At 44.5% G+C, this 72,089-nt stretch overlaps 1 long non-coding RNA gene across 1 annotated transcript; it reads right to left on the bottom strand.

Annotated features, from left to right (window-relative positions):
• Positions 1–26,053: 26,053 nt before the first annotated feature.
• Positions 26,054–51,281, bottom strand: LOC121286361. The gene is made up of 4 exons (XR_005944921.1): positions 51,083–51,281; positions 48,681–48,776; positions 30,865–30,961; positions 26,054–27,149 (listed from the first exon to the last, which is right to left on the bottom strand). It is a non-coding gene; the product is annotated as an uncharacterized LOC121286361 (long non-coding RNA).
• Between the last annotated feature and the right edge of the window lie 20,808 nt (positions 51,282–72,089).

The raw sequence follows: 72,089 nt of genomic DNA, 5'->3' as shown, positions 1-72,089 counted from the left end.
CTCGCCTCCTGATTCCTCAAAGCCTGTCCACCATCTATAAGGCACAAGTCAGGTGTGTGATGGAATACCTGTCGCTTGCCTGGATGACTTCAGCTCCATCAACAATCTAGAAGCTTGACACCATCCAGGACAAAGCAGCCTGCTTGATTGGCACCACATCTACAAACGTTCATTCCCTCCATCACCGATGCATAGTAGCAGCAGTGTGTACGATCTACAAGACGCACTGCAGGAACTCACCAAGCCTCCTTTGACAGCATCTTCCAAACACATGACCATTACCATCTAGAAAGACAAGGGCAGCAGATGTATAGGAACACCACCACCTGAAAGTTCCCCTCCAAGCCACTCACCATTCTGATTTGGAAATATATCGCCATTCCTTTACTGTTGCTGGGTCAAAATCCTGGAACCCCCTTCCTAATAGAACTGTGGGTGTACCTACACCACATGGACTGCAGCAATTCAAGAAGGCAGTTCACCACCACCTTCTCAAGAGCAATTAGGGATGGGCAATAAATGCTGGCCGAACCAATGATGCCCACATCCCATAAATGAATGATAATAAAAAAAAAGTCACTCATGTGTCTGAGTCAGAATGTTGTGGATTTGAAACACTAATCAACACTTGTCTTAATCTCACCAAGTCCTGTTTACCCATCATTCCTGTGTTTGCCGACCTACAGTCCAACAACACCTGATTCTGATTCTTGTTTTCAAATCCCTCTTTGGACTGACACCTCTCTATCTCTGTAACCTGCTAGAACCCTAAAAGCACCTGAAATCTCTGCATTCCTCCAACTCGGGCCTCTAACGAATGCCCAATTTTATTTGTTCTACCTTTGGTGGCCATACCTTCAGTTTCCTAGGCCCCAAGCTCTGGAATTCCCTTCATAAACCTCTCCACCCCTGTACCTCTTTCTCTGTATTTAAGTCCCACCTTAAAAATCTACCTTTTTAATCAAGCTTTTGGACACCTCTCTTAACACCTGATATGTGGCTCAGTATTGAAATTTGTCTGATCACAAAACTGTGAAGTACCTTGGGATGATTTACTACACTGAAGGTGCTATATAAATGCAAGTTCTTGTTTTTGACTTAGGCACATGATCTAGGCTGACACTCCATTTTTGAAGGATCATTGCACTATCAGAACTGTCTTTTGGATGAAATTTTAAACCAAGACCCCTACCTGTTTCTCTAGTGAATCTTTAAGATCCCAAGACTTTTGGAAAAAGAGACGGAGTTGTCTGAGCCATTTCAACAGATCAGCTGGTCACGAATTTTGTTGCTGTTGGTGGGATGTCAGTAAAGTGCCTCAATGTAAAAATATTAACCTTTCTTGTCATCTTGTAGGGTTATAAGACCATAACAATAAGGCCATAAGACGTAGGGAGCAGAAGTAGGCCGTTCGGCCCAACGAGCCTGCTCCACTATTCAATGAGATCATAGCTGATCTGATAATCCTCAACTCCACTTTCCTGTCTTTTCCCCATAATCCTTGATTCCCTTACTGATTAAAAATCTGTCTATCTCCGTCTTGAATATACTTAATGACCCAGCTTCTACAGCACTCTACAGTAAAGAATTCCACAGATTAACTGCCCTCTGAGAGAAGAAATTCCTCCTCATCTCTATTTTAAATGGGTAACCCCTTACTCTGAGATTATACCCTCTGGCCCTAGGCTCTCCCACAAGGGGAAACAACCTCTCAGCATCTACCCTGTCAAGCCCCCTAAAAATCTAATATGTTTCAATAAGGCCGTCTCTCATTCTTCTATACTCCAATGAGTACAGGCCCATCCTGCTCAGCCTCTCTTCATAAGAAAATCCCTCCATATCTGGAATCAACCTAGTGAACCTTCTCTGGAATGCCTCCAATGACAGCATATTGTTCCTTGGACAAGGGGACTAAAACTGTTCACAGTATTCTAGGTGTGGTCTAACTAGTGCCTTGTACAGTTTTAGCAAGACTTCCCTATTTTTATACTCTATTCCCTTTGAAATAAAGGCCAACATTCCATTTGCCTTCCTTATTATCAGCTGGAATTGTATATTAGCTTTTTGGGATTCATGCACAAGGACTCTCAAATCCCTCTGTGCTGCAGTCTTCTGCAATCTTTCTCCATTTAAATAATATTCAGCTCCTCTATTCTTCCTGCCAAAGTGCATAACCTCACATTATATTCCATCTGCCACTTTTTTGCCCACTCACTTAACCTGTCTATATCCCTCTGTAGACTCCTTGTGTCATCCTCACCACTTGCCTTCCCACTATTTTTGTATCATCTGCAAATTTGGTAATAGTACATTCACTTCCCTCATCTAAGTCACTAATATATATTGTAAATAATTGAGACCCAGCACTGATCCCTGTGGCACTCCACTGGTTACAGGCTGCCATCCTGAAAATGCCCCCCTATCCCAACAGTGTCTTTTATTAGTTAATCAATACTCTATCCATGCTAATACACCACCCCTACACCAAGGACTCTTACCTTACTAAGTAGCCTTATGTGCAGTACCTTATCGAACGCCTTTTGGAAATCCAAATATATTACATCTACTGGTTCCCCTTTATTTATCCTGCTAGTTACCTCCTCAAAGAATGCAAATACATTTTTCAGGCATGATTTTCCCTTCATGAAGCCATGCTGACTCTGCTTGATTAGGTTATGTAATTCTAAATGCTTTGCTATTACTTTCTTTATAATAGACTCTAACATTTTTTCAAAGACAGATGTTAAGCTAACTGGCCTATATTTACCTGTTTTTTTGGTCTCCTTCCCTTTTTGAATAAGATTGCTACATTGGAAGATTTCCAATCCTCTGGGACTTTTCCAGAATCTAAGGTTTCTTGCAAGGTTACTACCAGTGCATCCACTATCAATGTAGCTACTTCCTTTAATATCCTAGGATGCAACCCATCAGGTCCAGGTGGCTTATCGGCCCTTAGCCCCATTAGTTTCCCTAGTACTTATCTCTAGTGATAGTTATTACATTTATTTCCTCCCCGTCTTTTGCCCCTTGATTATTTAGTATTGGAATGCTATTAGTGTCTTCTACCGTGAAGTCTAAAGCAAAGTATTTAACCAACTTCTCTTCCGTTTCCTGGTTCCCCATTATTATTTTCCCAGCCTCATTCTGTAAGGGAAAGATGTTCACTTTGGTCTCTCTCTTGCTTTTTATATATTTAAAGAAGCTCTTATTGTCCGTTTTTATATTACTAGCTAGTTTACCCTCAAAGTTTATTTTCTCCCTCTCAATTATATTGCCAACCCTCCAGGGTTGTCCTAGAGTGTCCAGGAATTTAAGATTAATCTGTAGGGCATTTCTGGGAGTGACATCCAAGAGAAGAGTCATAGGGACATTAATAAGTGTTTTTTCCATTAACTTTTGACCACTTTCATTTATTAGTTAGACCAACAGCTAATCAGTATGGGAAGGGGAAGTGTGACAAGGAAGGATGAGTTGGGTGACCAATGGCAGGTGTGTGGGAATGGAGCAGTTAAAGTAAGGAGATCGTATAACAACATTTCCAGGAATACATGCAACCAAAGGAGTTGGCAATGATACCTTAAAGATGCTGATGAACCTGTTATGTATGTCTATCACATTTGAGAAATAAAAGTTTTTTTAATCATAAACTTATAGCAGTGGACGAGGCTGGAAATTCAAAGGTGTCTTTGTCACTGCCGTTGGGATAAGCACAGGTTGATGTTTTGCAGCAACAGTTTGTCATTTCCCTGAAACTTTCTCTAGCTCTAACATCAAGAAGCTCAGCTCCAGTGACACTCACAAAACACTGTTCCTACTCACAGCAGAAAAAGCACTATACACACGTTTGTATATATATGTCCATGGTATGTGTATGTTTATAGGCATGTGTGTATTGGAAAGATAGAATCCATTGTTTTTGGTCCCCACCTAAAAAACCCCATTCCCTAACCACCTACTCCATCCCTCTCTCCAGCAATTGACTGAGGCTGAACCAGACTATTCACAACCTTGATGTCGTATCTGACCTCAAGATGAGTTTCTGACAACATATCTGCCATTGCTAAGATCACCTATTTCCATCTCTGTAACATCGCCTGACTCCACCCTATCTTCCACCCTCTGAATACATGGGGTCATCACGCCTATTCTCACTGACCTACATTGGCAATGATTTTAAAATTCTTCTTCTTGTTATCAAATTCTGTCATAGCCTTGCCTCTCTCTACCTCTGTAATCTCCTCTAGCCCTCCAAGATCTCTATGATTCTCCAATTCGAGTCTGTTGCTCATCCTGATTTTAATTGTCCACCATTGGCAGTTGTAACTTCAGCTGCCCGGGCCCTAATTCTGGAATACACCCTCAACTTCTCCACCTCTCCACCTACCTTCCTTTAAGACATTCCTTAAAATCTAGCTCTTTGATCAAGTTTTTGGTCATCTGTCCTAACATTTCCTTATGTGGCTTTGCATCAAATTTTGTTTGACAACATTCATGTGAAGCATTTTAGGATGTTTGACTACATTAAAGGCACTATATAAATACAAGTTGTTGTGTATTTATCTATTGGTGTGTGTGTATTTTTTTATCAGTCATTCATTAGACATGGGTGTCACTGCTAATGTCCGGTATTTATTGGTCATCCCTAAAGCCCTAGAGAAAGTGGTGATGAGCCAGATTCTTGCATACAACTGAATGGATTGCTGGGCATTTTCAGAGGACATTCAGCAAAGAGTCAACCACATTGTTGTGCATCTGGAGCATATATGATACAGACCAGGTGAGGGCATTAGATTTCCTTCTCTAAAGGACATGGGGAAATGCATTTTTATCACAAAGCAGTACCTTAATTGTTACCACTGTTGTTATTGGCTTTTACCTCCCAGGTTTTATTTAAATAATTGAATTTAAATTCCCCAACTGCCATTCATGGAATTTGAATTCATGTTTCAGATAATTAGTCCAGGCCCCTGAACTATTAGTCAGTAACATAACCACTGTGCTATGAGACCTGCAAGGTGTGTGCGTGTTGTGTGTGTGTGCATTTATATGCGTGTTGTGTGTGTGCACATTTATATGTGTATGTGTGTGTATCTGTGCCTGTCTGTGTGTCTGTATATAGGTGGATGAGTCTTTGTATGTGTTTGTGTGTGTATATTTGTCTGTGTCTGTTTTTGTGTCTCTTTATGTGTGCCTGTGTAGGTATGTGTTTGTATATGTGTCTTTTCATGTATTTGTTTGCATATGTGTGTCGGTGTGTCTGGCTGTGTAAATATGTTTGTATATGCGTCTGTGTGTATGTATATGGGTGTGTGAGTGCGCAGCAACAGAAATACATCAACAAACCATTTATTCTTTTCACATTAAAAATTATCCTCGGATGCCTGGAAAATATGCATTATTCTGAGCAGAATTTAGAGGTTCAGTTCATGAATCCCTCAAGATAATGTAGGTATTACATTAGACGGCAGTGAGCGCTCTGTGAGCATTCTGGAGCTGAATACTCCACACAGTGTGTTGATTCACAATAAATCATGATTAAATAGAGCAGGTATGATCATCATTGAATCAGTGGACAATGTGCTTATGCTATTTCAGCTCATTGAGTCCACCTCCATTTGTGTATCAGCGAACAACATATAAAATCCCTCCATTCTCTGGATTATCCAATGGGTAAACACATTGACCAGGGTAGGGGACTGATCCAGAGAGATCAGGTTCAATTCCTAATTGGGTTAAATCAGCAACAGGAGCACTTTGTTACTGCAATTGATCTCAGCTGACCTGAACTGTGAAGGTCAGGCATCAGCCAAGACACTGCTTCTGATCTACCTTTTATTCCTCCAAGCCCTAGTAATGAGTCACGCTGGCTCATCAATCACTAACATCACTCTGGAGTACTTCCAACTCACCTGACTCAGGTATCAGGTTATTGAGGATTGTCAGAGAGGAGCAACTCGATTCCAAACTCCCATCGCAGACGTATCACCTTGACATTAACCCAAGGAGATCCCACAGATCTCCCCCTCAATGAATATAAGTTTAAGTCAAATATAGAAGGTGCTTAGAGATAGGGTAAGAGGGCAGATATTTGGGGTTGTTAATCAAAATGCAATTGTTGAGCTTAGTAGACCTTTTCCCATTGCTGAAACCTCTTCTGGACTGGTCTGTTCTGTTTACATCCACATTACTTCTCTAATGACCTGAATCATGTCCTCTCTCAATTATTGTTTCTCGATTGACCAAGTTCAACACATCTCTTTCTGTAACTTAATTAAGTTGCAAAGTCACCCTGGTCGATTAGCTCTGAACCCCTTCAGACTGGAGGGAAATATGCAGTGGTGTCCCCCAATAGTCAGTATTGGGACCACTGTTCTTTTTGATAAATATTAACATAGTTATGTCGGGCATAATCTCAAAGTTTGGAGATGACACAAACTTAGAAAATGAGGAGGTTAGTGACAGACTTCCGGAAGACAGACAGACTGATGAAATGGGCAGACACATTGCAGATGAAATTTAATGCAAAGAAGTGCAAAGTGATACATTTATGATAGGAAGTGTGAGGAGAGGCAATATAAATTAGATGGTAAAATTATATGTTGAGCACAGGAACAGAGAGCTGAGGGCGTTCATACACAAGTCTTTGAAGATGATAGGACAAGTAGAGAAGGCTGTTAAAAAGCATATGGGATCCTTGTACAAAAGCAAGGAAGTTATGCTATAAAACATTGATTGTCATGGCCAATTCTGTGCATTGCTCTTTAGAAGGAATGTCAAAGCTGTGGAAAGATTTACCAGAATGGTACCAAAGACGGAAGCCTTCAGTTGTGTTGTGTGCCTAGAGAAACTGGGATCATTCTCCTTCAAGCAGAGGAACTTAAGGGGAGATTTAAAAGAGGTGTTTAAAGTCATGGAAGCAGTTTTGATACAGTGAATAGGGGGGATATTTTCCCAGTAGCAGGAACATCTGTAACCAGAGGACACAGATTTAAGGTAATCAACAAAATAGCCAGAGGAGGCATGAGGAAAGATTCTGCAGTAAGTTGCTACAATATGGATTGCACTACTTAAAAGGATCGTGGAACCAGATTCAATAGTAATTTTCAAATTGGATAAATACTTGAAATGGAAAAGTTTGCAGGGGCTTTAGGGAATGAACAGGGGATTGGGACTAATTGAATCGCTTTTTCAAAGAGGAAGCACAGGAATAAATGGCTGAATGGCCTCCTGTGTTGTACAATTCTATGATTCCAAGTCAATGTCTTTTTGAAGATAGGGTGTCCAAAACTGTCCCAATAACATAAATCTGATTTTGGCCATGAGCTATACAAGGCTCAGCATCTAGTCAGCCTTTAAAATCAAATGTGAGCTGCATACCGTACTTGATTAGATGCATTAGAACAGCCTTAGTTTCTTTGTTGAGAACATAAGAGAAAAACCAAGACATCAAATCTCATCCATTAGCACATTATCTGTCCTACCATGAGATCTTACATGTTTGAATAACCCCAATGTTTATTACCATAGTTAGTAAATTATTCCAATTTATTTTTGCAGAAATTACTTCAGTGATTTGTCAGTTAGTCACACATTCCCCTCCTCTTTGTTTCATATCTCCCTTCTCGCTGTTAGCTTTATTAGCACAACTCAACACATCAGAGACTCATTTCCCAAAACAAGTATACCGAGAAGCCATGCCACATAGGAAGAAGACAAGGGTTTCTTCCAGTGTGAAGAATTCCTCATCTCAGTTACACCATCAAGGGCACTTTGAACAGTATGATTCCTGGAGCAGAAAGCCATTCACAAGAACCTGCTCTTGATCTAGAACATCATTTAGTTGTAACCCTTCCTATGGCAAAAAATGACAAATTCTATAGGTATGGGTGGGGCGGTGGGGAGGTTGGGATGGCAGGGAGCAAAGAAAATTAAGAAGACTGTGTTTTAGTTCATGTCCTTCTATTTATGTATTAGTTTTTAGTGAACGATTCAATGAAGTAATAAGGAGCTGTGCAGATGGTGGTGCATGAGATTGAGGGACATAGTAAAATGGTACAGACTATTGAGTGATATGGTGCAAAGGTAGAGAGGATTGAGAGATACATTGAAAACATAGGGACTGATTGAGGGATATTGTGAGAAGGTGGAGGGGATTGAGAGATATGATGAATAGGTAGGTGGTACTGGGGAATTTGGTGAGAAGTTAGAGGATATTGAGGGATGCATTGAGAAGGTAAGGGGTATTGAGGGACATGCTGAGACATTACCTATTAAAAAGGGTTGAGTCATATAGATTCCTGTTCTTATTTTCTGAATGGACCATATTCCCATCATAACAGAGATCAACAGCCGGAAGCAATCCCTGATCATGCTTACCCCTGAGCCCATCCATTTCATTGGACTCATCATATGCTTTCCCACTTGTTGGCAGGTTAATCACTTAAATGAAATGAGAAATTATTAAGATCTGTTTCTAAAACGAGACACAAGAAAACATTACACTGGCACAATCAGAAATTTCCTTTTTTATTAGAATTATGTAGTCAGTCTACAACTGGATTTAATTACACTGGTAGATCAAGGTTACAAACATAATGAGGTTTGAATGTTTCTGTGAAAATCATTTACATTATTTACAATAACCATCTCACTGACAGTCTTCTGACAAAGCTAGCATCCTGGGGCCTCATACTAACAAACCCAGTATCTTTGTACCTCATACTAAACACCTGGCATGTCCATCCTCATTTCACACTGCCTAAAACACGTGGCATAGGTCCTTATGTCTGACACTGTGACACACCTGGTATCTGTGTCCTCACGTCTCACACTGTAACACTGATAGCCAACGGGGGCTGGTACCAGATTTCTTGTCTACTGCCTTGGTTTTAATATTTTCCACCTCATTGCATGGTGTCCAGAAAATGTTGCCAAACAATCAGTTCCCTTACTGTCTGGCATTCCCTGTACTTAAAGAAAAGCACTTTATTGTTACTGTGTACCTCCCTGCTCCCAGGGCTGGGCAGGAGAGGCAATCTGTAATTGGCCACTGGGAGTAGTTCCCTCAGTCTGGGACAATCTTATTCCTTCCTTCCTTAAGATCATAAGAAATAGGAGCAGGAGTAGGCCATTTGGCCAATCAAGCCTGCTCCACCATTCAATAAGATCATGGCTGATCTGATTGTGGCCTTAACTCCTCTTTCCAGTCTGTCCACCAATAAATCTTAACTCCCTTGTCAATAAAAAAATCTGTCTAACTCAGCCTTGAATATATTCAATGACCCAGCCTCCACTGCTTCTGGGAAAGAGAATTCCAAAGACTAACTACGTGTACAATTACTCCTTAGCTACATCTTAAATGGAAGACTCCTTATTTTTAAACCAGGCACCCTGTTCTAAATTCCCCCATGAGAGGAAACATCACCCCAGCATCTAGCCTGTCAAGCCCCCTCAGAAATTTCTATGTTTCAATAAGATCACCTCTCATTCTTCCAAACTCCAATGAGTATAGGCCCAACCTGTTCAACCTTTCCACATAAGGCAACCACTTCATCCCAGGCATCAGCCTAGTGAACCTTCTCTGAACTGCTTCCAATGCAAGTATATCCTTCCTTAAATATGGAGACCAAAACTGTACACAGCACTCCAGCTGTAGTCTCACCAATGCCACATACAGCATTTGCAAGACTTCTCTACTTTTATACTCCATTCCCCCTTGCAATAAAGGCCAACATTCCATTTGCTTTCCTAATTACGTGTTGTACCTGCATGCTTACTTTTTGTGATTCATGTACAAGGACAACTGAATCCTTCTGTACAACAGCATTCTGCAGTATCTCTCCATTTAAATAATACTCTGCTTTCCTATTCTTCTTGCCAAAGTGGACAACCACACATTTGTCCATATTATACTCCATCTGCCAACTGTTTGCCTATTCACTTAACCTACCTATATCCCTTTGCAGACTCTTTGTATCCTCCTCACAACTTCCTCTCTGCCCATCTTTGTATCATCAGCAAATATGGCTACAATACAGTCTGCCTCTTCATCTAAGTCATTAATACAGATCATAAACACATGAGGTCCCAGCATTGATCCCCACAGCAATCCACTGGTTACAGTTTGCCAACCTGAAAATGACTCGTTTATTCTGAATTTCTGTTTCCTGTTAATTAGCTAATCCTCTATCTATGCTAATATAACCCCCAACATCATGAGCGCTTATCTTGTGCAGTAATCTTTTTATGTGGCACCTTACTGAATGCCTTTTGGAAATCCAAATACACCACAACTACTGGTTCCCCTGTACCTACCCTGTTTGTAACAGCCTCAAAGAACTCTAATAAATTTGTCAAACACAATTTCTCTTTCACAAAGCCATGTTGAATCTGCATGATTGTATTATGATTTTCTAAATGTCCTGCTGCTACCTACTTAATAATGGGTTCTAGAATTTTCCCAAGGACACATATTAGACTAGCTGGCGTATAGTTTCCTCCTTTCTGATTGCCACCTTTCTTGAATAGCCGTGTTGCATTAGTGGTTTTCCAGTCTGCTGAGACCTTTTCATAAACTTGGGAATTTTGAAAGATTATAAACAATGCATCCACGATCTCTGCAACCACTTCCTTTAATACCCTAGGATGCAGGCCATCAGATCCAGGGAACATGTCAGCCTTTAATCTCATTAGTTTTCTTAGTACTTTTCCTCTAGTGATCATGATTGTTATAAATTCCTCCCTCCCTTGGTTTTTGACTATTCTTGGGATGCTTTCTATTCCTTCCACTGTGAAGACAAATGCAAAATACTTCCTCAATGCCTCTGCCATTTCCTTGTTTATTAATTCCCCAGTCTCACCCTCTAAGGTGATTTAGCAATCTGATAGGGTGTTTCGAGTTTGTAATCAGGGGGCTGGCTTCTTTACTGCCAGGTTAGTGTGTGTCAGGTTCAGCACTAATTTTAACAAAGACGCTTAATTTAGTTACCCTCTTCCTTTTTATATACTTGTACTGTAGAAGATTTTAATGTCTGTTTTCATATTTCTTCCTAGTTTTCTCTCATACTCCAATTTCTCCCTCTAATTTTTTAGTCATTCTTTCCTGGTTTCTAAGTTTTTCCTAATCTTCTGGGCTACCACCAATCTTCACAGCATTGTATGCCTTTTCTTTCAATTTGATATCATTCTTAAACTTCTTAGTTAGTCATAGATAGTGCACCCTTCTCATAGAATCTTTCTTTCTCATTGGAATATATCCTTGTTGAGAGTTATGAATTATCTCCTTAAATGCCTGCCACTGTTTCTGTGCTGCCTTACCTTTAACCTATTTTCCCATCCACTTTAGTCAACTCTCTTCATACCCTGGAAAAACTCAGCAGGTCTGGCAGCATCGGCGGAGAAGAAAGGAGTTGACGTTTCGAGTCCTCATGACCCTTCGACAGAACTTGAGTGAGTCCAAGAAAGGGGTGAAATATAAGCTTATATTTCACCCCTTTCTTGGACTCACTCAAGTTCTGTCGAAGGGTCATGAGGACTCGAAACGTCAACTCTTTTCTTCTCCGCCGATGCTGCCAGACCTGCTGAGTTTTTCCAGGTAATTCTGTTTTTGTTTTGGATTTCCAGCATCCGCAGTTTTTTTGTTTTTATCTCTTCATACCCTGGCATTTGCCTTTACTTAAGGTCAAAACACTAGTTTCAGACCCAGATTACTCACCTTCAAACTGAATGTGAAATTCTATCAGGTTATGATAACTCTTCCCTGTAAAAAGTTCCTTGCCTTCTCTTCAATCTCTCCCCGGCTGGCCTAGCCAAGATCAGAACCTCACACACAAATTAGCGGAATGGATCTTATCCCTAGGGAAGTTTACCGAGAGAAGTGGGAGTCCAATGAGGAGTCTCATGGTCCTTGACCCAGTCACCCAGCCAGAACAAAGAAAAAGAATAATGGAAGGGACAGTGGAAAAATCCAATTTGGTCACTGTGATACTCATTACAAATCAGTAGTTGTAGCAGAGGAGGGGATAGGTCTTGTGAGGTCACAAGACCTATCAGTTGGCTTGTGACCCCTCTTCTCAAGCCTTGGTGCAAATTGATTAAAGTGCACCCAGAAAGTAAAGCTTTTCTGATTGGTTGGATGTAAAAATATCCCGGAACCAGCATTTAGCAATCTGATAGTGCGTTGTGAATTTGTAAACAGGGGGCTGACTCCTCTACTGCCAGGTTACTGTGTGTCAGGTTCAACACTAATTCTAACAAAGAATAATTAAAACCAATGCTTACTGACCATGTCGTGATCAAATAGGAGAGATGGTCATTCCTAAGTTCTTCCGCCTCTTCTTTCTCTCCTCTTCCCATCTGATATAAGAAAACCTATAGAAACAGAGGGAAAATAATCTCAGGCTCTTTTATGGGCTATATCTAGATGTTCAGGACCATTAATCTTCATTATGAAGACTTGTATTCAACAGAAGGGTCATTGTTAAGATCCAGTACATGGTCCTCCAAACTCTTCTTCCTGTATACTCAATGGGTGATAATAAAATAGATCAGCCCCTCCAGTTCTGATGAAAAGTCATCGACCCAAAACATTAACTCTGCTTTTCTCTCTTCAAGGATGCTTCCCCACCTGCTGAGTAGTTTCAGCATTTTCTATTTTTACTTCAGAATTCCAGCACCTGCAGTATTTTGCCTCTTCCCTTCTAAATCCCAAACTCCTCATCTCTACAGCATAGCCAACACTTGTATTTAATGGTCAGAATTGCAAAGGATTTTTAAAGGCTTGTACTTCACTGTGGTTTTTTTTAGTTGAGGGATAATTGTCAGCCAGGACAATTTGCTTGTTCATCTTTAAAAAAAAGCTATAGTAGGAGTGACCTTCCACCAAGGTCCTGCTGTTCGTCTGCTGTATCCTGGGCAGAGGAATCACATCGTGTAATCTAAAAAGAACAGCCAAAAGAAACCTTACAAAACACAAACTTCCTGCAGGCCGGTTCACACTATTCTATGTGGTAGTGCCTTTGGAATCTGGTATAAGTTTCAGAATGTCTGACAGTCAGTTAAAAAAATCCATCAGTCTAAAGGCACTAGTTCTAGATGAGGTACAATCCCATGAGCATTAGCTATTTTCCAGTATCTCATATAAATATCCATTCTAAACATGTCAGCAAGACTGTGTATGGCAGTAGACTGAGGGAGGAGTATCACAGCCAAACTCAATCCTCATACTTCAAGCATCATTTGGTGACCAACAGCTGGAAATCTGATTGGTTTTCCCTGGCCTAGCCACTTGTAGGATTCCCTGATGACACTGCAGCTGAGATTAGCCAACTCAGCAGATTGGGTTTGAAGAAGGGATCCTTCTACTCTGGGTATGTCAGTATCACAAAGGGCAGTACATTCAGCCAGTTTATAAGAACATTAGGGAGGTGATGGTATTGTCACTGGATTAGTAACCAGAAACCCAGAGTAATGCTCCGGCGGCCCGGGTTCAAAACCCACCACTGCAAATGGTGGAATTTGAATTCAATTAAAATCTGGAAATAAAAGTCTAATAATGACCATGAAACCATTGTTGATTGTTGTTAAAAACTCATCTGATTCACTAATGCCTTTTAGGGAAGGAAATCTCCATTCTTGCCTGGTCTGGCCTACATGTGACTCCTGACCCTTAAATCCTTGATTCTTAAATGCCCTCTGAAATGGCCTAGCAAGCCACTCAGTTGCATCAAACTGCTATAAAGTCTCAAAAAGGATTGAAACCAGAATGACCACCCGGCATCAACCTAGGCACTGGGAGCGACAGTGGCAAACTCAGCCCTGTTTACCATGCAAATTCCTCCTTACTAACAGCTGAGGGCTAGTGCCAAAATTGGGCCTGACATAGTCATCCTCACAGAATCATGTCCTACAGATAATGTCCCAGATACCACCATCACCGTCCCTTGGTATGTCCTGTCCCACTGGAAGAGGTGGCTGCACAGTGATATACAGTCAGGAGGGAGTTTCCCTGGGAGTCTTCAACATCGACTCCAGACTCCATGGAGCCTCATGGCATCAGGTCAAACATGGGGAAGGAAACCTCCTGCTGATTACCGCATACCACCCTCCCTCAGCTGATGAGACAGTGCTCCTCCATGCTGAACACCACTTGGAGGAAGCACTGAAGGTGGCAAGGGCACAGAATGTACCCTGGTTTGGGACTTCAATGACCATCACCAAGAGTGGCTCTGTGGCACCACTACTGACTGAGCTGGCCAAATCCTAAAGGACATAGCTGTTAGACTGGGTCTCCAGCAGATGGTGAGGGAACCAACAAGAGGAAAAAATATACATGATATCGTCCTCACCAACCTGCCAGCCACAGATGCATCTATCCATGACAGAATCAGTAGGAGTGACCACCGCACAGTCCTTGTGGAGACGAAGTACTGCCTTCACATTGAGGGTATCCTCCATTGTATTGTGTGGCACTACCACTGTGCCAAATGGGATAGAATTCAAATAAATATAGCAACTCAAGACTGGACAACCATGAGGCATTGTGGGCATCAGCAGCAGCAGAATTGTACTCGAACACAATCTGTAATCTCAAGGCCCAGCATATCCCCCATTCCACCATTACCATCAAGCCAGGGGATCAACCCTGGTTCAATGAAGAGTGCAGGAGGGCAAGCCAGGAGCAGCACCAGACATACCTAAAAATGAGATGTCAACCTGTTGAAGCTATAACACAGGACTATTTGCATGCCAAACAGTCAGTGTAAGCAGCAAGTGAGAGACAGAGCTAAGCGATCCCAAAACCAACCAGATTTCCAGCTGCTGGTCAACAAATGATGCTTGAAGTGTGAACTTGGAGTAAGGACAGGATTAAGTTTGGCAGTGATACTCCTCCCTCAGTCTATTGCCATGCACAGTCTTGCTGACAAGATCTAAGCTCTGCATTCCTGCCACACCCAGTCATGAATGGTGGTAGACAATTAAACAACTCACTGGAGGAGGTTCTACAAATATTCCCATCCTCAATGATGGGGTAGCCCAGCACATCAGTGCCAAAGATAAGGCTGAAGCATGTGCTACAATCTTCAGCCAGAAGTGCCGAGTGGATGATCTATCTCGGCCTCCTCCGGAGGTCCCCAGCATCACAGATGCCAGACGTCAGCTAATTCAATTCACTCCACGTGATCTCAAAAAGTAGCTGAAGGCATTGGATAGTGCATTGGCTAGGGGCCCTGACAATATTCCGGCAATAGTACTGAAGACTTGTGCTCCAGAACTTGCCGTGTCTCTAGCCAAGCTATTCCAGTACAGCTACAACACTGGCATCTACCCAGCTATGTAAAAATTGCCCAGCTATGTCCTGTACACAAAAAGCAGGACAAGTCCAACCCGGCCAATTACTGCCTCATCAGTCTACTCTCCATCATCAGTAAAGTAATGGAAGGAGTCATCAGCTATCAAGTGCTATCAAGTGGCATTTGTTTAGCAATAACTTGCTCACTGATGCCCAGTTTGGATTCCGCCAGGGCCACTCAGCTCCTGACCTCATTACAGCCTTGGTTCAAACATGGACAAAAGAGCTAAACTCGCAAGGTGAGGTGATATCAAGGCTGCATTTGACCAAGTGTGGCATCAAGGAGCCCCAGCAAAACTGAGGTCAATGGGAATCAGGGGGAAAACTCTCCACTGGTTACCTAGCACAAAAGAAGTTGATTGTGGTTGTTGGAGTAATGTCATCTCAACCCCAGGACATCACTGCAGGAATTCCTCAGGGTAGCGTCCTGGGCACAACCATCTTCAGCTGCTTCATCAATAACCTTCCTTCCATCACAGAGTGGGGATGTTCGCTGAGAATTGCAAATGTTCAGCACCATTCGCGACTCCTCAGATACTGAAGCAGTCCACATCCAAATGCAGCAAGACCTGGACAATAACCAGGCTTGGGCTGACAAGTGGCAAGTAACATTCGCGCCACACAAGTGCCAGGTAATGGCCATCTCCAACAAGAGAGAAACTAATCATTGTCCCTTGATGTTCAATGGCATTACCATCGCTGAATCCCCCATTATCAACAACCTAGGGGTTACCATTGACCAGAAACTGAACTGGACTGGCTATATAAACACTGTGGCTACAAGAGCAGGTCAACCGCTAGGAATTCTGCGATGAGTAGCTCACCTCCTGACTCCCCAAAGCCTGCCCACCAAGGCATAAGCCAGGAGCGTGATGGAATACTCCCTACTTGCCTGGAAAAGTACAGCTCCCACAATGCTGAAGAAGCTTGACACCATCCAAGACAAAGCAGCCCACTTAATTGGCACCCCATCCACAAACATTGACTCCCTCCGCCACCATCGCACAGTAGCAGCAGTATATACCATCTACAAGATGCACTGCAAGAATTCCCCAAGGCTGCTTAGGCAGCACCTTCCAAACCCACAACCACTACCATCTAGAAGATCAAGGGCAGCAGGTAGATGGGAACACCACCACCTGGAAGTTCTCCTCCAAGTCACTCGCCATCTTGACTTGGAAATATATCACTGTTCCTTCACTGTCGCTGGGTCAAAATCCTGGGACTCCCTTCCTAATAGCACTGTGGGTGTACCTACTGTACTGCAGCAGTTCAAGAAGGCAGCTCATCACTACCTTCTCAAGAGAACTAGGATGGGCAATAAATGCTGGCCCAGCCAGCGAAGCCCACATACCGTGAATGAATATAAAAAAACATATGAATTAGGAACAGGAGTAGTCCATGTGGCCCACTGAGCCTGCTCCACCATTTAATGAGATTATGGCTGATCTTCTATCTCAGGTCCACTTTTTTGCACTACCCCCATATCCCTTAGTTGCCCTAATTCATTGGTATTGTTATTGGGAGCACTCCTTGAAGGCTGGTTGTTTAGCATCTCTTGAATCAGGCCTGCACAGTTTCTGCCCTGCAATAATGCAACCCCTTCTCATTTTTTGACCTGTGCCCAAGTTTGATTCATACGAACCAGTCCATGTATCTGCCCAGCCTTGACCTCAGGTGCGACACCAGAGGACTCTCAAAAAATATCTGTGAAGCACAAATGGAAATAAGTTAAACATCTTATTTAATGGCTGAACATCAGAACACTTGGCAGAGAGAGTCATTCAACCCATTGAGATTGTCCCATGCACAAAACATGTATCATTGGCCCTCCACTATCGACACTACCTCACCCAAATAATCAGCTGAGAGAGAGTTCTGCATACTCGCTGCTCCCCAAAGGTGACCAAGTAGAAAACTCAGCGATCCTCATGTTTCTGCTATTTAACACTGACTTGCTGCCTCCACCACCCCAAAGCCAACATCCCACCCAACTTTCTTGTTCTCAGCCTAATATTTATCAGCAAAGTTGCTGGAAATATTTAGCAGGTCATTTACATCTGAAACATTAACTCTGCCTCTCTCTCTCTTTCTTTCTCTCTCCACAGATGCTGCCAGGTTTGCTGGGTATTTCCAGTACTTCCTGTTTTTAATTCAGCTTTCCAGCCTCTGCAGTATTTTATTTTTGTACTGATATTTATCCAACTCATTTATTAAGCAAAGAGTCAACAATGAACAGAATGAGAGACACTCGGTGTATTTCTGTGGGATTTGACACCACCAAAACCTGCAATTAGTACTTTCCTATAGAACCCAATACTTTACATTGATCCAAGTTATAAATAGGTGGAGCTATAAATAGGAGGGTGGAGAATAGGTGTCCAATCGGGGTGGCATTGAAATAATTGAGTCTGAGGTGAGAATTTGAGCATGTGGTGGGCTACGGCAGTGTTGAAGACAGACAATGTTACTAAAGTGGAAGAACTCAGTCTTTGTGATGAAGAGGATATCATGGAATCACAAAATAGTTATGAAACAGAAGAAGGCCATTTGATCCATCAAGCCTGCATTGGCTCTCTGCAAGAGCAACTTAGTTAGTCCGACTTCCCTGGCCCTTACCCAAATCCCTGCAAATTTTTCCCCTTCTGATTCTGATCTGATTCTCTTTTCAAAACCATAATTGAATCTGCCTCCACCACATTCCCAGGCAGTGCATTCCAGACCCTAACCACTCGATTGACCCTGCCTCCACAACACCCTCAGGCAGTGCATTCCAGACCCTAACCACTCAATTGACCCTGCCTCCACCACACTCTCAAGCAGTGCATTCCAGACCCTAACCACTCAATTGACCCTGCCTCCACAACACCCTCAGGCAGTGCATTCCAGGCAGTAACCACTCGATTGACCCTGCCTCCACAACACCCTCAGGCAGTGCATTCCAGGCAGTAACCACTCGATTGACCCTGCCTCCACAACACCCTCAGACAGTGCATTCCAGACCCTAACCACTCGATTGACCTTGCCTCCACCACATTCCCAGGCAGTGCATTCCAGACCCTAACCACTCGATTGACCCTGCCTCCACAACACCCTCAGGCAGTGCATTCCAGACCCTAACCACTCGATTGACTCTGCCTCCACCACACTCTCAGGCAGTGCTTTCCAGACCCTAACCACTCGATTGACTCTGCCTCCACCACACTCTCAGGCAGTGCTTTCCAGACCCTAACCACTCAATTGACTCTGCCTCCACCACATTCCCAGGCAGTGCTTTCCAGACCCTAACCACTCGATTGACCCTGCCTCCACAACACCCTCAGGCAGTGCATTCCAGACCCTAACCACTTGATTGATGCTGCCTCCACCACACTCTCAGGCAGTGCTTTCCAGATTGTAACCACTTGCTGGGTAAAAATATTTTTCTTTATCTCACCTTTGATCCTTTTGCTAATCACATTAATTCTCTGTCCTCTGGTTCTCGACCCTTACACCAATCATTTTCACCTGCTCTCTTCCCCACAATAATACCAATGAGTTTATCACTATCCAACAACCACAACAAGCCATGGTTCTGAATAAACAGTTATAGAGCTGAAGCCAGCCGTTAACGTGTACACATGAAAACTATTTTTATTCATTTTCTCTCCTTCCCTTTTGCAACCAATCACTAATTTCCATGTATTATTTTACAAACTATTACACAAAGTTGTTTGTGATATATGTGCTTTAGTCTAGTGATTTAATAAAAAGTACATGGATGCTTGAGTGTTTAATTTCCATATGAAGTCAGAAGCTTAGCCTGAGAACATAAGAACATAAGAAATAGGAACAGGAGTAGATCATTCGGCCCCTCGAGACTGCTCCGCCATTCAACAAGATTGTGGCCGATCTTCTTGTAGTTCAATTTCCACATTCCCATGTAACCCCTATTAGCTTTGAGTCCCTTGCCTAACAAGAATCTATCTACTTCTGCCTTAAAAATATTCAATGACCCCGCCTCCACCTTCTAAGACAAAGAATTCCAAAGTCACACAAACCCCAGAGAAAAAAATTCTCCTCATCTCCGTCCTAAAAGGACTACCCCTAATTTTAAAACAGTGCCTCCTAGTTCTGGACTCACCCACAGGAGGAAACATCCTTTCCACATCCACCTTGTCAAGGCCGTTCAGGATCTTATATACTTCAATCAAATCACCCCTCACCCTTATAAACTCCAGAGGAAACAATCTGAGGCTGAATGGGGCACTAAGGTCACAAACAATTTTGTTCACCCTGAGACAATAGCCAGGGGAGGGAAATATAATCAAAATTGGGGGCTGAAGATGATGGCCTTGGTCTTGCCAATGTTGAACTGGTTGAAACAGAAGCTCATTCAAGACTTGATGTCAGACAGGCAGACTGAAAACACAGAGACAGCAGAGGGGTTGAAAGAAGCAGTGGAGACATAGAGCTGTGTCAACAACACACCTGTGAAAGCTAACCCTATATTTTTGCATTATGTTGCCAGACAACAGCATGTAGATGGGGAAGAAATGAGTACCAAGGTTAGAACTTTGAGCAACACCAATAGTACGGTGGGGGTCACATCAAAGGATTAGCCAGGATGGGAAAAAGTAAAAGATTAGTGAGGGCAAAGGTACCAAACATACAAGAGAGGGAATGGTTGAAGAAGTATTGTGGCAAACAGAGGACCTAAGGTTAGATAATAGGCAACTTGAAAACACAGTTCGGTGTAACTTGGAGGAAACTTTTCTCCAGGGTGGGGGTGGGGGGCATGGAAGGAAGTTGGGTAGGAAGGAGTAGAGGATTTGGATGGCAAGGGATAAAAGCAAATAGTTGGAGATGACCTTGTCTCTGATCAAAACGATGGGAATAGAGAGGCAATGTGAGGTAGCAAAGTTGAGGCTTTGGCTGTGACTTTTGATAGAGGAATTTATACTGAATGAATAGTTTTGGATAGGAATTAGTAGGCAAAACACCCAAGAGGGGAGAAGTAGAAGGTGAAATAAAAACAGAAAATGCTGGAAAAGCTCAGCAGGTCTGGCAGCATCTGTGGAAAGTTAAACAGAGTTAACGTTTCAGCTCTGTATGACTCTTCTTCAGAGTGAAGAAGGAGAGTGATACGGACTCAAACAGTAACTCTGTTTCTCTCTCCCCACAGATGCTGCCAGACTTGCTGAGCTTTTGAGCATTTTCTGTTTTTATTTCAGATTTCCAGCATCCGCACTATTTTGCTTTTAGAAATGAAAGGTGACCTGACTAAGTGACAGGAGTGGAGTGGAGAACAGGGTAAAGAACTGAGTGGGAACAAGAGGAAAGAGAGTCGGAAATAATGAGCTCAGGCCAGGGGCAGCATGGGAATGGGCACAGAGAGAATTCAGGCATTGCAGAGATTGGCAAAGACCAATACGGGTGATAAACAGGGCCCAAGGAGGGGAGAATATGATAGAGTCCAAAGTTAAAATCCAAGATGGGTGAAATTGATCTGTAGAAAGGGAAAAAACAGTTTTCATCACCAACACATTAATGTCCAGGTCCAGACAGCGTTGTGGAGAGGGAGCGAACAAAGGCACGGTTTGAGGGACAGAGTATGAGAGACCTATTGCAGGAGGAGTGGAAAGTCAACCATGAGGCAACAATGTAGGTTGCTCTAGAGGCTCCCCATGGTGACCAGTGGCTTCGGATGTTGGCAACGCAGACTAGAGGACCCAGAGGACCAAGAGCAGTCAATTCAAGGGAGCCAGGGGTTGGTGAGAGGTAAATCCACAGAATTGGTGGAGGCAGGGGAAGCTGGTCCAAGGAATGATTGTCGGGAAGTGAGGAGCACACAACATCAGGTGCAGCAGCTTATGAGCTTAAAGATCCAGTGGCAGAGGTGTCCTATGGGATGGCTGGGGTCAGTGGCCACTGGAAGCAAATGTTTAGCAGCAAAGCAGAGACAATTCCGCAGAACCCAGAGCGGTATGGGAATGAACAGAAACAGGTCAGACTAGCAAGGCATAGAGTGAAAAATTCCCAGCAGAGAAGAGGAAAACTGAGGATGCAGGAACAGAACTGAAGATGCAGGAACAAATCAGGTACTGGAATAGAGGGTGTCTGGCAGACAATGCAGTCACAGTAGAAAGTGGCAGCCATAGTGGAGAACATAAAAAGCTCAAAGCCAGCATGGAAGCTTGTCCCAGTAGAAAGCAGATGTCAATTCTGAACCCAACACTGCTGCAAAGTGAAGCTGAGAAACCAGACGCACTTTGCAATATAGTCCTGAATCTCGGCAGCCTGTGGGTGGGAGGTGGGCACTGTGGCCTGGATCATGCTCCCTTAAACTAGCAGTAACTAAGTGGCACAACAGAGTGCCAGAGCTGAGGCACTGCAGCCCAGTCCTGTTGGTGTAGGAGGCCAAGTGATCAACGGTGAGCAGGCAAAAACATTCACTGAGAATTCCCAGGGACAACAATTCCAGGTAGATGCAACATAATGAATTCCTGGGAAGTTGCGCAAGGTCAATCCTGTCAGCAGCTGGATGAATGTTTTGTTTTAAGAGAATTGGAGAGTCTCCAGTTCTGCCTCCTTGTCTTCCACTTGATGCCTCTTCACAGCAGTGTTGCTGAGACCACCACCTCTGGAGTGTTGGGATTTGACCTGGGTTCCAACACCCTCAGCTCTACTTGTTGATATTATTGTCTTTGCTGATTTCCTCCCATTTTCGGACCTAGGGGGAGGGTGTGTATGTGTGTGTGTGTGGGGTGGGGGGGGTGGGGTGGCATTGCTGGTGAGTAGGCTCTGTAGTCAAGCCCTGTCAAGTACTCACCCACCAGCTACACTCGGGCACAATTCACCAGGTCTCACTGGATAGCAATCGGGAGCAAGAACCCTGGCTGGTTCCTCCAGGGGCACTGAGGCCAATAATTGACCCCTCTGGTTGGCTGAGCAGAGTGAACTGAGCACCTTCCTGAAATATGCAGCTTCACTGGCTGAATTCATTGGCCAACTTTATATTCACATTGTCTCTCCTCTATCTAGTCAGTTGGGCAAATGGAGTCACGCACATTAAGGTATGAATCAAAAAGACCCAGATTTCACTTGATTAACCTATTGAAGGTGGAGAATTCCTCCCCCCAGCCACTCCTGCACATTGTACAAGCAGATTATTCAATGTGGAACTTCAAAATCCCTCATATATTGTACAGAACAATTGATATATTGGCTGCATTATCCCCTAAAGTGTCGATTGTCTCAATAATTTTGCAGCGATGGTGCTCCAGTTAATCTTTCAGAGAGATTGTGAACACATTGCAGACTGCACCTGTCACCAGCAGTCACTTTTGGAGACTTTCAGTATTAAAGACTCCCGCAGATCGGAGGGAGGTTCCCACTTTCAGAGTTTGGTTCAATACCGAAATTCTCAATAAGAAGTGTTTGGATTGTCAGACCCCTCTGTTTAACTTCAGCAAGGCATGCAAGGATTCATTTGGTAGATTCACTGAACCAGGGTGAGTTTGAGAGTCACGGGGTTCAGTTGTGTGATAAATATTTGTACAATCACAACCTGGTTCAGGTACCAAAAGACAACAGTTGATCAGTCTTGGAGGAGCTGCCAGTGAAGGTGGATTTGATCGTCACTGCATGTGTGCTTAAAGCATTGATATAAAACAAACGAGATGTTAGTGCAGTCAGAATAGCCAGTGGTGTGATAGGACATCCTTCAAACAATCTTTTCAGAAAGGAAATCTTTCTGGCCAATTCATAGCTATTCAGCAAGGTAGAGCCAACAGGCATTTCATAACAAAGCTTAGTGCAAATTTGCAATGAACGTGATACAATACATTCAGATGTTTGTCCAGTGCCAGTGTCATGAGCTACACTATCAGTCTGGATAGTGGCATAAAGTTCAAGTGTATTTATTCGGAGGCATATCTGTGCATATATGTGTGCGCGCGCATGTATGTGTAGACTTCTTTGTGCATATATGTCTGTAATCTCTGTGTATTTGTGTGTGTCCTTTTTCTCTTTGTGTGTATATATAACTCCATGTATCTCTGTTACAGAATCATTCAGTACAGAAGAAGGCTATTCGACCCATTATGCATCTGCCGGCTCTTTGAAAGGGCTTTCTAGTTAGTCCCACTCCCCTGCTGTTCCTCCATAACTCTGCAAATTTTTGCCTATCATGTATTGATACAACTCCCATTTGAATGTTACTATTGAATCTACTTCCATGATCCTTTCAGGCAGCACAATCCAGATCATAACAACTCAGTGCTTAAAAGAATTCACCACCTTGCCCCTCCTATTTGATTGCCAATTACTTTTGTCTCTCTGTGTGTGTCTCTCTCTCTCCCTGTGCCATTTGCAGCTCCATATCATGCTACTAATCAGATTTCTTGGTTATCTGGGATCCTCAGCAGAATGTATTTCTTATGTTATCTCTGTCATATATTCTCCTTTGCCCCTTTAAGCCTGTTTGGAGCTGCTGGACTTTCCTCAGTTGCAGCATTGGTCCACCATCAGTCGGGTCAATCCAGATCTGGTGCACTCTTCCTGTCCACCACTGTAACACAGCCCTGCTTTTTATGATCAATAGGCAATGTAGGGAGGAGTATTCTGCTCTCTGGATATAGTTGGCAAGTCTAGAACCACCGGATCCCACTATCTCACCAGTGTGAGTTCTACCATTGCCAAAAACAGCCAGGCAGCTATCTCCTCTGCCCCAGGTGGCAATGTGTCTGTTGGCATGTTGTTATACCGAGGTAGGTATTGTCCTCCAATGAAGTGCCTGCACTGCACTTTTGCACTGAAAGAAATCCATGAAGTCATCCACTGCTGGGCTCAAAATTAGACAGCTCGGAAATTAGAAACAATGGAAAAAGGTCCCAGTGCAAGGAAAAGTGACAAGAAAATCAATGCCATCGATGCAGCTCAGTTACCAGTGAGGAAAAGAAAGCAAGGTCACAGTACACCAAGAAACATTTCACCAACATCAAACAGTAAAAAGACAGAAAGGGCGATTGCAGTTCTACTGGCAATATCATCGGTATTAGAGAGCTGGAGAGATAACAAAGACTTTGAGACATGGAGACAAAATGGAAATGTTCAAAAGACACATCACACCATCTCCAGCCTGACCTCCTTCTTCCCCAAAATTCTAATTTCCCCATTGTTATCATCCTTTTACATCCTATGGTCTTTTAAAACCCAAGTTTGGTGTCCCCTGGTCATTGCTTCTTGATTCCCCTCATCTTCTTTCCTACCTTCTGTGGCATCCTATACTGTGCATTTTTCTCCCTGCCGCGAGGAGTTGCATTCTCTTCCTGGACAATGATGGTTGCCGTGCATCCTTTTCCTATATTGGCACTACACATAATTGCTCAAAGGTCATATACAAAAGCAAAAATGTGCTAGTGCCAAAATGGGCAAAGGAGAGATGCTTTTCGCTCCGGTCGCCCTAGTCTTTTTCCAAAGGGCCTCTGTTGACTCCTGGCCCTCGTAAGAACTTTGACAATTTTTTATTTGGGTGGAGGGGAGGAAATTCTACACATAGTTTGTTCGGTCATTCACATTGAGCCAAGACTAATGCAATGTCACAGCTGGAGTCCAGGCACCAGAGCAATAGTTTAAAAGGCTCCTTCGTGGAATATTTCTGATGACACTAAGCTCGTCTCCTGCTGTTTCCCAGGAATGCTCTTCATTCTCAACCAGAGAGGGTGGATGAGATCTTATCTTAATGTTTCTGGTGCCGTGTCCATTTCTGCACTGCCAGCAGCCCTTGCCCCTTCCACCCCTACTAAATTCCAGATGGTTGGTGTTGGGCGTGTTGTCTTCCCTTTACAAATCTCTCCATGGCCTTATTCTCCCTCGCAGCAGTTTCCCCCAGCTCTATACACCAGTGCAAACCCTCTGACCCTTCAGAATCAGAGCTCCTATACACTGACCCTCTTTTCATTTCACATTTCATGACAGAGCCTTGAGCCGTATTGGCCTCATACTCTGCAGCTTTTCCTAAGGCCTTGTTACCAAGTTCCCCACCTTCAGATGCCTTCTAAGATCCATCTCTTTGCATATACATTTGCTCAAGCCTCCCAAATTCTTTTCCATAACTGCACAATATTCCTCCTCAGCTCTGTGAAACATTCATTCAAAGTGCTGTAAAAAAGCAAGATGTTGTTGAGTTCCCATCTCTCCATGGGTCAAATATGTCAGTTTCCAGTCTGTTAGCAAGATTAATGGAGAAAATGAGTTGCCTCTGTAGCCCATTGGTGTGAGCAAATATAGCATATTCTCCTAACAATTGCATGTCCTAGGAGTCTTTTGAAGAGTTTGTAAGATCTTGGTATCGGAAGCTGTAACAAATAATTTACAACTGTGCAAAGGATCACCTACAACCACGTATTCCATTCATATCATGGGTTGGCATTTTAAAATGCAGATTGCACTATTAAATAACTGATAATAATTAATTTACCACCACAACATTTAGTTCTGGGGAATGAAATATTTTTTGTTTCAGGCTTCCACTGCTGATACTAAGCACTCGCAAATCAGCTATAACATGGTTAGATCCAGAGTAAACCTCCTTGTGCTCAGCCACAGCCCAACCTCAGAACAGCAGCCTAGTGATAGATTCCACCTCACCCACCTTTCACCTTGTGCTCACTTGAAGCAAGATCACCAATTCAGTTGTTGACTTAGGGACATTTTCAACCTACTGGTCCACAAGAAGGCTCATTTAATATGGGGTTCTCACAGGAAGCAGGAAAGGGAGGGATTCCTCCCATCAGTCCAGGAATTTCTTTTCAAAAAAATAAATACAATTTCACTTGTTGTCCCTACCTATATACTTAAATCCTCAACTGAGGCTTAAACTCTCGATCTTCTTACTCAGAGGTAAGAGGACTACCACTGAACCAAGCCTGAGACCTAGCAGAACTTGGGTGGAAGATCAGTGGAATTTCCAAAGGAATGGTTTAAAAGACCATGTTTTTTTGAGCCATTTCTCCAGGGATTCTGCCAAAGTGACAGTGTGGGATCAGAGGAAGGCTGTGGCAACTCTAGACATGGGTGATTATTGCAGGGAAATTAAATTTTCATTTGTAATTTCAAAACTATATACATTTTGTTGTAGTTAGCCTCACCACAACCTTTATGTCAAGCTGAGAGGACTTATTGCTTGAGGGCATCTTGTGATTTGGATCCACCTCAGCCAGGTGAGAGCAAGACATTGGAGCCCCAAAATGTCCATTGATGGGTTTTCAGAGGACTCAATAGAGTTCTGAATTGCAACCTCCTGGAGCTGTGTTGAAAGGTATGAGTATGGAGAGCAGATGGAATATGAAGCCAATTTGCTCTTCCAACTGACTACATCCAGTCCATTCACCTTGTTCTATGTTGTCCCATCATGTCAGTGGGCCAGATCGAATACTGACATGGAGGTTGTCAATGACTGAATGAGGCAAGTATGCATCCTATTCCAGTTATCTCCCAGACAGTGATAGATGTGTTGAAGAGCTACCATCTGCCTTGTTTGTCTGATATGTCCCTTGGTTTGTTGCTGAAGATCTTCCAGTCTGTACAGTGCATCACAGAGAGAGAAAAGACACCTTGTAGTGCATCTAGCAAATGGCAAAGTGTATTCTGTGCTTGGCTGACAGCACAGTGTCTATAGGATTGGTCCCTTGGAGGCAAAGTTCTGATGTCGGCTCCACCTGACCTGAAGACTGTGTTTTCCTGCACCTTATCATTGTCCTTAGGAAAGTAACTGCTTCAGGGTTGAATTCAACGGGCCTGAACGTACCTGTCTCAACTGTAGAGACAAGAAAACAAAAGTGGTTTTATTAAGGATCAGAAATAAACCAGAAATACAAACAGACTACTACAGATGCTATAGTAGCACTGAATAATTCATGCTGCCCAAGTTCAAGATGGGAGTGAAGGGTTTTTTCATGAATTTATGAATTGATATTAGGAAGCCTATTAAGAAAATTATTAGCCCCCACCTTGAGCTCAGTGAGTTTACCCAGTAGCTAATTGAGCATACAGACCACGAATGTCCGAAGTCCAGTCACCAGCCCCTGTGGCATAGCCAAGGCAGTGGTAGAGGTGCCATAATTGATGCAGCACCTCTGGTTTAAAGAAGAGCAAACAACTCTGAAAAGTACCCAGTGGCTCCTGCTCAAAAGTGCAATGTATGAGAATTGAGCTTTATTCAATGCCCCCCATGGTTTAATACATTGATGCATCCATTGCTAAGGCTGACGGATGAGCAATGGTTAGTTGGGCAAGGTACCAGTGACTGCCTGTAGGACACGTTTACCAGCACAGTGAACTCCTTAAGGAGAAGAGGAGGGGAGGCTAAATTGAAAAGGGCAAAAGAAATAGAAAGATAGTGTCAGGAAAATATAATAACTTTCTAATGTTATTGGAATTTATTGTAAGGTAGGAATAGTATGTGTGTGTTGCAGGGGGACTTAATTGAATTAAAGACAGCTGGTCTGAAGGCTTTGATGTATCAGAATAGAAGCTAGTTTGAAATGTTAAAGAGGGAAATGGCTGGAGTTTTAAAGGGAAAATTTGCATTTTTAGATAAGCCAGATTAATTTGAATTTCAAACAAGTTGGTAAACTGCTACATTTAGCCAGAAGCAGCCAAAGTGTTTATTTTTCCCAAAGTTTACTGGTAAAATTTTTACTATGAAAGATTTTTATTATTAGAAAAGTAGAGTTGAAAAGACATTTTGGGACAATGGAATTTACATTAAAAAGGGAGAAATTTGTATAAAGGAGATGAGGTTATGTGTAAGGGGAAGGAATTCTAAGATCTAACAAATGTGAAAAGCCTCCAGCCTCTAATGCTGAAGTTGTTGTCTACACAAACTGAAGTGAAGAAAACTCATTTTGAATTTGACTGTTCAGGGCATTGTGTTACTTTGCCTGGGTCCTTTAAAATCTATGTGTTTTACTGTTGCCTTAACAGAGGTGTAACTGGGAGTTAGATTAACTACCATAGTGATAATTTGTAAACCAATGCTCTTGTTTAAAATCCTTTTTTTTATTAATAAATGTTTAATTTAGTTTTGTAATACACCTACGAGACTCGATGATCTTATTACTACTGAATTCAAGGCACACATCTCGAAATAAATATATGCTGTAAAATAGTTGTGGCAGTTGTTTCAAGTTTCCCTCTGAGATTTGATCAGCTCAGCATTTACTATCGACTGTGCCATAACAATACTCTAAAGAACAACTGGCACTAATGTCAGCAGACAAGCACATTAAATAATATTATGCTAACATTCCAGGTAAAGTAAATGAGTTAATACTGCCTTAAAATAGTGGACAGAGGATAGCACATCGACACAATGCTTTTGAATGCCAAGATCAACATTAATTTCTGGATTGTTATGAATAATGTTTACTCACAAAGTCCAATTTAGGGGATAATTGTTTTCCAATAGAAACGCTATCTCACACTTACCAGATGCTTCTGACTGAGGAGGTGACATCTTCCTCCTCCAGCACCTTGAGATGTTTGGTAATCATGGCCTCAGTACAAGCAAGTCTTGGGGGTTTGCTTTTTAGCTTTCTTTATTGTAAGATGAACAGTTGCTTATGACAATTGACATTGTCAGTTCCTGGCTACATCTACAACAATCATGTGGGAATTGATAAACCTTCTTGACTGTATGTATGACCACAGCCAAAGTCTTCTTTGGTCAAGAGGGCAGATTCTGCAGTGAGTAGTGCTATCTTCATTTCTGTTGGGGGGATGGAGGGGCTGCAATTGTTAAACAATAAACACTTCGGCTGCTAAAAACTGGTACAATCTTTGCATTTTGGATTTCTTCAATTTTTTTTGCCTTCAGTGTTCAGGGTCATATTCATTAGCAAAGGTCAAGTACTTTGTTAACAGTTTCTGAGGAGAAATATTTGAATAATTTCAACTCATAACTGGTTGGATATCAATTGTTCATATCAGGATGTACAGGATTCATAGTTGGACAGTGAACAAATATCTGACTTTCTAACATTGCTCAACACCCAACAGCTTAGAAAATCTGTGATTTGATGTCCAGACTCTATCTAAACAATCTATGCTGACAATAACTTTTAAAGCTGCTCCTATTTTATTAATATGTTGTTTTAATAATGGGGCTGCTGCTGCTGCCAGTTTGGAATCAAGACCCTCCTGCTCCAAATGCTAAAACTACCCACTGTGTATAATCTCATGGCACTATGGATTGTAGGGGCTAGAAAAAATCTTGTTGCTAGAAAAGGCTAAGGGTAATAATAAGCATTCCAGTTAATGAACGCCCTTAGTTACTTGCATTTATACCTACAGTTCACTTAAAAAGGACCCAGTATTCACACAAAGGTCCTTAATGATCCTCCTTATTTCCAGGTGGTGGTAGAACCAAAATAGCCATGTGCTTCCTCATCAGGATAACTTAATGCACAAATAATGCATCACCGTGTCAAGTGCTCACAAGCAAATGAAAAGGCCTTGCCATGCATTCTTATGAAGTTGCTTTCCCTTTAAAGCAGAAAGTTCCATGCAGTACCCATTCCAGTGTATCCTTTGACGCATGTAGTACAAAGCGTGGCAGTGAATTGCAGAAACATTTTTCAATAGGTAATCTACAACACATGCATCTTCTCACTACCACTCCAGTAGGAAGCCATTGCATTGTTGGTGATGTCTAGTTGTTGAAGCAGGATTTTATCATACTCCAGGCAGGGTTTGGGTGTTCATGCCTACAGAAGGTGCTTTTCCAAGGTCGGCATTGTGGCATATTGGTTATTTCTCTGCTCTGTTTATGGCCCTATGGTAATTCACTGATTGTGTGTTGTCACAGTGAATTCTACCAGTGCCATACACAGAACAGGAGTCAAAGTCACCCCAAGCAATTCAGTAAAACTGAGAGTAAGCTTCAGACCTGCTTTTTCCATTGTAGTTGATAAGTTGATACAAGGTTGGCAACTGATCCAGGACATGACTACCTGGTTCCTCTGCTTTGTAAACTATTCACATATGATATGGAGCAGGGTGCTTCCTGTAGTATGTAACGTGCTGATGACACCAAGCTATGTGGCTAGGTGACAACATTATTGGTACATTACATCATTCAAAGTGATGTGGAACAATTAAGTGAAATAGATAAGGAATAGCTGAAGGCTTTAAAGGCCAGATAAGTGAAAGATTCTGTACATTTGTACAAGAAACACCAGTCAATGTGGCTGATGAAGAATGCCCATTGGCAAGAAACAGCCAATGACACCAAAAAAAGTCTTCAGGTGATGCCAAGTGACAAGATTAATGGTAATTTAGAGCAGCCTGTGATGATTGACCATTTATGAGAGGTTTCGAATCAATGTGAATCTGCCATCAACAGAGACAATCAAACATTGGGTGATGCATCATAGGAGTACAGCATTAGCTGCTGAAGCACATTTTTCTAACCCTGAACAATTCAGTGCGAGGTTTGCATGTGGGATATTATGGAAAGCTGCACCTCCTACCTTCAAAGGGATGTTGATGTAGTGTACTGGGAATCATGATTCCAGGACTCTGGCCTCTTCTTACGAGGAGAGAATCTCAGAGCTGAACTTGATTCTACTGGAAAATCGAGAGAGGGGGAGAGAGAGAGAGAGAGAGAGAGAGAGAGAGAAAGAAAGAGAGATGGCTGTAATCCATAGGTAAAAAATGCAAAATACAGAGAATGTAGACCATTTCTCTCAGACTATAAGCACAGGATTGAAGGACAAAATACAACATTATCAAACCTCAAGACCTAGGGTTGGAATAATATTCAACTCTACTCAAAAAATAAAAGTGTGCATGTACAACAATAACAATTTATATGCTTCAAAAAAAAGTACCAACATGAATAGGATGGTAGTAAAACCTGGAGTGGTATGTATAGATGACAATCAAATGTTTTGAGGGCTGGTTCTGCATTATCAGAGAAATGACAGCTGATTAGATATCTGGTTAAGAACAGGAATGTGGGGGGGATTGGTTGGGCGGGGGATAGGTCCTTGGTGGGTGGGGGTGTTGGGGAGAGACTGTGGCCTGCAGCAAGAAAATGACCAAGGTTAAATTGAGAAATTCTTAAGGGTAGATGGAAGGACATTCTGATGTTCTGCTTGATAACCTTTATGGATCAAGCAACAGTTATGCAGGGCTTACACCCAGGAGAGTGGGATTCACTAAACTGGGAATTGCATGTGACCTGTGGAGCAAGTAGGTTTGACAGGACAAGTGGTGTTTTCTTGCTCAGTATTTTCTTAAGGAGATTTATGGGAGTGATTATACAAAGAAAGGGGAGATACCTGAAATCCAGCCGATTGAGTATAAGGCATCTGGGAGTGACAACAAGCCAGAGGTAACAGAGGTGATCAAATGATACCACAACTCTTTAGTGAAAAGGCTGGATGGTTTCTAGTAATCATTTGAGCTCTCCTAGTGATTCAGTTAGTTAAGGCAATGAGTACTTGATTCATACAGACAATAAAGTGTCAGGCAATGATCTCTACTCTATGCCGTTACCTGGGCTCAACCGTGCAGCATCGTATTTGGTCTCTGTTGGTGTGATGGGATCTATCAGGATTCCTGTTCCTTATTCAATGTATTTGGGTGGCAAAAAGATAGGACAAGATTGAGCTTTGCTGTGGTGACCAGCAGGGTCAAGTAACCTAGGAACATTTATGCATGAAAAATAGAACAAGATCCTAGTGGGTGTCAGAATTCATAGAGCTGTACCCTAGGAGGAGGGGAGGCAAGAGAACTGATGGAAACGACGCATGATCAAATTACTGCCTTGAAATTACTACAGATTAGTTGCAGCCTTAAAAATTCTGCATACAACAGATAATTGGGGGGGTGAATTTGTCCTATACTGTGGCTGTGCATGTGGACCCTGTCTGTTAGGTTTGTTTCTATATCACTGAAGGATGACAATGCACCATGAGAAAGATTATCAGTTGCAATATCCTTCCTGCAGACAAATGCAGAAGCTTACTGCAAGTTTATAGCACTCCCAGTATTCACTTTATTATCAGCATCGGTGAGCTTCTCCAATAAACCAGTTAGAGTATCATCTTTTCAAGATGCTTAAAGTGATAAATACTTTAACACACTTGCTATTAAGAAGCAAGAGAAATATGCTCAGTCCAACTAGACCAGTACTTCATAGACACAACTGCCACCACCTACTTTATGATGCATTAAGTTTCTTCCCCAACATCCCCTGAAAATAAATTGCTCAATGGTATTGAACCACACAAACACACATTTACTGACACTCATTTGCATGCATTCATTCATACACAGTGTGGCTGAGATGCTCAAAAGCAAAGTTAGACGTTCCCTCACACAGAATAAGAGAGAAAGTGCAAGGGAAAAATGCTTCGCCAGTGCTCCCCAGTAGTCTAACTGTTAAATTGGCTCTCCAGTTCCAAGAATTTTGAGGTCTGTTACACTATGAACTTTCCTGAGATCTGTAGTGTGCAGCAATGTGACCTTCTTAACATAGCTTTTTTTAAAACGTGAAGACCATAGCTGGTACGCTAATTAACAAATATTTTTTTTTAAAAAACATGCCATGTCTCTTTCCACAGAAGATGTCCCATGGCATCCACTTGGCTGGAAAATCAGTTATTTAATCTCATGATTAAATCATGTCACTGATCTGAAGTGCTAGGTTATAGATTGCTTTGAAGTCAGAACCTGAGAATTGGCATTCATTTGGCTGTGGACATGTAAACATTTTGGGGAAGTTGTGCCAACAAACAGATGTTCCTACTCTTTGGTCTCTGACTATCATTGTAGAACCCTGCATGTGTGCAGGATACTTCTGTAAATCACATATGTTGTCAAATGTGGGTTGTAAAACCTAGGACCACAGACCACAGAAGGAGGCCTTTCAGCCCATCTTGTCTGTATCAGCTTTTTGAAAGAGTCGTCCACTTAGTCCCACTTCCCTGCTCTTCCCAGGAGGCCAGTACATTTTCTCCTTTTCAATGATATATCAAATTCCCTTTTGAAAGTATAATAGAATCGTTTATGTCTTTGGCATGTAGTTTAGCTTAATTTCTATGGAAGTTCTGGCATCAAACAATAAAACAACTGGGAAGTTGAGGTCACCAATGAAATTTATGAGAAATTGAATTAAAGTAGGAGATACAAAGTTTACCATGAAATCTGGTGCAGCCAAACTATCTTTGTTTCTTTGTTAGAAAATTCAAAAAGTGCAATAATCCCTTGAGTAAATTCCTAAAATATATGACGATTCCAGTATAAGGTGATTCTGGGTGCTATTTTAAGCTGTATCGATTGCTACAACAACCTTCGCTTTAGCACCAAGCCAGGTGATCTCTGCAAGGGTAAAGCTAAAAAGGTACAGTTCCCTTGGAGGAGCAAGATACTGTGGGAATGCTGTAAGAAAAAAAAGTAGTTTACAAGCCCCAATAACAGGGTGACAGAAATATGGGATAATTTGGCACTCAGATCAGAACATTTTAAAGTTTAGGTTCAACTGAACCCAAGCAGAAGATGTAAAGGCTGAATCAGAAATTGAGAGTTGTGAAGGTAGATAAAGAGCTAAAGTTGGCTTAGCTGTAGAGAGCAGAGAAAGCCTTACAAATATCCATTGGAATTGACCAAACTGAAATGGTGCCCACAGACACTGGAGGAAGACCAGCAGGACAATGAATTACTGAACCGGACAGGTAGCAGGGGGCACGGGACAGCAGTCAGAGTTCCAGCAGGAAAGGTGAATTGGCAGAAGAGGATGCCACACTTGTCTGACCACCAAGTGAGAATCCAGCTCCTCATGTGAGACACAAGCAATGTGTGAAATCTAACCTTACCCCTAGAAGTGGAATGACGGGCCACACAGCTAGCTTCTCAAGAGCATTTGAATTGTTAGCAGGTCTGGAAAAGTGCTTTTTACAAATTAGGAGTAGGCCACTCAGTCCCTCGAGCCTGCTCCACCATCCAATAAGGTCATGGCTGACCTGATTCCAACCTCAACTCCACATTCCCACCTACCCCCACTAACCTTTCATTCCCTTGTTTACCAAGAATCTATCTAGCTCTGCCTTAAAAGTATTCAAAGGTTCTGCTTCTTTGGAACTCTTCTCCCTTTTGAGGGAGAGAGTTCCAAAGACTCAGTGCCCTCAGAGAGAGAAAAAAAATCTCACCCCTTTGAGAGGTGCTGGATATAGCAACTCTGCAGTAAACACTGATGGTTTTTTCCCTCGTTAGAACCTCTGCCAAGATTGGATATAATACAATGATATATGCAACTCTGAATTATTATAGTCCAGTTCCCAGAGGTTAAGGGGTGAGCTTAAATTGTTATGCAAATCTCCAAAACACCATACTTAAATTCTTAAAAATAGCTTTTGAAACATTAGCTACAGAGACACTGTGGTTAGGGAGAGAAAATTGAGTGATATCTACAGACTTGATTGAATTAATGTTAAAAAAAAATTATTTTTTAAGAATTGTGTTGAGATGATCTACAAATATGGTTGCTAAACAATAAACGCAAAACTACACATGAGGTGGCTGAGAAAACCAAACATTCAGGGTCTCCCAGTCTAAAATTGAATTACTTTGCTGAATGGATTGCAGCTCTGGGCACCAGGAATGAGTGTGCATTACCCAAATGGTCACGAAGGCTTGAATCAAGGCACATAAAACGTGCCATTGCAATAAGGTGAGGCAGACAGTGAGCAACATGGATCTAGGCAAAAATACTGTACTGAATACTGTCAGGTAGATCAAAGACAATGATGGGGGTCTGAGGTCTTGGCAAGTAAAACAGGAGATTGAGTCTGAGGGACTAAATCAAAGACAGGAGATTGAGTCTGAGGGACTAAATCAAAGGCAGGAGATTGAGTCTGAGAGACTAAATCAAAGACAGGAGATTCAGTGTGAAAGCAAGTCAATGACGGAAGATTCAGTCTAAAGAGAGCTTCAACTCAGTGACAGAAAATGCAGTCCCGGTTTAGTTGACCCACTGCTGTCTGACAGCGACCAATACCGGGAGGGCGGACATTGTTGGCACTTTGCTGCATTGCGAATCATTGCTGAACTGTCCACTTTTTGCCGGTGATTAGCAGCAACTGATTGAAGAATCTGTGATGGTTTGTGAAGATGGGGAAGTAGTCTCAAGCGGTTTCTGAAAGTCAGTGGAAGGCATTTGATCAGAGCCAAGCCAATGCAGCACTGGCCAGGGGGTGGGGACTGACTGCATTGCACCAGAGCGGCCTGGCTAGCTTCCATTGACTTAACTCAGTGAAATGTGCCTACCCCACTTGGTGTGGTGGGGGTGGGGGGAGAGACTTGGTTGAACGAAAGTTAGTCTGCTATCCTTTTTTTTGATTTTGCTGATTGCTGTTTGATTTAATGACCTGATAAGCAGCAATGTTCAGGGTTTAATATTTGTGGTTTGACGCAATCAGGAGCAAATGAATTATCCTGCGAAAATGCTGACTTGTCCATTGCAAAGTGGAGGGGAATGATCTGGGACATTTGATTAAAAAAAAGCAGTTCAGCGGGTTTTTGAAAATTTTGCATATTTAAGTACGGGGAATATAAACGTTCTGCCCCATTAATTGTAGACTTTAATTAATTGTAGGCTTCCTTGTATTTAAATAATGTAAAAACCAAAATTTTGTTTAGCAATTATACGATAAATTCATTCGAGTGAACGCGTGGATAGAAACAGATTTTTTGATAAGATTCAATAGGGGGATTTTTTTTAAAAAAGAGATGAAATCTCGAAATCGCTATTAATGAACGAGAGAGACGAGGGTAGATAAATAACGGTGTAACACCGACAACCCATTTCACATGAGGAAGTCGACCACCCGGAACCGGTCAGAGGAGGGGAGCAGATAAACTAGATATAGAAATCCTGTCCAGACCGTTTGCAGATCAGAGATCTGACTGTCAACATTGAAATTAAAAAGAATGCATCCTGCAGGTCCAAGTGTTTAATGAAATCACTCGAATGAAACGATTTGAAAAGCCAGAAAGCTCCAACTCGCTTTCTCTCGATGTTTCTGTATTCGTTTCTTGTTTGCCTGGTTTTACTTGCAATTGGAAAGGTTAAACCTCTCACCCAAAACTGAGTAATCCGATGCCTCCGGATCAGCGGGACCGATCAGCATAACCTCAGATTTTAAATCATTTTTTTTCTGTTTAAATCCTCTCGGATTCGGGCGCCGTGTCGCTCACCCCCACCTGTTCCCACTCACTGTGACATTGTGTTCTGATCAAGTGTTTATGGAAATACTGTCAAGACATCAACAGTAAAAAGTTAATGATTTTTCCAAACAGTAAAAGGTTCTTTAAACATCTTGTCCTTTTTTTTTTTGTTTGCAATTTTCATGTGTCTTTAATCTGGCTGCGGCGGTCTAACTCCCCGCTCCATTCTATCCACAGTCCATCGAGGAAGGGATACCTTCCCGGGGCCGTTCGGTTGCTCGTATTTATTTTCATTTCAGCCTGAAATCTACATTTCGTGAAATTGACGAAATTGGAAATCCGGTCAATTTCACCCAGAATAGTCTCGGGCTCTTAATCCACATTAATGTTTGGAACCACTCCGTGTAGAGTGGGGAACGGCGAGTAAATTATTACCCATTCCACCCCCTTTCGCCAATCTTCGTGTGATCTAAGGTAATTCCCAGAATAATGAATCACACCTTTGGAATACTAAATCTCCAGGAATTCTAAAACATGCCACTGGGATAAATGAAACTCCTGGAATAATGAAACGATTGCTAACACCGTCCCAAATTTAATTCCGTTTCTAAGACCTGGTCTATATTTTGGTCTGGGATATATTCCGAACGAAGTGAGAGCCGGTTCTAATCCAGATTTCGTTGCTTAACGAGATCAGATGGTCATTTTGCCGATGAGGCTCTCCCCACCACCCAAAGCCCAACTTCTCTGTTGTCCATTCGGAGCGGTCAGTTGTTGGATTTTGATGACTCGGGCTGGTGTGTGCCCTGAATGAACCCGGGGGGCTTTTAGCACAATTTAGGCAGAACGATTAGGCAGAATGATTGAACGATTTTAGGAAAATATGAAAACATTCCCCATCAGCTCGAATGCGAATCTGAGATCCACCCGCCTCCCGACGTACAAATGCACCCTGTCATCATATCTGTCTATTCATTCACACTTTCTATCTTTCAGTTTTCATTGTTTTTTTTCCCCCCCATCTACCTACAATATGGCCGTCAAATCTGCATATCTAATACATAGGTTCACTGCTCTCCCTGCAACGGTCTTTGTGAAGTTCTATCAATCTAGGTATATTCACCCGTAGCTCTATCGGTAACCTATCTGGACAGGGCAAGATATCGTTACAATCTATGTGGCGAGATGGTTAAAATCTCTATTTCTAACTTAGTCATCTTTATTCACTAAATTCAGCATATATCCTTTTTTGATCTAGGACCGGTTTTGTAATCTCTCGCTCTCTCTACTGTACTTTCTTGAAATAGTTCCAACATCTGGACTGACATATTGACCAGAATATGCCGCAGTATTGCGACATTCTGTGCATTATCCCTGCCCCGCCCCATTTTTTTCCCCGTTCGGAAAGCTGAAGTGCAGAAATGATTGATTTCAGGCTGCAATGATGCTGTAAGTGATTTTTTTTCCCGACGCCCAAATGGTTTTCTAAGCAGCACTAATTTGTCCCATTTCCTGGTGTAATCGATCTCCTTAGACTAGGGTCAGAGCAAGGGGGAGAAAGAGACAACGGGAGAAAAACACAAAAGAGAATGGAGAAAAATACGCAGGGAGATAGGGGATTGGGGGAGGCGGGGGACGGGGGACGAGAGAATATAGGGATGTAGAAAGGGATAGTAACAGAAGACAATAAGATACACAGAGAATGGGGTCATTAAATACACGAAAGCAGAGAAAAGGAGAAACCGAGTGTAAGTGAGGGACACCAGCGATACAGAGGTGGAGGGGACGAGGGACGCGGTAGTGAGAGAGATAGAGCGACTCAGTGACTTGCTGTTGGATATTTAAATGAACCAAGGAGTTTTGAAGACGAATGGGTACGACGTGTACAGCAGTTGTCCATCTATTTACCGTTTTCCCCCCGTTTATTTTTCAACTCCATTATCAGGGGTCACTATTTGTAGGGTGCAATTTCGTTTCATATGTATACCTTTAACAATGAGCTAATATTAAATTGTGTTTGTAAGACAACTGTAAAAAGAAAACTCAATACAACATCTACAAAATCGGTTTGAATTTCTGGAAAGAAAAACTTCGACTGAATCCAAGACGAACCAGTATCAAAATGGGAGGACAAATTAATGATGATCCGGGGGGATACATTTACATGATAAACAAACTGGACATTAAACAAGTAATCCTAACATTATATAGCCCTTGATCGAGTCTCTGGGAATCGTCGCAAAAGGGTTTACGTATGAAGGGCGGCCAGCGATATTTGGGCGAAAGCTTCGATATAAATATTGGCTTGTGTGTAGGCAGCTACAGTGAGTGGCAGATCAGTGTGCGATTTTTAAATCCCTTGATCTATTTCAGGCGACAAGACAGAATTGACGAGGTTCGGGCATTAAGGGGCCATAGAATCGGGTTCAATCAATAACATGCTGAACATGTCTTTGGACTGGTGCATCCTGGGTTCACTGGTTCCACTCCCCAAATGTACCGGCGCCTTGACTGCACTAGTATATGTGTATTAACTAATCTCACTGTTGTTGTGTGTGTGAGAGTGGGTGGGGGGATGTTTTTAGGGCTGGTAAAGCGAGCCCATTTTTCTCGCTATATGCGAAGTATTTGGGGAAAATCATTGGATGATTCCAATATTGGGCTGTACAAATCCAGACCATATCTGGATTGTCAATTTCTCCCCCATTCTTCTTCATTCTTTTGCAAATATAAATAGCGGTTCTTTGACTGTACAGAGGATTGAAAACCTGTAGCTCCCTTTAAATGACAACCTCTCCTAGTTCGGAGTAATTCATTGTGCGTGAGGCGTTTTGGGACCTTGCCGGGAGAGAGGATAAAGCATCTGCCGAACAAGTGTTTCTCTATTTTCAACGAGCGGTTTCAGGTTAATGTAAAATAGATCATTCAATTTCTCCTCCCTGCCCAGTAACATTGTGTGACATTCACTGCGATGACAAACCTATGCATATTGAATATGCCGCAGGAACATAGGAAAGCCATTCAGCCCTTCCAGCCTATTCTATTATTCAATCTACCTGCCTTGATTCCCTATCCCGTAATACCATTGCCTGTCAAAAACCTGCCAATCGCAGTTTCAACAGTTTTTTGGGGGAGAGAGAATCCCAGCTTCAAGCAAAGGATGCATCGCATACAGCCAAATCCATGAGAGTCATATCATTATAACAGGCGTTTTATATCGTTGCCAGTTTATTATTGCAGGCAAGGGCTATTACTGCTGTGCTGTTTAATTATCTATAAACTGCATCACCGGATTACTGGGGTTTTATAGATTGGAATTAAAGACCAGGACAGAAGGAAGGAACCTTATGTTGTACATTTTAAGAGGATGATATTGATCACAAAGCAAAATACATTTCAGAATTTCTCAAATTCGTTTTGTTTTGCTCTCAAACGTTTTTTTTAAAAATTCGTAACAAAATGATTGGGATACTCTCCGCCCCTAACTCCTGCAATGACAGTATTTTAAAGCATTGTTGTGGGGTGGGGTGGGGGAAGAAGGTAGATAATGATGGAAAAGCGAAATAAAAAACGGAAAGTGCTGGAGATAGGCGTCCCTTCCCAGAGGACTGATAACCCGTTCTTCACAGCCCCATTGCTGGTCTCAACCAATGTTGCACTTGTCACTTAGGCAGCCACTGCAGGTACGAACTCGACTGAAAAGCTGCACAAAAAACTCAGACCCCTCCAGCTTTCTAGAGCCAGGGTTGCGGGGGGAACGCAACGAAATAAAATGGAGCCATAAATCAGACCCTGTTTCCAATGAATTTCTAATTGATATTTGAAAAGCCTTTACGTAAGCACTGTTTAAACCATATGTTTTTGTGCTAAAAGTTTCAGCGAAGACAAATTTTGCTGAAAGTGAGGTAAATCTTTTAAAAAGCGGCTACGAATGTTTAATATACACCACGCACGGTGAGTGAGTGATATGACTGCAGTCATATCCACCACAGCCCTCTCCCCCCCCCCACCCACTCCCCACACAGCCCTCTCCACCCCCCCCACTCCCCACACAGCCCTCTCCCCCCCCCACCCACTCCCCACACAGCCCTCTCCACCCCCCCCACTCCCCACACAGCCCTCTCCCCCCCCCACCCACTCCCCACACAGCCCTCTCCACCCCCCCCACTCCCCACACAGCCCTCTCCCCCCCCCCACCCACTCCCCACACAGCCCTCTCCCCCCCCCACCCACTCCCCACACAGCCCTCTCCCCCCCCCCACCCACTCCCCACACAGCCCTCTCCCCCCCCCCACCCACTCCCCACACAGCCCTCTCCCCCCCCCACTCCCCACACAGCCCTCTCCCCCCCCCCCCACTCCCCACACAGCCCTCTCCCCCCCCCCCCACACACACACAGCCCTCTCTCCCCCCCCACTCCCCACACAGCCCTCTCCCCCCCCCCACTCCCCACACAGCCCTCTCCCCCCCCCCCACTCCCCACACAGCCCTCTCCCCCCCCACACCCACTCCCCACACAGCCCTCTCCCCCCCCCCACCCACTCCCCACACAGCCCTCTCCCCCCCCCACCCACTCCCCACACAGCCCTCTCCCCCCCCCACCCACTCCCCACACAGCCCTCTCCCCCCCCCACCCACTCCCCACACAGCCCTCTCCCCCCCCCCACCCACTCCCCACACAGCCCTCTCCCCCCCCACCCACTCCCCACACAGCCCTCTCCCCCCCCCCCCCACTCCCCACACAGCCCTCTCCCCCCCCCCCCCACTCCCCACACAGCCCTCTCCCCCCCCCCACCCACTCCCCACACAGCCCTCTCTCCCCCCCCCACCCACTCCCCACACAGCCCTCTCCCCCCCCACCCACTCCCCACACAGCCCTCTCTCCCCCCCCCCACTCCCCACACAGCCCTCTCTCCCCCCCCACTCCCCATACAGCCCTCTCCCCCCCCCACTCCCCACACAGCCCTCTCTCCCCCCCCCCACCCACCCACTCCCCACACAGCCCTCTCTCCCCCCCCACTCCCCACACAGCCCTCTCCCCCCCCCCCCACCCACTCCCCACACAGCCCTCTCTCCCCCCCCACTCCCCACACAGCCCTCTCCCCCCCCCACCCACTCCCCACACAGCCCTCTCCCCCCCCCCACCCACTCCCCACACAGCCCTCTCTCCCCCCCCACTCCCCACACAGCCCTCTCCCCCCCCCACTCCCCACACAGCCCTCTCCCCCCCCCCCCACTCCCCACACAGCCCTCTCCCCCCCCCACTCCCCACACAGCCCTCTCTCCCCCCCCACTCCCCACACAGCCCTCTCTCCCCCCCCCACTCCCCACACAGCCCTCTCTCCCCCCCCCACTCCCCACACAGCCCTCTCTCCCCCCCCACTCCCCATACAGCCCTCTCCCCCCCCCACTCCCCGCACAGCCCTCTCCCCCCCCCCCACCCACTCCCCACACAGCCCTCTCCCCCCCCACTCCCCACACAGCCCTCTCTCCCCCCCCCCACTCCCCACACAGCCCTCTCTCTCCCCCCCCCCACTCCCCACACAGCCCTCTCCCCCCCCACTCCCCACACAGCCCTCTCTCCCCCCCCACTCCCCACACAGCCCTCTCTCCCCCCCCCCCACTCCCCACACAGCCCTCTCTCCCCCCCCCCACTCCCCACACAGCCCTCTCTCCCCCCCCACTCCCCACACAGCCCTCTCTCCCCCCCCACTCCCCACACAGCCCTCTCTCCCCCCCCCACCCACTCCCCACACAGCCCTCTCCCCCCCCACTCCCCACACAGCCCTCTCTCCCCCCCCCACTCCCCACACAGCCCTCTCCCCCCCCCACTCCCCACACAGCCCTCTCTCCCCCCCCCCACTCCCCACACAGCCCTCTCTCCCCCCCCACCCACTCCCCGCACAGCCCTCTCCCCCCCCCCACCCACTCCCCACACAGCCCTCTCCCCCCCCACTCCCCACACAGCCCTCTCTCCCCCCCCCACCCACTCCCCACACAGCCCTCTCTCCCCCCCACTCCCCACACAGCCCTCTCTCCCCCCCCCCACTCCCCACACAGCCCTCTCCCCCCCCCCACTCCCCACACAGCCCTCTCTCCCCCCCCCACCCACTCCCCACACAGCCCTCTCTCCCCCCCCCACTCCCCACACAGCCCTCTCTCCCCCCCCACTCCCCACACAGCCCTCTCTCCCCCCCCCACCCACTCCCCACACAGCCCTCTCTCCCCCCCCACTCCCCACACAGCCCTCTCTCCCACCCCACACACACGCACAGCCCTACCCCCCCAACACACACACACACACACACACACAGCCCTCTCCCCCCCCACACACACACAGCCCTATCCCCCCACCCCACACACACAGCCCTACCCCCCCCACACACAGCTCTATCCCCCCACCCCACACACACACAGCCCTCTCCCCCCCCCCCACACACACAGCCCTCTCCCCCCCCCCACACACACACAGCCCTATCCCCCCACCCCACACACACACACACACAGCCCTACCCCCCCCCACACACACAGCCCTATCCCCCCACCCCACACACACAGCCCTCTCTCCCACCCTTCACACACAGAGCCCTCTTCCCCCCAACACACACACACACACACAGCCCTCTCTCCCACCCCTCACACACACAGCCCTCTTCCCCCCAACACACACACACACACACAGCCCTCTATCCCACCCCTCACACACACAGCCGTCTCCCCGACCCCACACAGCCCTCTCCCCCTCCCACACACACTCACAGCCCTCTCTCCCACCCCTCACACACACAGCCCTCTTCCCCCCAACACACACACACACACACACAGCCCTCTATCCCACCCCTCACACACACAGCCGTCTCCCCGACCCCACACAGCCCTCTCCCCCTCCCACACACACTCACAGCCCTATCCCCCCACCCCACACACACACAGCCCTATCCCCCCGCGACTTCGAGATGGAATTATGGAATTGGGATGACAATACCCTGCATTCGATGCTCCACCTGCACCTAAGCCGCTCTTACATAAACAGCCTGAGCTGCTGTGTATTGCTATTTTATTCAATTTTCATGGTAGGTTGACAAAAAAAAGAGGAACCAGAGTGTTGTTTGTTTGTTTTTTGGGGGCTCCCTCCTCTAATGAAGTTGTTTTTAAATGTAGTATTGTATAAAATTAACCCCAAATACAGAGAGACTGTTGGGAATTCGCAGCAGATCAGTGAACTGTTTTTTACATCCCTCTTACAGATGCTGTGTTTTTGCACCAATGTTAGCCCAATTTCTAATTTTCCGATTGTATTTTATGAACAGGATTGAACCTACAATCGGGAGGTATCCCGCTTCCTTTGTTCAATCATCCAGAACCACTGTATTGAGGAAAATTGACATTTTTTAAAAAAAAGGTAAAGAGAGAACTTTGAAGAGTCAGTATCAGCTTATGTATCTTATTGGGAGCAGGAGATGGATTAATAGCTGCGGGAACTTAACTGCTAAGTCAGAGGAAAAGATGGGGGAGAAGCGTATATCAGTGGCTTCGAGCGGAGTGATTTATGGTCAAAATTCCCCGATTTTAGGCGCTGGTTGAGCGGATTCCGCCAGGATTGCACTGATATGTTAATCACAGTGAAATTCTAACCCCTATGTTGTTTTACAACCCCCACCCTCCCCCCAGCCCCCACTCCGATGTCCATTCAGGCTGTAGCCTGAATTTTATCAGGTCGGCATTTTGTTTTGGAAATAGAAACGAAAAATAATCTCGATGCATTCATCATGTCAGGAGCTAAACTATTTCTCTTGTAACTTTCGCTTGCTCTCTGCGCAGATGCTTCCTAACATCCTGAGTATTCCCAACACGTTCTTGTTGTAATTTCAGCATCCGCTATATTTTCCTTTTAAATTCAGCGGATGAGAGGGGTTGGGGGGGGGGGGGGGGGGGGGGGGTGGTGGTGGGTGGTGGTGTTGGTGAGTGGGAGTGAGGTGTGGAAAGGGTTAACGGGTCTGGTCAATCCGCCTTTCAAAACCTCTTCAATGCTGCAGAGTGCGTGCTCTTAATCTCATCTCGATCTGATTACCACACCAGGCTTCTCTGCACATACAGCTATTCTGGGAGAGACCTTATGCAGAAGAGGAGGAGGGGGGGCGGGGAGTCAGAGGGGTGGGGGCAAGAGAGTGAGGGAGGGAGTTGGAGAACAGAAAGATGTGCTGACAGAGAAGGACATTGCCGGCTTTAGATCGGATGACAGTCTCCTTCTCCAGTTACAGTCCATGTCCCTGAAGTGACTGAGAGCAAGCTGTAGTTCATTGCCCCCCTCCCCCTCCCTGCCTATTAAACTGAAATTATCCGCCTTTAATTTCCGTTCTATTGCGTGTTTTGTTTTAATGAATCATATTTTGCACCTTTTGCTTTAACGCGGCTGGTCCAACGCACATACAGGTTCCAACCAATATAGAAAAATCTCTATTAAAAAGTACACAAGTCACTCAGCATATGGGGTCTTCGCCACCAACCTAAGTAATCATCACATTTCGAATGAATTCTTTTCTGCCTATATTTTGTACGTTCGATAAATCCGCTCTAATTTCTGAATGCATCATATTGGCAGCCTGAATCTTATTAAAAGAAAATGTTATTTGACCAATAGCTTGCTACTCCTTTTACATTGGTTTATTGTCTATGTGCTATTGGTGTAAATATTACCTATAGAAAAGATCTGGGGAATATATTTGTAATTTGGAACATATGAGTTTTTGCTTTTAAGTTGTTCCCACTCTGACTATATAGAAGGGTTTTCAGCTCTCCCGGAAACAGGTTGCGATGAAGCAATGACGTTAAAGTATTAAAAAGACCAAAATAAAATAATGCCGAGCGGATTTCAGGGATAAATCCTTCATGAAGAAAAACAGGTGCGGAGTAGAAAAGCTGACACTGTCCGTGTCGCACAGGAGTACAAAAAAAGATACAAGCCCGACTGGAAAAGCCGGGGATAGTCAGATACACGACAGACAGTGGGAGACACTGGGGATAGAGTGAAGAGAGAAGGGGGAGAATGAGACAGAAAAGAACGGAAAGACAGTGAGGGAGGAGGGATTGACAGGTTCAGAAATCAGGCAGTGACACAGTTGAGAAGGACAAAGGCATTAAGATAGAGATAAGATAAATTTAATTCCTCAGTCTCTTAACTACTACAGACACTCTCTAAATGTAATCGTTATTCTGGTATTTTAAATAAAATTTTAATTTTACTTTAATTTACACCAGTGTGAGTTCTAATTCTATTAATAGATACAGATTAGTATATAGAAAGATTAAAATTGCATTAAACGGCTGAAAACGATTCACACACAACGAATTACTTTAAAATACTGTTCATAATGCTAAATTGACATAAAATGGGGATTTTAAAGCGACACAAACCAACCCACAAAAGCACAATATTTCAAACGTCATTCGCTCTGACTGAAACTGATCGATACCAGACTTATTACAGGTTATCATGTGAAAATAAGGAATATTAAGGTTCTAAGTTAACGAGGAGATGGCCGCCTTTATAGGGTGTGGGTAGTAGCTGAGAGAGAAGAATTGAATTCCAAAATGTCTCAATCACAAGAGAAGATTGACGAAAGCTCGTTTAGAATATTAAACATGGTGTATTTCCAAAACTAAATGTATATTCTTTGACACATTTTTGCAGTGCTCCGTATGCTTGGCCTGCCAACTTTATATACATTTTGTACTATGTCGGATATATTATCCTAAATCACTATATATACATTTGTGTGGATGTATTTGGACTCTCAAAACAAATTTCCAGATAAACACGTTGAAGTTTATGATATTTTTGCGGGATATCGTGCTTTTATTTATGATAAAGTACCCTAACTACAAACATCGAAGGAACCGCAGAATTTTGGGGGGGGGGGGTGGGGACGGTAGGGAGTGTGGGGTAGTGAGGGGGAGGAGATACATTATCTCAGACACAGGAAAGTGATGATGCAACCTCACTTCAGTTTGCACGCGTTCACGTTAACCAGCACCCAAAGGCTTTGGATAAATCTATAGGCGTGAAATCATTGAAAATTGTTATCGCAGACTGTTATACCCTTACCCAACCTTTAATAATCGTTGTGTTTTCAATATTCACACAGAAGGGTCGTTTTGCTACAATGAAAGTACATCAGCCCAGCTGCACAAAGCATCTCTTTGTTTCCTGGTTTCTGGTTCTTTGTTTGAATAACCTTATTTTTATATATATACAAACAACAACAAAAGACGTCAATATACGACTATCTCGAAGGGAGGTCTTTGTGGACATGCACATTAAAAACTGAACAATTGCGAAGAGATTCCTCAAGATCAACATCAATTAATAAACCGTTAGAGTGTCACCATGCATGCAGGATATGATATATCAAAAACACGAATCAAAACTAGAGTGAATAACTGGGTGGATTAACAAGATCTACTCATGCAGTCTCCTCTCACTTAAAATAGTTTAATTCAAATGAACTAATAATTGAGTTTCTTCTCGCTAAATTCCTATTTTAGATCTCCGGCTGAATTTTAACATCTTGGATGATTCAACTTTTTGTTAGGCAACGATTTGGAAGTATCAATGTGTTGCATATATCTATTTTACATTGGGAATTATCAATGTGTTGTATATATCTATTTTGCATTGGGAATTATCAATGTGTTGTACATATCTATTTTACATTGGGAATTATCAATGTGTTGTATATATCTATTTTACATTGGGAATTATCAATGTGTTGTATATATCTATTTTACACTGGGAATTGTCAATGTGTTGTATATACCTATTTTACATTGGGAATTATCAATGTGTTGTATATATCTATTTTGCATTGGGAATTATCAATGTGTTATACATATCTATTTTACATTGGGAATTATCAATGTGTTATACATATCTATTTTACACTGGGGATTATCAATGTGTTGTACATATTTATTTTACTTTGGGAATTATCAATGTCTTGTATATATTTATTTTACTTTGGGAATTATCAGTGTCTTGTATATATCTATTTTACATTGGGAATTATCAATGTCTTGTATATATCTATTTTACATTGGGAATTATCAATGTGTTGTACATATTTATTTTACATTGGGAATTATCAATGTCTTGTATATATTTATTTTACGTTGGGAATTATCAATGTGTTGTATATATCTATTTTACATTCAGTTGCAACATTTGATAATAGGTACAACCTCCTATTTTGATTTATTCATTTGAAACTACTCCCTATCCCGGGAAAATAAAGAAGAAAAGGGTGGGGGGCGCGTTTAACCTTGGGACGGTGAACCCCAGCCCATTGCTGCTCTCACTACCGGCTGCTTCGAACTGTAGCTATACTTTCAAACAGACTCGTTTCTGTTTTACATTTTAATGCAGACGATACATTTATGCAAATGACATGAAACTGAGCACGGAGGGTTTGCGGGGGGCTGGGGGTGGGGGGGTATCGGCAGGATTTGAGAATTATTAACGAAATGAAAAGCTTGTGAATCGAATTTCTGTGCAGCGTTCATACCGGCGACAACTGGCCAATATAAACGGGGAGACGTTCTTCAGCGAATTAAAGTGAAATTCATTGGCTTCAAATTTTGCCGCCTAAAATCAATTTCAAATTACTTCGTAGTAACTGTGAGCGCTGTACATGTGAGTGAAATCCTCCGCGGGCCATGTACCGTGCGAATTTCTTAAAAATTAGTACATTTGGACGGAAATTCCTGCAGCCGTTTGGATTATTCTGCCAAAATATCAGGGGTTTGGCGGGTTATTGCGCTATTCGTTCACTCTGCGGCTCTGGAAGATAGTCTGCGGACTGGGATTCACAGCCGGGTTTGGGAGAGATATTCCCGAATCCCGCTTAACGCAAACGGGCCAAATCCCTCTCCGAATGCAAACGGGCGGGCTTTCGCGGACAGCCTTACCCTCTAAACCCGCAAAGCCACGACTGGAGTATTGAAAATATGGTTTCCAAAAACAAGCAAAAAAACCCCCAAAAACTGTAATTTTCCCCATTAAAAAAAAGAATGCCGGCAAACCACAATAAAAGACTCCCTCCTTGTTAGGTGGACTTACCTGGAATGCGCCGCGGAAGCTTCGCCATTTTCCAGCGAGCCCTTTTTATTCTGGGCTAGGAGCCGATCGTGTCTCAATGGGAGTTTATTTCTTTTTCTTTAAAATAAAAGAGAAGGGGACGCTTTCACACTGCGGGACACAGGACTGAGCTGGAAAGACTGAGCGGACTCTCTCTCTCTCTCTCTTGTAGCTGCTGCTGATCCAGATGCCTCTCAGGAACCCGCTTAACAACTAAAGATTCCCGGAGCCCGTCCAAGCATTTTTTTTTAAATTTCCATTGCGACCGGGGGCCCCGGAACCCCTCCCCTCTCGACTCTCTGCAACAGCCTCTTGTAGCTCGACCTCCTCCCAACGTCTTCCAGCCACATATCCACCCCACCCTCCGCTCTCAGTTTTGAGGCTACCTGCTTCAGGGCAACACAAAGGAATAAGCTACGCGACTTCCGTGATACTGGCTCACCACTCTGCCCAACTGTTATACCTGTACAAAATGGAAACAGGGAACGCGAGCCACTGTCCTCACATGTCCTCTCTCTGATCATCCCGCCGCTGCCGGACTCTTTCATGGCCTCCCTTTCTCTTTCTCTCTCTTTCTCACTCCCTCCTCTCTCTTTCTATCCTTCTCTCCCTTTAACCCTCTTTCTCTCTCGCTATCTTCTCATTCTCTCTCTCTAGCCAGCTGAACCAGACACTGTCCAAGGTAGGATTTGCCATGTAAAGATGTTAGACTGTAAGCATCTTACCTCTCTAGTCACTGGGTAATCTTATCCTACCCTCTCTCTCTCTCTCTCCAATGTCACTGACTCTACAGTCTCCCCAGGTGAGTTTTAAGGTGGATCAGATGAACCAAACACACCTTAAGAAGCACAGGCACATACCATTCCTAGCAATTAGCCCGGATCTACCATCAGATATGGACGGGGAGGGGATGGGAGGGGGGTGGGGAGGAGGAGTTATTGGGGGGTGGGGGAAGAGGCTGAGATGGTTCATTCTAGAAATACCTTTTTGTAAAATTAGGAAGGACAGGAGGGATCTGTTCACAAAACAGTATGTTAATGAGAGTTGCCTGTTGAGGGAGAGACTCTGGTTTAAAAGCATTGTTGTGTTTTCACTGGCTGGAGGAGATATGCTGTCACAGTGCTGCTGAGGGATTCAGTTCCCTCCTGACACACCTACCTGTTTCATGCCGCAAGGCCCCTGTGATCACTGTCTGCGGTGAAAACTCTTTCCCAGGCCAGCCTGGCTTCTTTCCCTTCCTCCTGTCTCCGCCTTCCCTCCCTCTTCGCCCTGTCACTCGACAGCTCGCTTGCTGCCGACTCAGGCGCACTGACTCCCGCCCAAACAAAACGCAGGAGCAACCCCCCACCACCCCACCCCCAACCCCCCCACTCCCTCCTTCCCTCTCTCAGCTGGGGACTGAAGGCACCGTTCTCCCGGCGCACACAGGAGGACAGCTGAAGCCTGAGGATCCGCCCGGTCCGGCCCCGCTGCTCTCTAAGAGCTGGGGGATGGGATTACCTGGCCTACGCACAACGCTGCATTTTGCATCCCGCTTTAGTGAAAGTGAATTGGTATTTTTAAAGTGCGTGGATGCTGTTGAGCGGACCGGACCCGGACACTACCCCCAGTTACACACACATCACTGCTCTCCATGGCCTTACTCACACTCACCTTTTGACCGCAGGCATTTCGTTTAGTCCAATACTTAATCACACGCATCTGCATTTTGGCACTCTTTGCCGACTTTCATTTTATTCCCAATCTCGGTCTGTCTCTCAATCTGGCCTCTCTGAGCCTCTTGTATCTGTTTTTTTTTCTCTCTCTCGCTGTGCCTTTCTCTGTGTGTCGCTTTCGTTTTCTCACTCCGCTACCCCTCTTTCTCTCTCAGTCTTGGTGTTCACAGTCTCTCTGTTCGTTCACTCTCACCCGGTTGCTGAGCCATACAGTTCAATGTAATTCAACAACCCGCCCCAGCGCACATACACACTCACTAAGGGAGGAATTTTGGAATCTCGGCAGCAACAACTGCTGTAGGCACTGGAATATATCTTGAAATGACAATTTATGTGCACCTTAAAAATGTTCCAAATGACCATACTGACCGCTTTGGAATTCATGGTTGAAATCAGTCTTTTCAGCGCGACCTCCCACTCACCTTCAGTCGCGATTCAGTGTCTGCGACCTTTTAAACCTATTTCGTCAGAGTTCCCATTTTAACTTTGTTTTCCCAACTCGCCTTATCTCAAGTGAATAATTCATGTCACTAAAATTCTCCAAATTGCACTGCCTTCCTGTTGTGTGTGCCTCTCTGTAAATGTGTCTGTATCTCTTTGGATGTATAAAATTGGTCTGCATGTGAGTCTGTGTGTGTGTGTGTGTGTGTGCGCGAAAACACATCTGACCTGTTCAGTAATCCATTCAGCATGCTTTTCTAGTTAAGCTTCCGCCTCCCTTTCTTCCAAGCCTGGGCGTCTCTCCCTCTCTGTTCTCGGTGCTTCCCCTCTTGTCTAACAATTCATAAAGATCGAGTGTCATCGTCCAGATGATTTTACTCGCGCCTCCTCCGTGTAGCCTCTTCCACGCTGCTACCACCCACCCATCGTCATCAATCTCAGCCTGGAACCACAAAAGCCACCTCTGCTTTAGATTCTCCCTCCGTTTACGCAGGGAAACAATTTCAGACCAGCATTCTTTACACCTAATTAGATATGTGCTCACAATGTAAACGGAAAGACTTGTTGCAGAATAATCCTTCTCTGGATAGTTTGCCATTGAGAAGCACGGTGTAAGTGGTAAAAAGAGTTTAACATGTACAGTGCAAAGTATTTTACTGTTAATTTAGCCATCACTCATATGTAAATCTTTCCAAACTCATATCAAATTAAAACGGATACAAATTATGCTTAGGTTTATTTATCAAAAACAAATTTCAATAATGTTATCATCAAACTGCATTCCGACAGCTTGTTCTGTAACAAGAGGTGACAATTAATAAATAGATGTACAACTGACAAGTTCCTCATTGATATATAACAAAAATATTTCTGATCTTAACAAGGAGGTGGAGGGACTGGTGTGGCAGGGGTAATGATAGCTTTCCTTTGCTAAATGGCATTAGTGAAGCAGTTAGATTTTTCATGGTCACTTTTACTGATTATTCCGAGATATCTGTAAATCAATTCAAATCCTCAGACTGTCATGGTGGGAGTTGAGAACATGTATCCGGATTATTAGTTTAGGCCTCTGGATTACTAGCCAATTGCATAGCCACTGCACTAAGAACACAAAAAATAGCAGCAGGAGAAGACCCTATGGCCTGTTGAGCCTGTTCCGCCATTCCAAATGATCCTGGCTGATCTTGGGCTTCAATCCCACTTTCCCTACTGCAATATTATTGCTAGTACCATTCCCATTCCTTGAGGAATAATGAAAGATATTATAAAAGCAGACTTATATCATTTAAATAATTTCAAAATGTTATGGACAGATTGGGCAAGGGATTCTGATTTGCATTTCATCCTGTGACACTCAAGGTGCCCAAATTCAGCCTGTTTGTACTTGCTACCATGTCCTTTTAAGCACACTTAGGGCAGTATAGACCAGGAGCTTGAGCCTTGGCAATTGCACCCTTACAACAAGGGCAAACTCTGCAGTAAGTATTATAAATTGAGGGGAGTGAGGGTTAAAATGGTATTTTTAACTCAGTAGAGTGAAATTAAGCTTGTGACTGATAACAGGTCAATCATGGATACAAATATTTCCAGAATATCTTTTACAACCAGAATTGAATTCCAACAATTGAATGAATCTGGAAGAATTTGTATTTATTTACAGTGACTTTTATTACCAATCAGCATTACTTTCTGATTAATCGCACTTTTTACTTAACTGATCTAGGCCAGTTCACTCACTCTGTCCATAAACTGATTCAAATCCAGTTATTTCCCCCTTCCTGTACATTTACCTCACTCTCTCTCCATGCACAGGTTTAAATCTAGTTACTCACTCTCTGTCCATGAACCAGTTTAAATCCAGTTACCCACTCCCTATCCATGAACTGGTTTAAATCCAGTTACGCACTCCCTGTCCACGAACCGGTTTAAACCCAGTTACCCACTCCCTGTCCATGAACCGGTTTAAACCCAGTTACCCACTCCCTGTCCATGAACCGGTTTAAACCCAGTTACCCGCTCCCTGTCCATGAACCGGTTTAAACCCAGTTACCCACTCCCTGTCCGTGAACCGGTTTAAATCCAGTTACCCACTCCCTGTCCATGAACCGGTTTAAATCCAATTACCCACTCCCTGTCCATGAACCGGTTTAAATCCAGTTACTCACTCTCTGTGTTCACTGTAATTGAAATCAATGTTCTTTTAAACAGAAAACCCATGACAGCGATAATCGCTCCTGGCCAAAAATAATTTGCGAATTTTAATGTAAATAATATTAAATTGTCATCCATTTAAATATTTGCTTTGAGTTGAGATGTGGTTTTAAACCGTGTCAGTTTTTCTTGTTAAAATGAAAACGTGACTCAGAGAGAGAATCAAAAGTCAGATTGAAATCTCAGAACTCTCCCTCCCTGTCTCCTCCCAACCTCTCGATATTCAACTCAGTTAAACGCTGGATATTGTACTACCTGAGCATTCAGTCATACCTGCGCCTCAGGCCCATCTCTCTGCCTTTCTCCTTCCTGGGGAACAGTCTCTCCTCCTCCAGGCCCCTCTCTCCTGATCCAGGATCCGTGGAGAGGCTTTCGCCTCCCCTCCTCATCCCCTGTCTCTCCAGAATCGAATGGCAAAACTACACGAAGCATCGATGTTCCTCCTTTTTTCAAGGCCAGGCGAAAAAAAAATATATAAATAAGTAACATTGAAACGAAACAAATCGGGCTGGAGAGCGAGTGCGGTGAAAAGTGGAGGTCAGGAACCAGCGCTGGTTTGCGACTATCTGCCAAATTGGCACTCCCTTTATACCAGTTAACCTACCCAGCCTGCCCTCCTGTGACTCGGCTTGTTTTCCCTGTTCTCGCTTACCTGCTGTTGGCAATTACTCGGATAGTTTTAAAAGCCCCTTTTCCATATTTGATGAAGTAGCTGCAGCCGATCACGTTTCTCTATCGCCAAGCCCAACCGAGCCAACCAGCCTCCCCCTCTCTCTCAATCTCTTCCCTGCTTTCACCAACCCGAGGCCGGGGTGGTTGAGAAGGAATCCAGCCAAATCTCTCATTGTCTCCCGCCCCACGTGTGTTAAACCCGATCGCCGGGCAGCAATGCAGGAAAGGCGACTCGACTAAACCTGGGCCAGAATTGAAAGCTGAACTGGCTTCACAAAAGGAGATTAGGCTCCAGCGGCTGATAAATATTTTAACAGCCCCACACTACCACCGTCAAGGCTCCATATGACGCCCCTACCCCCGGTTACCTGCTATCACCAGGTGGAACACTATCTCACCTGGATAGCATTTATTTCCAACCCAGTCTGTAACCGAACCTTGCGGAACAATGAGGATACGGAGAATTAAACCCCTTCCCCCCCTCCCCCCCCCCCCCCCCCCGCGGTTTAAAGTGGTTATACTTACTGGACAGGCTGATTTTATTTTTCCATGTTTTCCCGCACTTTATAATCGCAAGGGCATTTTAGCGACTACATCATCACTTAGACTGAGTTGCCTCATTGCCGGGAACTGCAGCTCACCAAATCCCACACAAACCCCAACCGGCAGCAAAATGGTAGATGAAATGCAATAGGAAAATGGATAATTCACAACGATATTATGTCTGATAAATAAAAAGAAACGAATGCTGGACATAGCAAGTCAGGCAGCAACCATGGAGACAGAGAAACAGAGTTAATGTTTCTGGGTCACTGACTTTTCAGCAGAACATTATCTAATTACTGTGTCAAAAAATCTGATCGCTGCAGTTTGCGGTGTCTATGATTCTGTGTATGTATCTGGGTGTGTATACATGCGTATGTAGGGGCGAGTGGCTGAAGGTGCCTGGGTCGGGAGTGAGTGGGTTTCTGTATACGGATGTCTGAGTGAGGGCCTCTGTGCGCTGCTTGATTGTAGGGCGATCATTTCATGCGTGTGCACAGTTGCATGGCGTGCTTCTAATGTGTGACAGTGGGTATAGGAGGGTATGAATGAGTGGGTCTGTGAGCACCTGGACACAAATTAAATTCTAGCTTCAATCCCTGGCACATACAATACCTTCTCTTCTCAAAAATAGACAGCCAGCTCAGTACTCCTCCTTTCCATTATTGCACTAACCCGCTGCTAAGACAATTCACTTAACCGCTCAAATAAGGAATCCTCGAGTTCGGGAGACAGGGAGATGCAGTGGCTCAGCCTTTGAAGTCTGGGCCTGAGTTCAAGTCCAGACCAGACCCATGGGGTGGAAGTTTCCGTTGTCTGTAGAGATAGAGTGTGAAATAAATTCAGTCCAGTCACTAGTGAACATGGGCCCAAGGCACAAAACTCACTTCCCCTCATTTGGCAATCTCAGTGAGGGTTGTCCCGACTGCGGGGAGTGCAAACAATATCGAGCTTGGGTGGTTACTCGTTACCTTTCCTGCGAAGGCTCGAGGCTGATATCGGGTCGCCGAAGTGCAAAATGTTTCGTTCCCTAGTATTGTTTGCCCCAAGTTCAGAATTAACAAGGACAAGAGCTATATGAGCAAGAATAGACCATGGAGCCTCCTGGAGCCTACTCCGTCATTCAATAGGGTCATGGCTGATCTGTCTCAACCCCATTTTCGCGCCCGCTCCCCATATCCCTTGATTCCACGAGACACCAAAAATCTGTCTATCTTATCCTTAAATGTATTCAACCATGGAGCATCTCAAGGGGAGGCGGTGGAATTGTCACTGAGCTGGTGTTCCAGAGACCCACGGCAGATGGTGAAATTTGAATTCAATAAAAAAAACCTGGAATTAAAAGTCCAATAGAACCATAGAAAAGTTACAGCGCCGAAGGAGGCCACTCGGCCCATCTTGTCCATGCCAGCCTGAGGACACCCAGGTGCCCTTTCTAAACCCACCTTCCTGCACTCGGCCCATAGCCCTGCAGTTTACAGCACTTAAGGTGCTTTTTAAAAGAGTTTAGAGTTTCTGCCTCTTACCACCAACTTGGGCAGCGAATTCCAGATGCCCACTACCCTCTGCATAAAAAGTTCTTCCTCATGTCCTCCCTACACATTCTGCCATTTATCTTGAATCTATGTTCCCTGGTTCTAGAATTCTCCACCAAGGGAAACAATTTTATCCTGTCCACTCCATCTAATCCCCTCATAATTTTGTACCTCAATCAAGTCACCTCTCAGCCTTCTTTGTTCTAAGGAAAATAACCCCAACCTATCCAAGCTCTCCTTGTAGCTACACTTTTCTAACCCTAGCAACATTCTTGTAAACCTCCTCTGCACTCTCTCCAGAGCTATTACGACCTTCCTGTAATGTGGTGATCAGAACTGCACACAATACTCCAGTTGTGGCCTCATCAGTGTTTTATACAATTCTAACAATATATCCTTACTTTTATATTCTATACCTCTGCCATTGAAGGAGAGCATCCCACATGCCTTCTTTACAACCTTGTCTCCTTGAACTGATGATGAAGGTGAAACCATTGTGGATTGTCCTAAAAACCCATCTGGTTCATTAATGTCCTTTAAGGAAGGAAACCTACTGTCCTTACTTGATCTGGCCTACATGTGACTCCAGAACCACTCTTAAAAATGCTCTCTGAACAAAGGCCATTTGGGATGGTCAATAAATGCTGGCCTAGCCAGTGACACCAACATCCCATGAATTAATAAATAATCCACAACCCTCTGGCGTGGACAATTCCAAAGAGTCACAATCTTCTGAGTGAAAAAAGTCCTCATTTCGGTCTTAAATGATGGATCCCTGATTCCGAGAATGTGTGCCCCTGCTCTAGGTTCTCCAGCCGGGGTAAACAATCTCTCAATGTCTACCCTGTCTATACCCTTCAGAAACTCATACGGTTCAATGGGTTCAAGAAGGATGTGGGAATCCAAGAATGGCCCTTTTTTAAAAAAAAGTAAGTTCCTGAGTGGGGTTCACTGGCTCTAACATTCGTTGGATAGACAACACAAGACTCAGTCAGTGCCATGTACACCAAGAACTTTAAACATCAACTACTACCGCTGAAATATCAATTGACACATCAGCACTAACCGATGCTTAAATGATTGAATCATATCAAATCATTTGATTTTGTCTATATAAGCGTAATGCAATGTTATATTTGCTACTCAACCCAATATCTAAATCTGGTTCCTGAGGGTGATTAATTCTCTTTGCATGTCAAGCACTTTTCCATTTTAAAACAGTTTTTTTTAATATTAATGTTTAGGTGCGGAGGTATCCAGTTAACTAAGGAAAAAAGATGCTTCTAAGGAAACATTCGTTTAAACTCTGGACTGTTATTAAACTCCGAGAGGGGCTGACACTGATGTAGATTTAACACAAATTGCTGGGATGAACGATAATTTCATTCGCCTCTTAAAGCAGAGAGTGATCATTTTCCCATTTATTCGTTAATAGTTTAATTCATATTAAATAACAAACCAGGCAACAAAATTATATCTTCCTAAAAAAAAATTTTAAAAAATCAGCGCTCTGTGTAACGCGCCGTTAGAAAATACCTGCCTTTTTTTATCTCTAACTGCGAAGTTAATAATCATTGTAGAAAATTTAAAATGTGTAAAATATCAGACATTTGGTAGATTTGGCGGTTTCAGGTGACCTAGTAAAGTGCTGCGTTTATACTTAACACGTTTAGTTAATCTATCCTTTCCCACATGGAGTCGGGTGAGTACACGGGACTTTGACAAATTTACAAATGCAGGGTCATATTTTAAACATGGGTGTCATTATTTTTTTCTGAAACATCATTCTAGATATGTCAACACATTGTGGAGAGCGTTATATCCCCAGAATCATCAATTCCGCTCAAAGAAGCAACCCTAGCATTTCATCCCCTTTCGAGGGGTCCCATTCAGCACACAGGAACATCCAGGGACCCCCAGTAAAGGGGAAGAGGAGAATTGTCCGTTTTATATTGTGGGGGGGGGGGGGGGGGGGGGGGGGGGGGGGGGGGGGGGTGGGGGGGGGAGCCTCCAAAATAGTTGTCTTTTTTTCTGGTTAGATTCTTCACTGTTGATTTTTTGCTTCGATATTTCCGTGTAAATTGGTGCTTTGCTCGATACAAAAATGGTTCACTTCTTTCCCGGGTATTTTTATACCATCAACATAACCTCGTTTCTCATGTCCAGATGCCGATGACCGCAGCTCGCCCACGGGGCTGGGACGATGCAGGCAGCTCCCTGCTAAAGGCACGGTCCCGATTTCAATGTAAACCCCAGCACCCGTCACATCATAAATGCTCACAACCCTCCTGCTTTTGGGCTATTCAATACGATGGGCCGAATGTTGCAGACGGGTTGGGCGAGATCCCGAGGGATGAGAGCCTGGGACCGAGGGCTCCAGGAAGAAGAGGCAGAGAGGGGGAGGGGGGAAGGGGGGGTGGGGGTGGCTGGTGAACAGGCTATCATGCTCTGGAAATGACCCTAAACCCGACACAATCTATTTCCTTTTAAACACAAGAGAAACTTGGTGCTTTAATTGCCCGTTGTATTGTGTTCCGATCATGTGTCACCGCGCCATCCTTCTTCAAGTTCAAACAGTGCGCGGGAATACTGACATTGCCCTTCACCGCCACCGCCCCCCCACACCCCCCCCCGCCCCCCACGCCACCCCGCATAAATGCACAAAGTGTTTACATATTTCACTCAGGAGCTGCTGTTATCTTCCCAGAATGTTTACATTAAAGTTGGATTTTTTTTAAAAAAAAACAAGACACGAATCGGTCAATCAATAAACCTTACTCTCGCATTCTGGGTATCTTCGTGTTTGCACGAATCCTGACTGGATCCTCAGTGCCAGATTGGTCCCACCCTTAAAAACACGCTCTTCGAAACAAGTTCCGAAGCATCTGTCAGTAGGTATAAAAAATAGAGGGCCCCGAATGGGTTAAGACCATGCAGTAGGGACGGGTCGGCAGGCAGCTTAACCATATTTTTGGAGAGGAATGTCACATCAGATGTAAACACAGTATTGTTGATTAATGACACGTTGCTCATCACCAAGACAGCCTCATCGCCAGCTTTATGTTTTACACCTCCCATGTAAAGATCACGGTCATTTGAGATACATTTGTCAGCATTTCCACCTGTATTTGAAGAGTTTAATCAGGGAAAGGTTGGGTGATATTTTAGTGTAATATTTCCCTTCACAGACCGGTTGGCCCTGAAATCTACCATTGATGTTTATCATTATACCAGTCCTATTGAGGAATATACAAATCACACTTTATTCCCTCTCGGCCCAGCCACCTCGTAGTAGAGAAATTCTCTTCATCAACTGATTTTCTGCTTAAGATTGTAATTTCATCACAATATCTTATTTTTCTGAGGACTCTTGAGTTGTTAGGTGATCAATGTGTATTTTAAAAACTCTATTAACCTGAGCCGAATGACAACTGTAAATAAATGGCCAGGGATGTGTTAATAACAGAGATAAAAACAAAAAACTGCGGATGCTGGAAATACAAAACAAAAACAGAATTACCTGGAAAAACTCAGCAGGTCTGGCAGCATCGGCGGAGAAGAAAAGAGTTGACCGAGGGTCATGAGGACTCGAAACGTCAACTCTTTTCTTCTCCGCCGATGCTGCCAGACCTGCTGAGTTTTTCCAGGTAATTCTGTTTTTGTTTTATGATGCGTTAATAATTCAGCTCTATAAAGCTAGGCTCTGTTTTAAGGCCACCGCGCTCCCCCCGCCCCAATTTAACCCGTTTCTTTCACTTTACCTGCTGTGTACTTCCAACATTTTCGAGTTTTATTCCCTGTCTCTCATTGTAGGTACCCTGTGTTTCAAAATAAAAGAAATAAATCCATTTGACCGGGACCAATCTCACTGTACTTAAAAGAAAGCTTTACTTGGTGCTGCAAGTTAAGCAGCAATAGTTTCTATTCTGCTCTGTATAACTTGCAGGTCTTCTGTGGCGTTGCTAATGATCAGTCAGTTTTAAAGCCTCAGCAGTGGCTCAGTGGTCAAACTTCCCACCTCTGACCTAGAAAGCCTGTGGGTTCAAAACCCACTCCAAACACTTGAGTGTGAAGTTTAGGTTGCCTGTTCAGAGCGCTCTTTTGGATGAGATGTTACGCTGAGCTCCATCTGGCCGCTCGGATAGACATAAAAGTTCTCCCGGGACAATATTTAACCCGCGACCAATATCACTGAAATAGATTATCTGGATATAATAACATTTTTTTTTGTGGGAGATTGCTGGGTATAAATTACCTGCTGTATTTCCTGCCTTACGGCAGGGATAACGCTTTGAAAGCATCACATTGACTGTAAAAAAGCCTTGGAACCTCCCGAGATTGTGAAAGGCGCTACATAAAATCAAGTTGAAAAAAATTGCATTCATATAGCGCCTTCCACAACCTTAGGACATCTCCGGCACTTTGCAGCCAAGTAAGTTCGTTTGAAGTGCATTCACCGTTGGTCCCATGTTAACTGGCATTGTTAACAATTCTCCCTATTCAGGTGTTGTCCCTCTCTCGTTTAAATCTGCCGGAATCAAGCCCCTGCCCGCCCCTACGCACTCAAAAATCAACCTTTGACCCCCAACGTCCTTGCAAGCTATCACCCCATCTCCAACCTCCCTTTCCTCTTGTGCATCAGGCCAACCTTTCCCAGAGCTCCATGTTTGAATCCCTCCAATCAGGTTTCCGCCTTGACACCGTACCAAAACTCTTATCAAAGTCACAGGTTACATCCTATGTGATTGTGACAAAGCTAAACGACTTCACCCATCTAGACCCGTCTGCAGCACTTGACATGATTGGCTACACCGTCCTCCTCGCACACTTCTCCACTGTCATCCAGCTGGTTGGGACACAGCGCTCACTTTATTCCATTCTTATCTATCTAATTGCAGCCACGGTATCACTTGCAATGGCTTCTCTTCCCACTCTTGCATCATTACATCTGGAGTCTGCCAAAGATCCATCCTTGAAACCCTCCTATTTCTCATCTACACACTGCTCCTCGGTGACATCATCCAAAGACATAAGGCTAAATTTTACATGCCCCCTGGTGGGTGCGTTTCCCGTGGGCGGGACATATAAAATGGACTGGGCATCTATCTCACCACCTCCCCACCCACCACCGAGCACACCCCCATAATGTGGGGTCAGGGCAGGCATCGAAATTGGCAGCTCACTCATCATATTTAAATGAACAATTAAGGGTCAATGAGGCTTGTTTCAAGCCTATTGACCCTGGCAAGATGTTTAGATTGAACCCCTCCTTCCTTCCTACCTACCTGCTCCCTCTCTTAAACCCACACCCTCCCACCCAAGACCCCGGATTTACCTGCTCTGAGGACCCTAAGCCTTTGGTTCTGCTCTTCAGCAGCAGTCCTAGCAGCTGCCACTGATGCTGTCCTAGCACTGCCAGGACTGATGGAGCTGGCGGCCAATCGGATTGTCCCCAAGTTCCAGGCAGGAGTGAAGCATGTTGGCTCCACACCAATGTGGTTTTCGGCGGGGGAGGGATGTGTGAGTGTGTGTGTGTGTGTGTGTGTGTGTGCCATCTGACGCCCCACCCCCAGGATTATTTCACTCATAATAGTAGTTAGTTTTAATCTATATGCTCGACCTCTCCACCACCTCTCTCAACTCCCTCCACTGTTGCTAAATTATCAGACCACTTATCCAACATCTAGTACTGGATGAGCAGAAATTTCCTCCAATTAAATATTGGGAAGACTGAACCCAACCTCCCTAACACAAACTCTCTTCTCTCGCTACCAACCCCATCCCTCTCCCGGGCACCTGTCTGAGGTTGAATCAGACAGTTCACAATGTTGGTGTCATATTTGACCCCGAGATGAGCTCCCAACTTATATATCCATGCCATCACTAAGACCACCTATTTCCACCTCTTTAATATCACCCGATTTCAACCCTACCTCAGTTCATCTGCTGCTGAACTCCTCATTCATTCTTTTGTTACCACTAAACTTGGCTACTCCAATACACTCCTGGCCACATGCTATCCTGCATAAGTTTGAGGTCATCAAATCTCTGTTGCCTGTGCCCTTATACCAAGTCACATTCATCCATTACCCCTGTGTTCATTGCCCTACATTGGCTCCTGGTCAAACAATGTCTCAATTTTAAAACTCTCACCCATGATTTCAAATCCCTCCATGGCCTCAGTCCTCCCTACCTCTAATCTCCTAAAGCCCACAACTCTCCAGGACATCCGAGCTCATTTAATTCTGGCCTTTTGAGCAGTTCCAATTGTAAAGGTCATGCCTTCACCTGCCTTGGCCCTGAGCTCTTGAAATTCCCTCCCTAAAGCTCTTTGCCTTTCTACCTCTCTTTCCTCCTTTAAGATGCTCCTATCTTTTCGACCCTACTTTTAGTCACCTGCCCAAATATCACCTTATGTGGTTCAGTGTCAAATTTTGCTTTATATTACACCTGAGAAGTGCTTTGGGGTGTTTTTTTTTATGTTAAAGGTGCTATACAAATATAAGTTGTTGCAATATAGGAAACATGGCAGCCAGTTTGTGCACAGCAAGCTCCTACAAACAGCAATGTGATAATGACCAGTTAATCCGTTTTGTGATGTTAATTGAGGGATATTGGTTAGACATCAGGGGCAGCATTTTCCGGTGGGTGAGCGGAGATCGGGCCCACTCGCCGATGCATAAAATGACATGGAGTGACGTCGGGCGTGCGTCCTAATGTCACCCCGCATCATTTAGATTCTCAGTTCGGCGGGCGCGCAGCCAAGGCGGCTGCATACCCACTGACCTGTCAACGGCCTATTTAGGCCATTAAAAAAGTAATTAAAATAATTAATGGACCTGCCCGACCAATCTTAAGGTTGGCGGGCAGGTGAAGAGCCCAGGCAGCCTTCAGAAAAAACATGAAACCTCATCCATGGGCGGGGTGAGATTTCATAAGGGATTTAAAATTTGTGTTACATTTTAATAAAGGTAATTGACATGTCCCAGCTCATGTGACAGTGTCACATGAGGGGACATGTCAATAAAATTTGTCTCATCCTTCATTATACTTTTAAAAGTAACACTGATCTCCCTGAGGCAGCACTTTGCCTCAGGGAGATCTGTGCACTCTTTGGTGCGCATACAGGAAAGAGTGCACGCCCAGCTCAGAGAATCCCCACCCCGCCTGCACAGGGAGCTGGTGCACGTCACACTTGGCGAGCCTTAATTGGCTCACCCATATAAAACAGCAGCGCACTCTTGCGCCTACTCCCACAGAAACCCCCGATGGGGGTCAAATGCTGTCCCAGGAAAACATTCCTTGCTCTTTTTTGAAATAGTGATGTGGCTCCTTTACAGAGAGAGTAGACAGTGTCTCGGCTTAACCTATCATTGCAAAGATAGCATCTCAAACAGTGCAACTGTTCCTCAGTACCGTACTGGGGTGTCAGATTAGATTTTTGTGCTCATATCCTAGAGTGAGACTTGAACTCACAAAACTTCTGTCTCAGCGGTGAGGGCATTATCAACTGAACCAAAGCTAACACAACAACATAGTTATAGGAGACATGAGTTTTATGCCATATAAATGCACAGTGTATTGTATTTCTATGCTTTGTACTGGGGAATGAAACATTTTTACTGACAGCATCAAGTCATCCCAACTCTGATATACCTGCTTTAAATACTACCCTATCCCAACAATGTCTCTACATCAGAAAAACACAGCCCATGCACTAGCAGTGCTATGTTTCTATATCCCATTTCAGCCATTTTGTGGCCGCCCTTAACAAGAATGCCAATTGGTGTTAAATTGGGAGAGATTTGTGCTGTATGCTCACGGTCAATAAGAACTGGACTGAGATCCCATCAAACTCATCTCATGTAGGATCCTTACAACTGACAGACAGAGGAGACTTTCATCAGTCCATCTGAACTGAAGAACAGAGACATGGACCGCAGGCCTATAAACACAAATGCATGGAATACAGTATTTACAGCACAGAAACAGTCTGTTCTGTCCAATGGTCCATGCAGTTTATGTTTCACATGAGCCTCCTCCCATCTCACTTTATCCAACCTAATCAACATATCCTTCTATCCCTTGCTCCTTCATGTGCTTATTTAACTTCTCTGTAAATTCATCTCTGCTCGTCACCTCAACCACACTTTGTGGTAGCGAGTTCCACATTCCAGCCACTCTCTGGGTAAAGAAGTAGAGCTGGGTTATCCAATTATATCTCTCCTGTAGGTGTTGACTCATTGCTGGATTTTGAGTTCACCAGATTTCCTCACCCAACTGGGTATTTGTCAGTTGTGAACTTTGCGTGACACTTTGTGGTAGCGAGAAGATAATTTTTTTTTATTCATTCACAGGATGCGGTCTTCGCTGGCTGGGTCAGCATTTATTGCCCATCCCTACTTGCCCTTGAGAAGATGGTGATGAGCTGCCATCTTGAACCACTGCTGTCCTTGAGGTGTAGGTACACCCACAGTGCTGGTAGGAGGGGAGTTCCAGGATTTTGACCCAGAGACAGTGAAGGAACAGTAATATATTTCCAAGTCAAGATGGTGAGTGACTTGGAGGGGAACTTCCGGATGGTGGTGTCCCCATCTATCTGCTGCCCTTATCCTTCTAGTTGGTAGTGGTCGTGGGTTTGGAAGGTGCTGTCCAAAGAGCCTTGATGAATTTCTGCAGTGCGTCTTGTCAATGGTACACACTGCTGCTACTGTGCGTCAGTGGTGGAGGGAATGAATATTTGTGGATGTGGTGCCAATAAAGCAGGCTGCTTTGTCTTGGATGATGTCAAGCTTCTTGAGTGTTATGGGAGCTGCACTCATCCAGGCGAGTGGGGAGCATTCCATCACACTCCTGACTTGTGCCTTGTAGATGATGGACAGAATTTGGGGAGTCAGGAGGTGAGTTACGATTCCTCATCTCTGACCTGCTCTTGTAGTCACAGTATTTATATGGCTAGTCCAGTTGAGTTTCTGGTCAATGGTAACCCTGAGGACGTTGATAGTGGAGGATTATGTGATGGTAATGCCATTGAACGTCAAGGAGCAATAGTTAGATTTTCTCTTATTGGAGATAGGGAACTCCTGCAGTGATGTCCTGGAGCTGAGATGGCTGACCTACAATGACCACAACCGTCTTCCTTTCTGCTATGTGTGGCTGCAACCACCGGAGAGTTTTCCCCCTGATTCTCATCGACTCCAATTTTGCTAGGGCTCCTTGATGCCACACTTGGTCAAATGTGGCCTTGATGTCAAAGGCAGTCACTCTTATCTCACCTCGGAAGTTCAGCTTTTTTGTCCATGTTTGAACCAAGGCTAGAGGTCAGGAGCTGAGTGGCCCTGGTGAACCCAAACGACGCCAGTGAGCAGGTTATCACTTTACTGATCATGGAGGGTAGACTGATGGGGTGATAATTGACCGGGTTGAATTTGTCCTGCTTTTTGTGTACAGGACATACCTGGGCAATTTTCCACATAGCCAGGTGGATGCCAATGTTGTAGCTGCACTGGAACAGCTTGGCTAGGGGCGCGGCAAGTTCTGGAGCACAAGCCTTCAGTACTATTGCAAGAATGTTGTCAGGGCTTAGCTCTGTCTATCACTTGCCTTTGCAATATCCAGTACCTTCAGCTGTTCCTTGATATCACATGGATTGAATTGAACTGGCTGAAGACTGGCATCTTTGATGTTGGGTCCTCCAGAGGAGGCTGAGATGGATCATCTACCCGGCACTTCTGGCTGAAGATTGTAGCAAATGTTTCAGCCTCACCTTTTGCACTGATGTGCTGGGCTCCTCCATCATTTAGCTTGGGAATATTTGTAGATCCTTCAGTGAGTTGTTTAATTGTCCACCACTATTCACAACTGGATGTGGCTGGACTGCAGAGCTTAGATCTGATCTGTTGGCTGAGGGATCGCTTAGCTCTGTCTATCACTTGCTGTTTATGCTGCTTGGCACACAAGTAGTCCTGTGTCATAGCTTCACCAGTTTGGCACCTCATTTTTAGGTATGCCTGGTGCTGCTCCTAGCATGCCCTCCTGCGCTCTTCATTGAACCAGGGTTGATCCCCGGGCTTGATGGTAATGATGGATTGGGGGATATACCACACCATGAGGTTACAGATTGTGTTTGAATACAATTAGCTGCTGCTGATGGCCCACAGCACCTCATGGAAGCCCAGTCTTGAGATGCTAGATCTGTACGAAATCTATCCAATTTAACACGGTGGTAGTGCCACACAAGATGATGGAGGGTATCCTCAATGTGAAGGTGGGATCTCGTCTCCACAACAACTGTATAGTGGTCATGCCTATTGATACTATCACAGACAGATGAATCTGCAGCAAGCAAGTTGGTGAGGATAAGGTCAAGTATGTTTTTCCCTCTTGGTGATTCCCTCACCACCTGCTACAGACCCAGTCCTAGCAGCTATGTCACTTAGGATCAGCAAACTCAGTAAGTAGTGGGGCTACCGAGTCACACTTGGTGATGGACATTAAAGACCCCCACCCAGAGTACATTCTGCACTCTTTCCACACTCGGTGCTTCCTCCAAGTCGTACTCAACATGGAGGAGCACTGACTCATCAGCTGAGGGAGGGCAGTAATCAGCAGGAGGTTTCCTTAACCACCTTTGAACTGATGCCACGAGACCTCATAGGGTCCAGAATCAATGTTGAGGAGTCCCAGGGCAACTCCCTCCCAACCATATACCACTGTGCCACCACCTCTGCTGGGTCTGGGTCTGTCCTGCTGGTGGGACAGGACATACCCAGGGATGGTGATGGTGGAGCCTAGGACATGATGTGTCAGGTATGATTCCGTGAGGATGACTATGTCAGGCTGCTGCTTGACTAGTCTGTGAGACAGCTCTCCCAATTTTGGCACTAACCCCCAGGTTTTAGTAAGGAGGACTTTGTAGCATCGACGGGGCTAAGCTTGCCATTGTCGTTCCCGGTGCCAGGTGGTCTATCCAGTTTCATTCCTTTTTTGTGACTTTGGTACAACTGAGTGGCTTGCTAGGCCATTTCAGAGTCAACCACTGGAGTCACATGTAGGCCAGACCAGGTAAGGACAACACATTTCCTTCCCTAAAGACTTTTAATTCCAGATTTTTATTGAATTCAAATTCCACAATCTGCCGTAGCAGGATTCGAACCCAAGTACCCAGAGCATCACCCTGGTCTCTGGATTACTAGTCCAGTGGCAATACCACTACGCCATCACCTGCCCCAAAATGAGGGAGAAAAATGGGAATAAATATTAGGTTATATTAACATCTATGATGTATTCAAGTAGTTTAATGTAGGAAATGAACTCCCTCACTGTTTGATTATTTTCATGCTTGTTGCGTTAGCCGGGTTTCTATGAATTCGAATTCAAGCAGCATTAGGTCAAATCCCACCTCAGTGATACTGACTCACAAGTTAACAATGGACATTCTTTAATTCAGGATTGTTATTCATGAGGTGGGTACATTTCAAGAATAAATAAGTAAAAAGCAAAGCTGAGATGCTGGTGGTCCAATAGGTGTCTTGGTTTGTCCTTTCCCTTTTTAGGGTCTGTGTCTGAATCCAGCCCCAGAGAGATAAAATAGAAGGCTGCTATCTATAAAGTTTGCAATGGCAAGGAACTGGGTTGAGACTGCCTTGAGCACCCTTTACAGTCATTAGAGCATGGAGACAGTCTGAGCTTGGATCAAATACAAGCCATAGAAGTGAGAGGGGAGAGTGATAGCCCACTTAGCAAGACAAAAGTGAATAAGTCCAGCACAGTACTGGGGGAGAGCTGCATTGCCAGAAGTACTGCCTTTGAGAAGTTAAATTATGGCCCCACCTATGTTCTCAGGGGGATGTAAAGGATCCCATGATATCATTTCAAAGAAGAGCAGGGGATTTCTCCCACTGTTCTAGCCAATGTTTATCCCTCAACAAACATGACTAAAACAGCTTATCTGGTCAATATCACATTTCTGCTTGTGGGATCTTCTTGTGCATAAATTGGGTGCCATGTTTCCTTCATTACAGGAGTGGCCACACTTCAAAAGTATTTCATTGACTGTAAAGCGCTTGGGAGATCCTGAGGTTCTGAAAGATGCTATATAAATGCAAGTTCTTTTTTTCCATCTATTTTTCTATTGCTAACTATCTATTTCTATATTCTTATTCATTCGTGGGATAAGGCCTTTGTTGGCAGCTGGGCCTTCTACCAAACAGGCTGAGTGGTAGCATATGTATTGGCTTGGAAACCAAGGGAAGAAAAAGACACGTGGACGCCAGCTTTTGGCAAAGAGAGAGAAGAGATACAGAGAATGATGCAGAGTGTCCTGGGGGATGGGAGCAGGGGCGGGGAAAGGCCATGTGTGGAGGGAAAGCAGGGACAAGTGAGAAAAAAAATCAGCCAAACCGGTCTGTGCAGTGCCTTGAGATCAGATTCCAAATGAAACAGGCATAATCGGCAGCTGAGAGAACAGTGCAGGGTAGACAGCCAAGCAACTATTCAATTACACAGAAAGATAAAGTTATATGTTTTAATGAATAACATGGATTCAAATGCTGACCTTTATAGAAATCTACATTGACAGATTCAGAAATTAAATCGGGATGATTTTTATTCCAGTTTGTTTACTTCTTTATCCCTTTGCCCTCCTGATTCTTGGCTGGGACACAGAGGAAGCCAGACATCCTCCAGTTCATCACTCAAGGGCTCACTCTTTGCCTGTCTGCCTCATGTCAGTGGGCTATTTGACTGTGGGGGGCACCAGCCTGGTGCTTGACAATGCATGGTGCTTTGCAGTGAAGGGTCTCTAGCTGAAATGGTAACTGTTTTGTGTTCTCATTCCTGTTCAGGGGCAGGCAGTCAGAGCAGATATCCCCTGTGGCTGTCCCCTTCTCTAACAGGTATGCCATTTTAGATACTGTTGGGGGTTGGGGGTGGTGGTGGTGGTGGTCGTGGTGGGGGGGGGGGGGGGGGGGGGGGGGGGGGTGTGTGGCCTATCAGGGGAAAACAACAGCAGTAGCCAGAGCAGTGGCACCATGGCTCTGTTGTTCAGCAGGGGGCGGTCAAAGCACAGAAGAGCAATTGTCACAGGAGACTCTATAGTCAGGGGCTCAGATAGGCGCTTCTGTGGTCGTGAAAGAGACACCAGGATGGTATGTTGCCTCCCTGGTGCCATGGTCCAGGACATCTCTGATCGGGTACGGGACATTCTGAAGGGGGAGGGAGAACAGCCAGAGGTCGTGGTACACATTGATACTAACAACATAGGCAGGAAGAGTGATGAGGTCCTGCAGTGGGAATTCAGGGAATTTGGCAGAAAGTTAAAAAACAGGACCTCTAGGGTTGTAATCTCAGGATTACACTCTGTGCCATGTGCCAGTGATAGTAATAGGAAGACAGTGCAGCTGAACAGATGGTGTAGGAGGGAGGGTTTCCAATATTTGGATCATTGGGATCTCTTCCGGGGCAGGTGGGACCTGTACAAGAAGGATGGGTTACATCTAAACTGGAGGGGCACCAATATCCTGGCTGTGGGGTTTGCTAGTGTCACTTGGGAGGGTTTAAACTAGTATGGCAGGGGTGTGGGAACCAGGGCAATAGGTCAGCAGGTGAAATAAATGACTGGGAACTAGTGAATATGGCCAGTAGGACTAAGAGGAAGGGCAGGCCGGGAGAAATTACTGAACACAGTGGGACTGGAGGTCTGAAATGCATTTGTTTCAAAGTGAGAAGTATAGCAGGCAAGGCAGGTGAGCTTAGAGCTTGGATTAATACTTGGGACTATGATGTTATTGCTATTACAGAGACTTGGCTGAAGGATGGACAGGATTGGCAGATAAACGTTCCAGGATTTAGATGTTTCAGGCAGGATAGAGAGGGATGTAGAAGAGGTGGGGGAGTTGCACTGCTGGTTAAGGAGAATTTCACAGCTGTATGACAGGAGGACACCTCAGAGGGCTCATGCAGCGAGGCAATATGGGTAGAGCTTCGGAATAGGAAGGCTGCAGTCACAATGTTGGGGGTTTACTATAGACCTCCCAATTGCCGGAGGGAGATTGAGGAACATTTATGTAGGCAGATTTTGGAAAGATGTAAAAGCAATAGGGTTGTTGTGGTAGGTGATTTTAATTTTCCCTATATTGACTGGGAATCACTTAGTGTTAGGGGTTTGGATGGTGCAGAATTTGTAAGGTGCATCCAGGAGGGCTTCCTGAGACAATATGTAGATAGTCCAACTAGGGAAGGGGCAATACTGGACCTGGTATTAGGGAATGAACCCGGCCAGGTGGTCGAAGTTTCAGTAGGGGAGCATTTTGGGAAAAGTGACCATAATTCAGTAAGTTTCAAGGTACTGGTAGATAAGGATAACAGGAGTCCTCGGGTTAAGGTGCTTAATTGGGGGAAGGCTAATTATAATAATATTAGGCAGGAACTGAGGAATCTAGACTGGAGGCAGATGTTTGAGGGCAAATCAACAACTGACATGTGGGGGGCTTTCAAACGTGATAAGAATTCAGGATCGGCATGTTCCTGCTAGGATGAAGGATAAGTATGGCAAGTTTCAGGAACCTTGGATAACGAAGGATATTGTGAGATTAGTCAAAAAGAAAAGGGAAGCATTCATGAGGGCTAGAAGGCTGGGAACAGATGAAGCCTGTGGAGAATATCAAGTAAGTAAGAAGAAACTTAAGCAAGGAGTCAGGAGGGCTAAAAGAGGTCATGAAAAGTCATTGGCAACCAGGATTAAGGAAAATCCCAAGGCCTTTTATACATATGTAAAAAGCAAGAGGGTAGCCAAGGAAAGGGTAGGCCCACTCAGGGACAGAGGTGGGAATCTGTGTGGAGCCAGAAGAAATGGGAGAGACACTAAATGAGTACTTCTCATCAGTATTCACCAAAGAGGACTTAGCGGTCGATTTGTCTAGGGAAGAGTGTGTAGATAGCCTGGAACATGTTGAGAACAAAAAAGAGGAGGTATTAGGCATCTTGAAGAATATTAAGGTGGATAAGTCCCCAGGGTCAGATGGGATCTACCCCAGAGTACTGAGGGAGGCAAGAGAGGAGATTGCTGGGACCTTGACAGAAATCTTTGTATCCTCACTGGCTACAGGTGAGGTCCCAGAGGACTGGAGAATGGCCAATGTTGTTCCATTGTTTAAGAAGGGTAGCAGGGATAATCCAGGAAATTCCAGGCCGGTGAGCCTTACGTCAGTGGTAGGGAAATTATTGGAGAAGATTCTTCGTGACAGGATTTACTACCATTTGGAAGCAAATGGGTATATTAGTGAGAGGCAGCATGGTTTTGTGAAGGGGAGGTCGTGTCTCACTAACTTGATCGAGTTTTTCGAGGAAGTGACAAAGATGATCGACGATGGAAGGGCGGGCAGTGGATGTTATATACATGGATTTCAGTAAGGCCTTTGACAAGGTCCCTCATGGCAGACTGGTACAGAAGGTAAAGTCGCACGGGATCAGAGGTGAGCTGGCAAGATGGATACATAATTGGCTTGGTCATAGAAGACAGAGGGTAGCAGTGGAAGGGTGCTTTTCTGAATGGAGAGCTGTGACTAGTGGTGTTCTGCAGGGATCAGTGCTGGGACCTTTACTGTTTGTAGTATACGTAAATGATTTGGAGGAAAATGTAACTGGGCTATTTAGTAAGTTTGCAGACGACAGCAAGGTTGGAGGAGTTGCAGATAGTGAAGAGGATTGTCAAAGGATACAATGGGATATAGATCGGTTGGAGACTTGGACGGAGAAATGGCAGGTGGAGTTTAATCCACACAAATGCGAGGTAATGCATTTTGGAAGATCTAATACAGGTAGGAATTATACAGTAAATGGCAGAACCCTTAAGTGCATCGACGGGCAATGGGATCTCGGAGTACAGGTCCACAGGTCACTGAAAGTGGCAACGTAGGTGGATAAGGTAGTCAGGAAGGCATATGGGATGCTTGCCTTCATCAGCAGGGATATTGAGTATAAAAGCTGGGAAGTCATGCTGCAGCTGTATAGAATCTTGGTTAGGCCACACTTGGAATATTGTGTGCAATTCTGGTCGCCACATTACCAGAAAGATGTGGAGGCATTGGAGAGGGTGCAGAGGAGGTTTACCAGGATGCTGCCTGGTCTGGAGGTTATTAGCTATGAGGAGAGGTTGGAGAAACTCGGATTGTTCTCACTAGAGTGATAGAGATTGAGGGGCGACTTGATAGAAGTTTACAAAATTATGAGTGGCATGGATAGAGTAGATAGTCAGAAGCTTCTTCCCAGGGTGG

This window comes from Carcharodon carcharias, chromosome 13 (assembly GCF_017639515.1).
Source record: "Carcharodon carcharias isolate sCarCar2 chromosome 13, sCarCar2.pri, whole genome shotgun sequence".
Taxonomy (NCBI): Eukaryota; Metazoa; Chordata; class Chondrichthyes; order Lamniformes; family Lamnidae; genus Carcharodon; species Carcharodon carcharias.
The sequence above is the reverse complement of the archived record's forward strand: the minus strand, read 5'-3'. Positions and strand labels throughout refer to the sequence as shown.